Genomic DNA, 71204 nt, shown 5'->3' with positions numbered 1-71204 from the left:
CGTTTGCTATGTGGGGTCTGGACCTCGTCGGTCCCTTGCAGAAGGCACCCGGGGGCTACACGCACCTGCTGGTCTCCATCGATAAATTCTCCAAGTGGATCGAGGTCCGACCCCTAAACAATATCAGGTCCGAACAGGCGGTGGCATTCTTCACCAACATCATCCATCGCTTCGGGGTCCCGAACTCCATCATCACCGACAACGGCACCCAGTTCACCGGCATAAAGTTCCTGTACTTCTGCGAGAATCACCACATCCGGGTGGACTGGGCCGCCGTGGCTCACCCCATGACGAATGGGCAAGTAGAGTGTGCCAACGGCATGATTCTGCAAGGACTCAAGCCGAGGATCTACAACGACCTCAACAAGTTCGGCAAGCGATGGATGAAGGAACTCCCCTCGGTGGTCTGGAGTCTGAGGACAACGCCGAGCCGAGCCACGGGCTTCACACCGTTCTTTCTAGTCTATGGGACCGAGGCCATCTTGCCCACAGACTTAGAATACGGTTCCCCAAGGGCGAGGGCCTACGATGACCAAAGCAATCGAACAAACCGAGAAGACTCACTGGACCAGCTGGAAGAGGCTCGGGACATGGCCTTACTACACTCGGCGCGGTATCGGCAGTCCCTGCGACGCTACCACGCCCGAGGGGTTCGGTCCCGAGACCTCCAGGTGGGCGACTTGGTGCTTCGGCTGCGACAAGACGCCCGAGGGCGGCACAAGCTCACGCCTCCCTGGGAAGGGCCGTTCGTCATCGCCAAGGTTTTGAATCCCGGGACGTACAAGCTGGCCAACAGTTAAGGCGAGGTCTACAGCAACGCTTGGAACATCCGACAGCTACGTCGCTTCTACCCTTAAGATGTTTTCAAGCCGTTCATATACCTCGTTTACATATGAAGTCTAACCATCAAGGAAGGGTCAGCCTTGCCTCGGCAAAGCCCGACCCTCCCTCGGGGGCTAGAAGGGGGGAACCCCCTCCGCATCAAAATTTTCCTCGGAAAAGGTCTTTCTGCCAGAACGTCTTTCGTGCTTTTCGACTACTTCGAAAGCGGGATCCTGAAAACGACGGAGTACATGTAAGCAGCCAAGGCCGACCGAGCTGAGGGACTCCTACGCCTCCGGGATACGGATACCTCACTCATCACCTTCTGCGATAAGTAACTCACGCTCGGATAAGCGATTCCGCTGACCGAACAAGTCTTAATGCTCGGAAATTTTTCTGCCGAAACGATTTTTCGTGCCTTCTCGACTATATCGATAGCAGAATCCTACGGACGAGTAAGAGTACACGTAAGCGGCAAGGTCGACTGAGCCGAGGGACTCCTACGCCTCCGGGATACGGATACCTCACTCATCACCTTCCGTGAAAAGTAACTCTCGCTCGGACAAACAATTCTGTTACCGACAAATAAGTCCAGATACTCGAAACAAGAGGAAAATAAACGCAGCTTTACAACGCGACGACAGTATGTTTGGGCCTCGGCGGCTGCAAAAAACATATGCACACTACAGGTGAACCGATCCTGCAGGCTCAGACGTCGATGGAGGGGGAACAGTAGCACCCTCGGCGTCAACTCCACCTTCGGCGAAGTCCGACCGAGCCTCGGACGGCAACGAGGTCGGAGGATCTCCGCTCCGAAGGACGACGTCAGCACCACGCCCGGGCCATCGCCACCAGGGTCTCCTCCAGGAACCTGGCCCGAGCAGACGGCTCGGCCGGCCGCCCCGAAGCCTCAGCCAGCTGTCCTCCGAGGACACCAGCCCGGCTCATGGCCTCGGCAACCCGACCCCGGCGCTGGTCCCGCCAGTGGACGGCCCGGCCAGGCTCCGGCCGACGAAGTCTTCTTTTTGAGCCAACTCTGCCTCTGTCCATGCTGACACCGCTGCCTCCGGCTCTGGCTCATCGCAGAGCGACCGAGGGTTTCTTTAACTAAGCAAGAGAAGCCTCGGGCGGCAAGGCCAACCGAGCCGAGGGACTCCTACGCCTCCGGGATATGGATACCTCACTCGTCACCTTCGCACGAGGCAACTCACACTTGGTTAAGCGGTTCAGTTAGCCGACAGGCGAGTCCTAGTGCTCGAAATGAGGAAAAACACGGCTTCATGCCAAAAATACATACATGTTCAGGCCCCGACAGCCACAATAAACAGACACCGGCACCCAAGGTGCCATTACAAACGGAACTCCGGTTCCACTCCCGCAGGTACGAACAACCCCCCACATTGGAGGGCCTGCGGGGCGACAAAACCCCTGGTGACTCGCCGACGCCCGCTCCGGCAGCAGCGACAACGACCTCCGCTCCAGGTGGCCAAACAACAGCAGCGATGGCCTCAGGCCGGACGCTGCTGCAACAATGCCCTCGCCCACGTCCCCACTCGAGGGGCGAGGACAAGCTAGCAAAGCCAAAGAGCCGGAGGCCCGGAGCGCGGATGGGGGCGGTGATCCCGTCGGCGACGAGGACTTCTTCAGCCGCCACCACCTCAGCGCCGACGACGGAAGCCATCTGCCCACCGGCAGATCCCCACTCGGATCCTCCCGGACGGGCGAGCACCACCTCCGCGCAGAGGCGCCGTACCGGGGCAAAGGTAGGACAGCCCAAGAACACGAACGCCGCCCTAGTAGCGCGTGACGTCTTGGGCGGTCCTCCGGTGCGCGCGGCGCGACGACCGCTCTCGCAGCCGGAGGGGGCACCGGGAGCCAGGCCAGAGCCAGCTGAGCCAGCGAGCCCAACGCGCTGAAGCTGACGACGCTCGCCGCCGACCAGCCCCGCGTTGTCGAAGTCTGACCCTCCCGCTAGGCTGGTGAGTGCCCTCTCCCCTGAATGCTGAGGGAGAAGGTGACCCACGAACCCGCGCGGGAGGTAGAGCTCCGGCTCAGTCCGGCCTCCGCCCCAGCTAGGATGATGAAGATCCTTGAAGCTGAGGGCGGGGCAGAGGTCGCAGCCCGGCTTGCTTCTCCCCACCATCAAACTGGTGGTCACCGTCTTGGGTGACCACCGGCGAGGGGATGCAGCCGGGCTGCCTGATGAAAATCCTTGAAGCCGAACGATGGCTGAAAGGTACCAACTTCCGCGAAGTTGCGTTCCTCCAACGACGACAAGACGAAAGCAACGCGAGCGCTCCCCGTCCGGGGGCTCGGAAGGTGGAAGGACGCGATGCATGGAGGGAGTGTGAAGACATGGTTGCCATCCAAGGGGTCACCCTCCTTTTAAAAGGCGACTCTCCCCACTGGCGTCCTCAGTCGGCGCGGACTGAGTCTTCTCCAACACGCTCCAAGGTCCTCCCCCTACGACACGGGGGCTGGGTCCCACGCGTCATGCAAGCTGGCCCAGGACAGAAGGAGCCAAAACCGTCGCGCGCGGTGCGCGCAACTGCCCAGCGGTTACAAGCATTCCTCCACTTTCGCCCAGACCAGCGCGTGAAAGGGCGGACCGCCATGCAGGCGGCATGCAACCGCACCAAGGGGGCGCACCCTTTCGACTTCGATGCGTCCAGCATGGAGGCCCAGGCCCACACGTCATGTAACCGGCGCGCCGGTTACTACGTGCAAGAAACCGCACCGCCACTCGCGCCAGTGCCGCGCCTTCTCGACTGCGGAACCGGTGCCGCGACTCGAGGCGACCCTGCGCATGACCCAACAGTGCCAACCGAGCACATCGGTCACGGGTCAGTCAGCCGTGGGAGAAGGCGCGACGGTCGATACGGCCAGAAATGGGCCGGCAGTAATGGCGGTGGCAGGCGGGCGGAAGCAGTAGTCAAGTCGTCAGCAAGCTCACGCCCCCTCCTGGGACAGTGAGAGAACCCTCTCCCACGGTGTGAAGACGACGCGTCCGTGTTCCGTTCCTCGAACGGCTCGCGCACGCACAACGGCTGCCCCGCGAACCACTCGTCCCGTCGCATTAACTCTGTGGCAGGACAGGCGGCACCTTTGGCAGGCGAAGCAGGCGACGCTTCACCTCCGCCATAATGACCGCGTCAAAAAAGGTGCGCCACGTCATTCGATTTCGTATCCTTTTCCACTCCCTCTTTCTCTCTCTTGCCACAGGGACCGGGAAAAGGGATACTCCGAAAGGGATCCTTCTCCGCGAAGGAAGCGGGCCCTGAGCCCCCCTACTGATCAGAGGTTCGAAGGCTGGCCCCTTGGAAGGGTTCAACAGCCGCCTCAGAGCACTCGGGCTCCGTGCCCACTACTGGTCAGAGGTTCGAAGGCTGGCCCCTCGGAAGGGTTCAACGGCCGCCTCAGGCCGCTCGGGCTCCGCGCCCACTACTGATCAGGGGTTCATAGGCTGGCCCCCGAAGGGTTCTGACAGCCGCCTCAGAGCACGCAGAGCGAGGGATGACCCTGGTACGTTCGATACATAACCAAGGCTCGGGCTACGCTCCCGAGGTACCCTAGGACATTTCCGAGACCCACAGGAACGATTTTGTAACGGAATCCCACCAGAGGGAGGCATCGAGCCCTCGGACCCCGTCAAAAGGGGACCGGGTCCGGCGAATCACCCGCAGGTACTTTTGGAGCGCGCCTCCGGGCCACTAGCCGACCCCTAACGAATGGGGCACGGGCGTCCACTCGGATTACCCATTAGCAACTCACTAGAGACACCATGTTCGACGCCCTCCGAGGGCAACATAGCGCTTTCCCCCCTCCTCCTTGCGGAAAGGCGACACAGGGGCGTATGAAAAAAGCCGAGTCTGTCCTTGACCGTCCTCTCGCTCTGTGCGGAGGCTCGGGGGCTGCTCTCGCAAACCCGGCTCCGGCCAAACCGTTGACAGCGTCAACATACCAGCCCGAGAACTTGGGACTCGACTATGCACCCGGGCTACGACCAGTTCGCATGAGGGAACAACCAGACCGGCTGAAGCATCACGAAACGTGCTAAGACCTCGAAGGAGTCAAACCACTCCTCCGAGGCCTCAGGGGCTACACCCGGCGGGTGCGCTCGCGCGCACCCACCGGAACAAAACGCAACCGAGAAAGGTCGGTCCCCTTGCAAAAAAGTGCGAAAAAAAGCCTCCAAGCGAGTATCAACACTCCCTTCGAGGCTTGGGGGCTACTGTCGGGGACCATAATTAGGGGTACCCCCAAGACTCCTAATCTCAGCTGGTAACCCCCATCAGCACAAAGCTGCAAAGGCCTGATGGGCGCGATTAAGGTCAAGGCTCAGTCCACTCAAGGGACACGATCTCGCCTCGCCCGAGCCCAGCCTCGGGCAAAGGCAGCCGACCCCGGAGGATTCATGTCTCGCCCGAGGACCCCCTCAAGCAACGGACACACCTTCGGCTCGCCCGAGGCCCAGTCTTCGTAGAGAAGCAACCTTGGCCAGATCACCACGCCAACCGACCGAATCGCAGGAGCATTTAATGCAAAGGTCGCCTGACACCTTATCCTGACGCGCGCTCTTCAGTCGACAAAGCCGAAGTGACCGCAGTCACTTCGCCGCTCCACTGACCGGCCTGACAAGAAAGCAGCGTCGCCTGCATCGCTCCGACTGCTGTGCCACTCGACAGAGTGAGGCCGACAGCAACTAAGTCCAGCCTCGGGCGCCATAGGAAGCTCCGCCTTGCCCGACCCCAGGGCTCGGCCCCCGTCTCGGCCTCGGAAGATGGACTTCGCCTCGCCCGACCCCAGGGCTCGGACTCAACCACGACTCAGAAGACGACGGACTCCGCCTCGCCCGACCCCAGGGCTCGAACACAGCCTCTGCCTCGGAAGACGGTCTCCGCCTCGCCCGACCCGGGGCTCGGACTCGACCTCCACCTCGGAAGACTGAAAGGGAAATGTGCCCTTGGGCCATTTCTAAGTGTTTTGGTGATTTAGTGTCCAACACAAGTGCCTAAGTGTAAAATAGTGGACAAAGTACAAATCAAGAACAAAGGTATGTTTCTAGACTTAGTACATTGTTTTATGGACTAATATATTGTATCTAAGTGCTGGAAACAGGAAAAATCGAATTGGAAATGAGATGGCTTTGTTCAGCCAAAGTATACTCAGTCTGGGAGCACCGAACTGTCCGGTGGTGCACCGGACAGTGTCCGGTGCGCTAGGCTGGCACGAAGTGAACTGGCCGCTCTCGGGAATTCACCGGCGACGTACGGCTATAATTCACCGGACTGTCCGGTGTGCACCGGACTGTCCGGTGAGCCAACGGTCGGCCGGGCCAACGGTCGGCCGCGGAATCCGCGCGCGACACGTGGCCGAGCCAACGGCTAGAAGGGGGCACCGGACTGTCCGGTGTGCACCGGACATGTCCGGTGCGCCAACGGCTCTCTGCCTACCAACGGTCGACTTCGCCGTAAAAGGAAAGAAATCGGGCACCGGACACTGTCCGGTGTGCACCGGACTGTCCGGTGCGCCAGACGACAGAAGGCAAGAATGGCCTTCCAGATTTGCTCTCAACGGCTCCTAGCTGCCTTGGGGCTATAAAAGGGACTCCTAGGCGCATGGAGGAGTACACCAAGCATTCCTACAACATTCCTAAGCACCAAGACATCGATCTCGCGCATTCGTTTCATTGTGATAGCATATAGAGCTCTAGTGGAGTTGTGAACTTATTGAGTTGTGTTGCGAGCTCTTGTTGCGACTTGTGTGCGTATTGACACTCTGATTCTTGTGTCTTGTGTGCGTTGCTAATCCCTCCCTTGCTCTGTGTTCTTTGTGAATTTCAAGTGTAAGGGCGAGAGGCTCCAAGTTGTGGAGATTCCTCGCAAACGGGATTGAGAAAAAGCAAGCAAAACACCGTGGTATTCAAGTGGGTCTTTGGACCGCTTGAGAGGGGTTGATTGCAACCCTCGTCCGTTGGGATGCCACAACGTGGAGTAGGCAAGCGTTGGTCTTGGCCGAACCACGGGATAACCACCGTGTCATCTCTCTGATTGATCCTTGTTGGTTATTGTGTTTTGTTGAGGATTCCTCTTTAGCCACTTGGCAATTATTGTGCTAACGATTAACCAAGTTTTGTGGCTTAAGTTTTCAAGTTTCCCAGGATCACCTATTCACCCCCCCCTCTAGGTGATCTCAATTGGTATCGGAGCCAAGTTCTCTTCAAGAAGGGACTAATCGCCCGAAGAGATGGATCCTAAGGGAAAGGGGATGGTGGTCAACAACGACAAGGAGTCTATCTTCAACGAGCCGAAGGATGACAAGCCTACCGACTCGGGCTCGGGCCACAAGCGCAAAGACGGGAAGAAGAAGAAGACAAGGCGCATCAAGGAGATTGTCTACTACGACAGCGACGAATCTTCCTCTTCCCAAAAGGACGACGACGACTACGAGAAAAAGAAAACGGTCAATTCGAACTTTTCTTTTGATTACTCTCGTATTCCTCAAAGTACAAATGCTCATTTATTATCCATTCCACTTGGTAAACCTCCTCATTTTGATGGAGAGGACTACGGATTTTGGAGTCACAAAATGCGTAGTCACTTGTTTTCTCTTCATCCTAGTATATGGGAGATTGTAGAGAATGGAATGCACTTTGATAGTACGGATAGTCCCATGTTCATTAATGAGCAAATTCATAAGAATGCACAAGCTACTACTGTTCTTCTAGCTTCATTGTGCAGGGATGAATACCACAAAGTAAGCGGCTTGGATAACGCCAAGCAAATTTGGGACACCCTCAAGATCTCTCATGAGGGGAACAACGTCACAATGCTCACCAAGATGGAGTTGGTGGAGGTCGAACTCGGGAGATTCGCGATGATAAGGGGATAAGAGCCAACCCAAACGTACAACCGGCTCAAGACCCTTGTCAACAAGATAAGAAGCTATGGAAGCACGCGATGGACGGACCACGATGTCGTCCGCCTAATGTTAAGGTCCTTTACTGTCCTTGATCCTCATCTTGTGAACAATATTCGTGAGAATCCTAGGTACACCAAGATGACACCCGAGGAGATTCTTGGAAAGTTCGTGAGTGGGCAAATGATGATCAAGGAGGCAAGATATGTGGACGATGCTTTGAATGGTCCTATCAACGAGCCTCAACCACTGGCTCTCAAGGCAACAAGAAGCAAGGAGGTGCTACCCAGCAAGGTGGCACAAATTGAGGCGGCCGGACTCAATGATGAAGAGATGGCCCTCATCATCAAGAGATTCAAGACGGCGCTTAAGGGTCGCAAGGGACAGCCAAGCAAGACCAAGACAAAGGGGAAGCGCTCATGCTTCAAATGTGGTAAGATTGGTCATTTTATTGCTAACTGTCCCAATAATGAAAGTGACCAGGAACAAGGGAGCAAGAGGGAGAAAAAGAACTATAAGAAGGCAAAGGGAGAAGCACATCTAGGCAAGGAGTGGGATTCGGATTGCTCCTCTTCCGACTCCGACAATGAGGGACTCGCCGCCACCGCCTTCAACAAGTCGGCCCTCTTCCCCAACGAGCGCCACACATGCCTCATGGCTAGGGAGAAGAAAGTAAGTATTCGAAACTCTACTTATGCTTCTTCAAGTGAGGACGAATCTAGTGATGAGGATGAAATAGATTATTCATGTTTATTTAAGGGCCTAGATAGAACCAAGGTAGATAAAATAAATGAATTGATTGATGCCTTGAATGATAAGAATAGGCTTTTAGAAAAGCAAGAGGATTTGTTATATGAAGAACATGACAAATTTGTAGAAGCACAAAAATCTCATGCTTTAGAAGTTAAAAGAAATGAAATGCTTTCTTGTGAATTATCTTCTTGCCATGAGACAATTTCTAGCTTAAGAAGCATTAATGCTGACTTGAATGCTAAGTTAGAGATTGCTAGTAAATCTAACTCTTGTGTAGAAAATGTTGTAACTTGCACTAGGTGTAAAGATATTAACATTGATGCTTATAGTGAACACCTAGCTTGCATTTCTAAATTAAATGAAGAGGTGGCTAGTCTTAATGCCCAACTTAAGACTAGCAAAAGTGATTTTGAGAAACTAAAATTTGCTAGGGATGCCTACATGGTTGGTAGACACCCCTCAATTAAGGATGGACTTGGCTTCAAGAGGGAAGCCAAGAACTTAACAAGCCATAAGGCTCCCATTCCCGCCAAGGAGAAAGGGAAGGCCCCTATGGCTAGTAGTGCTAAAAAGAACCATGCTTTTATGTATCATGATAGGAGACATACTAGAAATGCAAATAGAAGTTATGATGCTTTTGATTCATATGTTTATGATTCTCATGCCATGTTTGCTTCTAGTTCTTCCTATAAGCATGATAGAGATATGTCTAGGAGAAATGTTGTTCACATGCCTAGAAGAAATGTTGTAAATGTTCATAGGAAAGTTCATGGACCTTCTACAATTTATCATGCTTTAAATGCTTCCTTTGCTATTTGTAGAAAGGATAGGAAGATAGTTGCCAGGAAGTTAGGGGCAAAATGCAAGGAAGACAAAACTTGCATTTGGGTCCCTAAGGATATTTGTGCTAACCTTGTAGGACCCAACATGAGTTGGGTACCTAAGACCCAAGCCTAAATTTGCCTTGCAGGTTTATGCATCCGGGGGCTCAAGCTGGATTATCGACAGCGGATGCACAAACCATATGACGGGGGAGAAGAAGATGTTCACCTCCTACGTCAAGAATAAGGATTCCCAAGATTCAATCATATTCGGTAATGGGAACCAAGGCAAGGTGAAAGGTTTAGGCAAGATTGCAATATCCAATGAGCACTCTATCTCTAATGTGTTTTTAGTTGAGTCTCTTGGATATAATTTACTATCTGTCAGTCAATTATGTAATATGGGATATAATTGTCTATTTACAAATGTAGATGTGTCTGTCTTTAGAAGAGGTGATGGTTCACTAGCATTTAAGGGTGTACTAGACGGCAAACTTTATTTAGTTGATTTTGCAAAAGAGGAGGCCGGTCTAGATGCATGCTTAATCGCTAAGACTAGCATGGGCTGGCTGTGGCATCGCCGCTTAGCACATGTGGGGATGAAGAACCTTCACAAGCTTCTAAAGGGAGAACACGTGATAGGGTTGACTAACGTGCAATTCGAAAAAGATAGACCTTGTGCAGCTTGTCAAGCAGGTAAACAAGTGGGAGGAGCACATCACAGCAAGAATGTGATGACCACTTCAAGACCTCTGGAGCTGCTGCATATGGACCTCTTCGGACCCATCGCCTATCTGAGCATAGGAGGAAGTAAGTATGGTCTAGTTATTGTTGATGACTTTTCCCGCTTCACTTGGATGTTCTTTTTGCAGGATAAGTCTGAAACCCAAGGGACCCTCAAGCGCTTCCTCAGGAGAGCTCAAAATGAGTTTGAGCTCAAGGTGAAGAAGATAAGGAGCGACAACGGGTCCGAGTTCAAGAATCTTCAAGTGGAGGAGTTTCTTAAGGAGGAGGGGATCAAGCACGAGTTCTCCGCTCCCTACACACCACAGCAAAATGGTGTGGTAGAGAGGAAGAACAGGACGCTCATCGATATGGCGAGGACGATGCTTGGAGAGTTCAAGACCCCCGAGCGCTTTTGGTCGGAAGCCGTGAACACGGCTTGCCACGCCATCAACCGGGTCTACCTTCACCGCCTCCTCAAGAAGACTTCGTATGAGCTTCTAACCGGTAACAAACCCAATGTATCTTACTTTCGTGTATTTGGGAGCAAATGCTACATTCTAGTGAAGAAGGGTAGAAATTCTAAGTTTGCTCCCAAAGCTGTAGAAGGGTTTTTGTTAGGTTATGACTCAAATACAAAGGTGTATCGAGTCTTCAACAAATCATCGGGTTTGGTTGAAGTCTCTAGCGACGTTGTATTTGATGAGGCTAATGGCTCTCCAAGAGAGCAAGTTGTTGATCTTGATGATGTAGATGAAGAAGACGTTCCGACGGCCGCAATTCGAACCATGGCGATTGGTGATGTGCGGCCACAAGAACAAAATGAGCAAGATCAACCTTCTTCCTAAACTATGGTGCATCCCCAACCCAAGATGACGAACAGGTACCTCAAGTGGAGGCGCATGATCAAGGAGGAGCACAGGATGTTCAAGTTGAAGAGGAAGAAGCACCTCATGCACCTCCAACCCAAGTTCGAGCGACGATTCAAAGGGATCATCCCGTCGACCAAATATTGGTTGACATTAGCAAGGGAGTAACTACTCGGTCTCGATTAGTTAATTTTTGTGAGCATTACTCTTTCGTCTCTTCTATTGAGCCTTTCAGGGTAGAAGAGGCCTTGTTAGATCCGGACTGGGTGCTGGCCATGCAGGAGGAACTCAACAACTTCAAGCGCAATGAAGTTTGGACACTGGTGCCTCGTCCCAAGCAAAATGTTGTGGGAACCAAGTGGGTGTTCCGCAACAAACAGGACGAGCACGGGGTGGTGACGAGGAACAAGGCTCGACTTGTGGCAAAAGTTTATGCCCAAGTCGCAGGTTTGGACTTCGAGGAGACTTTCGCTCCTGTGGCTAGGCTAGAATCAATTCGTATTTTGCTAGCATATGCCGCTCACCATTCTTTCAGGTTATACCAAATGGATGTGAAGAGCGCCTTCCTCAACGGGCCGATCAAGGAGGAGGTGTATGTAGAGCAACCCCCTGGCTTCGAGGATGAACGGTACCCCGACCACGTGTGTAAGCTCTCTAAGGCGCTCTATGGACTTAAGCAAGCCCCAAGAGCATGGTATGAATGCCTTAGAGATTTCTTAATTGCTAATGCTTTCAAGGTTGGGAAAGCCGATCCAACTCTTTTTACTAAGACTTGTGATGGTGATTTGTTTGTGTGCCAAATTTATGTCGATGACATAATATTTGGTTCTACTAACCAAAAGTCTTGTGAAGAGTTTAGCAGGGTGATGACTCAGAAATTCGAGATGTCGATGATGGGCGAGTTGAAATACTTCCTCGGGTTCCAAGTGAAGCAACTCAAGGACGGCACCTTCATCTCCCAAACGAAGTACACGCAAGACTTGCTAAAGCGGTTTGGGATGAAGGACGCCAAGCCCGCAAAGACTCCGATGGGAACCGACGGACACACCAACCTCAACAAAGGAGGTAAGTCCGTTGATCAAAAAGCATACCGGTCAATGATAGGGTCGTTACTTTATCTCTGTGCTAGTAGACTGGATATTATGCTTAGCGTATGCATGTGTGCTAGATTTCAATCCGATCCTAAGGAGTGTCACTTAGTGGCGGTGAAGCGAATTCTTAGATATTTAGTCGCTACGCCTTGCTTCGGGATCTGGTATCCTAAGGGGTCTAACTTTGACTAAATTGGATACTCAGATTCCGACTATGCTGGATGTAAGGTCGATAGGAAGAGTACATCGGGGACGTGCCAATTCTTAGGAAGGTCCCTGGTGTCGTGGAACTCTAAGAAACAAACTTCTGTTGCCCTATCCACCGCTGAGGCCGAGTATGTTGCCGCAGGACAGTGTTGCGCGCAACTACTTTGGATGAGGCAAACCCTCAGGGACTTTGGCTACAATCTGAGCAAAGTCCCACTCCTATGTGATAATGAGAGTGCTATCCGCATGGCGGAAAATCCTGTTGAACACAGCCGCACAAAGCACATTGACATCCGGCATCACTTTCTGAGAGACCACCAGCAAAAGGGAGATATCGAAGTGTTTCATGTTAGCTCCGAGAACCAGCTAGCCGATATCTTTACCAAGCCTCTAGATGAGAAGACCTTTTGCAGGCTGCGTAGTGAGCTAAATGTCTTAGATTCGCGGAACTTGGATTGAATTGTAGCATACATGTGTTTATGCCTTTGATCATGTTCATTCTGCATTTAGTTGCTTATTATGGTGCTTAAGTTGTACAAGCACTCCCCGGACCTCACAAGTCCTTGTGCAAGTGATGCACATATTAAGGGGGAGATGTGTTACAACATGACCCTTTGAGACTAACCACATGCTTGAATTTGCTCGATTTAGTCTCGAAGGAGAATTGAAAGGGAAAAGGTGGACTTGGACCATGCAAGACTTCCACTGCACTCCGATGAAAAGAGTAACTTTTCCAAGTTCATCTTTAAACTCTTATTGCCTATTTGCTCTTAATTGAAGATTTTGGTGAGGCAATGGGGTTAAAGGGCCAAGATTGATCCCGTTTTGGTGCTTGATGCCAAAGGGGGAGAAAATAAAGGCCAAATCGATAAATGGATCAACTACCACTTGAGAGATTTTGAAAACAGTAGAATAGAGCTTTTTGTTTTGACAAAACTCTTTTATTGTCTCTCTTGTCAAAAGTTGGCCTCTTGTGGGGAGAAATGTTAATTATGGGAAAAAGGGGGAGTTTTTGAAATCTTGAATCAAATACTCTTGGAATGACTCTCTTTATGCTTTAACATGTGCGTTTGACTTAGAGATAGAAATTTGAGTTTGATTTGCAAAAACAAACCAAGTGGTGGCAAAGGAGGATCCATATATGCCAAAAATTGAACCAAAACAATTTTTGATTCCTGTTTGATTTGATTTTGCACTTGTTCTACTTGCTTTATGTTGTGTTGGCATAAATCACCAAAAAGGGGGAGATTGAAAGGGAAATGTGCCCTTGGGCCATTTCTAAGTGTTTTGGTGATTTAGTGTCCAACACAAGTGCCTAAGTGTAAAATAGTGGACAAAGTACAAATCAAGAACAAAGGTATGTTTCTAGACTTAGTACATTGTTTTATGGACTAATATATTGTATCTAAGTGCTGGAAACAGGAAAAATCGAATTGGAAATGAGATGGCTTTGTTCAGCCAAAGTCTGCTCAGTCTGGGAGCACCGGACTGTCCGGTGGTGCACCGGACAGTGTCCGGTGCGCCAGGCTGGCACGAAGTGAACTGGCCGCTCTCGGGAATTCACCGGTGACGTACGGCTATAATTCACCGGACTGTCCGGTGTGCACCGGACTGTCCGGTGAGCCAACGGTCGGCCGGGCCAACGGTCGGCCGCGGAATCCGCGCGCGACACGTGGCCAAGCCAACGGCTAGAAGGGGGCACCGGACTGTCCGGTGTGCACCGGACATGTCCGGTGCGCCAACGGCTCTCTGGCTACCAACGGTCGACTTTGCCGTAAAAGGAAAGAAATCGGGCACCGGACACTGTCCGGTGTGCACCGGACTGTCCGGTGCGCCAGACGACAGAAGGCAAGAATGGCCTTCCAGATTTGCTCTCAATGGCTCCTAGCTGCTTTGGGGCTATAAAAGGGACTCCTAGGCACATGGAGGAGTACACCAAGCATTCCTACAACATTCCTAAGCACCAAGACATCGATCTCGCGCATTCGTTTCATTGTGATAGCATATAGAGCTCTAGTGGAGTTGTGAACTCATTGAGTTGTGTTGCGAGCTCTTGTTGCGACTTGTGTGCATATTGACACTCTGATTCTTGTGTCTTGTGTGTGTTGCTAATCCCTCCCTTGCTCCGTGTTCTTTGTGAATTTCAAGTGTAAGGGCGAGAGGCTCCAAGTTGTGGAGATTCCTCGCAAACGGGATTGAGAAAAAGCAAGCAAAACACCGTGGTATTCAAGTGGGTCTTTGGACCGCTTGAGAGGGGTTGATTGCAACCCTAGTCCGTTGGGACGCCACAACGTGGAGTAGGCAAGCGTTGGTCTTGGCCGAACCACGGGATAACCACCGTGTCATCTCTGTGATTGATCCTTGTTGGTTATTGTGTTTTGTTGAGGATTCCTCTTTAGCCACTTGGCAATTATTGTGCTAACGATTAACCAAGTTTTGTGGCTTAAGTTTTCAAGTTTCCCAGGATCACCTATTCACCCCCCCCTCTAGGTGCTCTCAAAGACAGACTCGACCTCGACCTCGGAGGAGCCTCCGCCTCGCCCGACCTAGGGCTCGGACCGACCACGTCACATGGGGGCATCATTACCCTACCCCTAGCTAGCTCAAGCTACGGGGAACAAGACCGGCGTCCCATCTGGCTCGCCCCGGTAAACAAATAATGATGGTGCCCTGCGTGCTCCATGACGACGACGGCTCTCAGCCCCTTACGGAACCAAGGAGACGTCAGCAAGGATTCGACAGCCCCGACAGCTGTCCTTTCGTAGGGCTCCAGCTCTCCTACGACGGCCACGACATCACATGAACAGGGTGCCAAAACCTCTCTGACTGCCACGACGGCATGTACTTAGGGCTCTAGCTCCTCTCTGCTAGACACGTTAGCACACTGCTACACCCCCCATTGTACACCTGGACCCTCTCCTTACGCCTATAAAAGGAAGGTCCAGGGCTCTCGTACGAGAAGGTTGGCCGCGCGGGAGGACGGGTCGGCGCATAAGGCTCTCTCTCTCCCTCGCGGACGCTTGTAACCCCCTACTGCAAGCGCACCCGACCTGGGCGCAGGGCAACACGAAGGCTGCGAGTTCCCCCTTTGCCTGTTTTCTTCCCCTTCTTGCTCTGTCTCGCGCCGACCCATCTGGGCTGGGGCACGCGGCGACAATTCACTCGTCGGTCCAGGGACCCCCCGGGGTCGAAACGCCGACACATTGCAGTTCAGCTTGTTTCATACATACATATGGAATTCTAAACTGGGTGCTTCCGCTGGCAAGGCAGGGTAGATATGATGAAATTGCAGACTCAAAACTGAGCGACAAGTTATCTGAATCTGAACTGAGAAGAATGGTCATAGTTTGGGCTATTCTGTACTCATTCAGAATTTGAAAACAGAACAACAATGCTTGAAGTTGTGTCGTTGTTGAAAGGCAAATCAAAAGAAACCCTTCTTAAGCTTGAAAGAGATGAGTTGTTCAGCTCAGACTCGTTGGTGAGTTCACAAGGAACACCAAACCCAGATGGGGGGCAGACTATGTTAAACGAAAAAGGATATGTCTTAGACAAACTGTTTAATCCAAAATCCTATTTTGCATATTTTGCGAAGTCTTATGCTGAACTGTGTGTAGCGTCGATTAATTATTTGGAAAAGGCAAAAACAACAATAGTTTGTCTCAAACATATCCTTTTTCGTTTACCAAAAAATTATCAAAGTTTAGGAGCAGAATTTCAGAGGAAGCAATTGGAATTGGTCAGACCATTATTGCACAAACAACCTTCTGAGGATCATATGTGGGTTAAATGTTGGAGCCTCAAGTTACCAATATGTTGTATTGTCATGATATATTTTGTGAGTAGCATAACTTGGGCTTGCAATTTGATTGCTGAGTCAATTACCTTCAAGTTACCAAGCTGTGGGGATTCGATTGCTGAAACCATTAAAGTTGCTATGACATTCACTACCTAATGGCATTTGTAAAATGTGTTTTACCGTGTATACATAATCCGAAAATGCAAACCACATGAGACTTAAGTGCTCAGAATCAAGCAAAACAATACACAGTCTACAATTAAAATCTTTGCTCGTAGCGAACTGTACCACACTTCATTGGAGAGTGGATCATACATTGGTCGAGCCCTGCGCGCTTGAGCAATAGCATATATCGTTCCTATCCGGTGGCGGGGCAAGCTCCTTCTCCTTTGTCCTTCCTTTCGGGCGGGGCAGGGCAACGAACAGGGCAGGGCGGGGATTGAGCAGGGGAACAAAGGTGCTCAGAGCCGCGAATTGACGGTGGATTGAGGATGGCAGTGTTTTGCGGCTAGCTCGAGGCCGGGACGCGCGGGGTTTTGAGCTTGGGGCGAAGCGCGGGTGGGCGTGCGGGTGTTGGTGGCGGTTGCTGAGAGGTGGCGGCATGTCGTGGGGTTTGCGGGCGGGATTCGCGGCGGGGGATTGTTTCGCGTGGGCGCTTGGCGTGCGGATGGTTGCGGGATTTGCGGCGGGGGAGTGCTGCGTGCGCGCTTCACGGCTGGGGAGGAGTACGGCGGGGGAGTGCTTGGCGCGGGCGTGCATCGCAGCGGGAGAAGCGGCGGCAGGCGAGCAGGAGAAGCGGCGGGCGTGCGCGAGATGCCGCGGGCGTGCGGCGGATGCGGGCGTTGCGGCGGGTCGTGCGGCGACGGGTGGGCGCTTGGTGTGCGGCGGCGGGGAAACGTCGTGCGGCGGGTCGTGCGGCGGATGCGGCCGTTGGGGGCGTGCGGCGGTTTCGCGACGGTGGGTGGGGGCGTGCGGCGGTTTCGCGGCGGTGTGCGGCCGTTGCGTGTGGGGCGTGCGTGTGCGGCCGTCGCGTGTGGGGGCAGTGTCGCGTGCGGGTACGAGCGGGGGCAGTCTACACTGCCCCCTTAATAGTTAGTAGATAAAATGACTAGAAGGAGATTTAAACCCCTCCAATCCATTTTTGGATTAATGTAATGACTATGAGGGGATTTAATCCCCTCCAATCCTCTTCTGGATTGGTGTAACCGAACAAGCCCTTCTAGGGCTTTCTACCATACGAAAAATTTCAGTATTTGGGATTCCATTCACCAGCCATTCAGTATTTGGGACCCGATTCGTATACCTTCTTTTAATTGACACCAAGGCACGTGAATTCTTCATTTCGAGTGTTTTCCTCCTCTTTTCTTGGTTTTATGTTTTCTCTTCTTCTGTGTGGTACCGTCGCGGGTGTCGATGTTCTCTTCACTGTCCTTTTAGGCCAAGGTACTCTAGTCTCATGATACGATGGACCACGATATCCAGGACCGTATTGACCAATAGACTCCAACATAATCTTTCAACTTCTTGAGTTTACGACATTCAATGAAATCTTGTTCTCACACAGAAAATCAGCTACATGGTCGTCAACAATTTGTTGTGCTTGTGTCCCTTTCTTTGTGCAGTGCTCAAGGGTGGCCTGAGAAGTTTTGTTTTTATGCCTCTCTGCAACTACTTCTTCTGGAGTCTTGCAGAGCATGGCACTCACTGATTTGCTTGCCTTTTGGGTACTTGGTTTTCGAGGAGCAGATACAAGAAATGGGGACATGGCAGCTTGGGCAATTTTCTTTTTTGCTTGCTTGTTTTTTGTCCCAGAACTTGGTTTAGGACCTTCATCATTCCGCTCTTCTCCCTCTTCACCTTCTTCAGTATTAGCAGTAATCACAAGTCTCATGCTCCTTTTCAGATACGTGTGCATTTCCTTTGAAACCAATTCTGGTACTCTAGCACACTTCATGGTGTCACCAAACCCACCGGCAAGATGCTGCTTGAACCTTTTGATTCCGGAAGGAACAATCTTCGAACATAAAATACACTCAACAAAATCCTTCTTTGTTGTGTCTGGCCACCACCCAAACTTCCATCCTGGGTCCTGTGACCTTGCCTTTCTTTTTGGGTCAGTTGCTTGTGCACTAAGCTCAGGAGGGAGTGCTGCAATAGCCTTTTCAGCAAGACTTTTTGAGTCTGCAGCAGCTGATAATGCCGAAGCAGGGCCTGTGCTATCAACATTTGAGGTCACGGGAGGAACAGAATCACTTGCATGCCACTGCCAGCCACATTGGACCCAGGGAATAAGACCTCAACATCAGCACCTCTTCGTCCACCGGCAGCATGAAACTCTGAACATGTCAACAGATAGAGGTCAAGTCACTACTAGGCACTAGATATGCTACTGCTGGGCTGATGGAAACTGGTTGGCAGAGATGAAGCTAAGAACTATTGAAGTAAGGCAGTAGAACATAGAAGTATAGAACACTAGATGAGCAGGGCCAGGGCAGACTGCAAACAAATGGGTACTGTTGACGTGCTGCGCAGAATGCAAAACTGCAGAGTGCAGACAAGGGGGAAGGAGGGGAGCATGGATGACCTTCGGATGACGAGCTCATCTTGTGCATTGTAGATGAGCAGGGGGCAGGGACGACCTTCTTCAAGGATGAGCTGCACGCCGGCGATGATTGACGATGGAGAGACCTGGAGGCTAGAGCAGCAGCCGCTGACAGAGGACAGAAACTTGAGAGGGGCGCAGGCACAGGGGAGGATTTAGGGTTTAGGGGCACCAACAGATGTATGCGGCTACTGGGCCCAAAAAACGGTGAAGCCCAATAGCACAATCACATTTAGCCCGCGCGCACTGGTCGACCAGAACCTAGCTAATCAGACGACTAATCGGTCGCTTTGGACGTCTAATCAACGATTAGGATGACCAGGAAACCAGACCGCGTCGTCCCCCTGGTCGGCCACTTACAGGCGACCAGCCCGACTAATCGCGATTAGTCGGACGATTTGTAAACAGAGGTGGTGATGAAAAAGAGGTATTTTAAAATCTGTTGTTGTTGTAGACCTGTAGCAAAGTGGTGATGTAATGTCCAGTTATTTTGTCCACAGAAATCAACCAAGAAGGAAGCAAGCAGTTCAAAGCCAGTTCAGAAATGGGAGCCTAAGGGCAGGGATGACGAAGGACCAGAGAAGAAAAAGGCAAAGAAGAAAAAAGATCCTAATGCCCCCAAAAGAGCAATGACACCGTTCATGTATTTCTCGATGGCTGAGCGAGGAGTAAGTTCATTACTTCCTTTGGCTAATAATTCTCGTCATATTAGGTAGCACATAACTTTTATAGTTTTATCAATTATGACACGCTTGAGGTTGAAATAATTGGGCAACATAGCAGGCTACTTCATCACATGTAATTTCTTTGGTCATAAGATATTTTGTGATACTGAGGGTAGTGGGTAGAGCAGACACCTTCCCATACTAGAAACTTACTGTATACACAGAGATATTACTCCCTCCATTTCAAACTAGGTAGGTGCCCGTGCGTTGCGACAGCACATAAGTTGTTGAGGATGATCTTTGGCTGCTCGTCTAAGTCGATGGCAGGCTATCGTTGTTGCTAGGCACCATTATCCAAATAAGGATATAAGTATCCGGATAGGAAGGAGCGTGAAGTTCTACACAAAACCGAATAGGTGCTTGACGGCTTCTATCTTGCGAAACACGATAGAGATCCTCTTGCATGGACGATAAAGATAACATTAATTAATTAAAAAACTATGTGATTGATTAAGCTAAAGTAAACGCTCAACATCCACAAACAAGTATTGTAGTGCGGTGCACTTTAATACGCAAACACTCCCACTGCTCACCTCCGCCTGCAGTTCATAACACCTCGTGCAAATTCATCCCCTATCAAAGAACGTGCTGAATTAAAAAAAGGCTTGTATGATTCATCATCATTGACTGATCAGTTTTCATAACTACAGTGAAATTGTAGGCTCATGCCTAGACCTGCTAATGGCAGTAACCCCAACCCACACCGAACCCACACCCATAGGCATAAACCTTGACACCCATCCCATACCCACCCAAAAACATACTAAGTAAATCAAACCCTACCCATCCAATTAGTTTGTTAACTCCAAACCAACCCATAAATGGGTGGAAACTCATGGCTTTTCCATGGGTTCAGTTAAATTCACCATCACACAACCCAATTATTATGTTACATTGCTGCCAACATTAAGCTTATCAACCATTACAAAAATAGTAGTAGCTGGAGTCACCACTGGGAGTATTCGCCATGTAAGCAGTAGCTGGAGTCTGAGGCATAAGAGCTACAACACTTGCAGGACAGTTAGAAGGGTTCTTGTATGTGGAGGAGTTGTAGGTCTGACCATTTCCTTGAACAACATAGTACGCAACACTGCAGTGACCGGGCTTGCTTGGTTGAGGTAGACAGGAGCCCTGACTGTGTAGCTTCACTGATTAGATGGGCAACTTCATGCTGCTGCTGCTGCGATGAAGAATATGGAGGCTGCCAAGCCATACTTCTTGTAAACAAAGGTGTGGAGGAAACAAGTTGTATTCTTGAACATGTTTGAAGCAAGTCGGACCAAATAAGCTGCAAAATTTAGGAAAATGAATAAGAATGTTTGAAGCAACAGAACCTTGCTGGCAGCACAAACACACCTTAGTTTGGAGAAAAATTAGATGCTTATCATTAAAATTAACATGATGGGGTCTGAACAATAAAACTCATGTTTATCCCATAATTATTATTCTGCTTAAAATCCTCACTGAAATAAGAATTATAAGGGTAACATCCTCACTGCACTAATTTCATTGTTATCAACACCATAAATACAAGAAGCATGAATGTAAACCCCTTGAATTTCATTAGTTTAAAATAAAATTCTAGTCCTAATATGAGAATAACAAGAAATAAATTGTGAATGTGACACTCTTGTTTGGAGTGAACAATGATTAAAGGGGAATTACACAAGAATCACCACCTATGAGGTACGTTGGACTATTCCTAATGCTTTAAAATGTTATACGACTTATACAACAGGTAAGTTTGCAGCCATATTTTGAGCCAACAAAACATAAATGGGCCCTATCTTAGTTGTCCTAATACTTGTATCCTTTTGTGAAACAACGATTGCATTGTTAAAGCAAGTAAATCACCCATAATATACCTGCAAAAAATAAGACCTTCACTCAATGTTGGTAACGGACTGATAAATTCTATCCAGGATCATAAGAGTAATAATCCACGACACCTTTAATAGTTGTCTCGCATCAATTAGGCATTTCAGTCCATGAAAACTTGAATCGCATAAATTAAACATGAGTTGATGAGCTGATGGGGTGCAGATGATACTAAAATACATGGGACGAGTACCAAAGAGATGGACGCGGTGGCCATAAAAAGAAAATTTTTCTCTGATTGAATTCACAATCATTAAGTTCTTTGTTCATTCTTGTTCCTGCTAGTTTGCTCATCTATATCGTCTCCCAGCTCTCACCTGCTTATTCACCATGCACCACCGTCGCTCCCTTCCCCGCTCTCGCACCCCATGCTGCGTCCCCGGACCCAAACACTGCTATTACCCATCGCCCTAGTCTCCGGAGTCTACAACCTTGTTCCTGTCAATCCTCCACCGATCTCGAGACTGGCATTTTTGTCCCCAGCCACCCATACATGATGTAGAATGCACAGTGTGTTTGACTGTATCTCATGTATGTGTGACTATTAGCTGAATTATGCTTGTTTCAGTAAGCATCTATGTGTGTGTGATTGTTTAAGCCTTCTTTTTGTGGCTGTATGTGTAAAAGAAGTGACATCATGTATGGGTGTGATAAATATTCATTTGTGAGCAATTTAGTTAACCGTTAACTGTTTGTTGAATCCAGTTAGTACAAGCTGGCATTTTAAACTGTCAGCAAGTTAATTGTTACAGTTACCTGTTAACTATGAACTATTAACTGAATTTGTGACTGTGTATGTGTGAAAGAAGTGACAACACGTATGTGTGTGATAGATATTCATTCAATTAGCCCTGGGTTTCGAAATTTGGTAACCAAATAGGAGTGCTCAACATGGGCTAATTATGGGATGATAAGAGAGGGATTGTAAAGAAGATTCAATTTCTTTTAGTTCATCTATTCACAGAAGATTCAATATGTTTTAGCCATTACCAAAGTCGACTCAGCATACATGTCGTGAGCAGAGTAAGTCAAAACTTTCCATTGACACCATCGAACTCTACAAATCCAGGCATTTTCATGGACTCAGACTCAAAAAGAGAGGACCAAACATCCGACGATTGTCTTGCCCTCGACGAACCTTGAACGGTTGGGGAAGTTTTAAAGAAGATGATAGGATAAAAAAGCAATTGCATTGACAAAGCATACTTTGTCTGAGTTGTTCTGTATCGTAGAGCACTGAAGTTTTCAGAACCATATACTAATACATTAATGAGTGAATCATTATTCTTGTTGTAAAATAAATTGTGGATAACTTCATCTGGACTTCCATTCAGAAAGCATATTCTCTGATTTGTTTGTGGAAATATATAAAGATAATCTCAGGACAACCAGAGCAAGCAGAAAGGGATTGTAAGAAGGCAAGAATACCATACCTCTACTAAAAGTAGCCCATACTCCTGACTGTGATAGAGCAAAGACTATACCACGTGCTGCAACTATCTCAATTATTTTTTACCTTTTCCTCAAGTAAGGGGGTAGCAAAGTGTTCTCCTTTGGACCATGAGTGTCAAATTCTTCCTACAAGTGACATCAAAGATCCTTTATCAAAAACTTAAGTGCAGTAAACCGATATTACCAAAAAACAGAACTTAAGATAAACTCATTGTTGCACAAACAGTTACAAAAGGACAGATGATGTGAAGGTTGTCAACTCTAATATGGTGATTTCCTGCCACAAAATGATTGTGTTTGTATCAACAGGGGTGGTCCAAAAGATCATCGAAGAAGTTCTGAAAGAAGAAAAACAGAGATGGGAAGGTGGACATTAGAAACTAAGCCAATAACTGCTCACGCGGCGACAGATACAGCACGAGCGAACAACACTGAGAAGCCTGAAATCCAATATTGTTGCTAATTTTTTGTTTCTATCAGCAGTATAGTGACATGTACAACAATGAGAAAACACACATTATGTACTGAACCAATGCAAAATAACTAAAGGTGCAGAATGCACACCAGACATAATCAGGGTACCTTGAACCATTGAAATCCAATTTCTAAAGTACGAAACATAAACGGTCAATGATACTTCATAGTTGATCAGGGCAATTTATGATGATCTTGAAGGCATGCTAAGATAATATGCTCAAATTAAGCAGGTCTACCCTCCAAACTTCATGTTGCAGTTCATAAGGTTATAGTATGATCCTTCGTGTGATGCTTCGACAACGGTGGAGCGGGTCGCAGCCTTGGGAATGGCGACGTCGCATCTGGGCGTGCTTTCACGCCGCAGCCCGAACGTAGCTCCGGTTTCCTCGCCGCGAGCAAGCGTTGCTCCGGCGACCAAACACAACCCCGACGACCAAACACAACTCCCTTTTGATGATCCATTGATGTCGCAGCAGGGACTATTTACCATAGGAGCTAGCTCCATTGATGCTGCTCACTATATGGTTTATGTGTGCACCACATAATCGATGAAATGCTTATAAAGACTGCCATAGTATACCGGTCTGATGTTTATAAACGAAATTTGTAGCTTTCCAATGGTGTATGAAATGGCATAATTTTAATTTCCTATTTTGCAAATAGTTGTATGAATCGATGGAATGCCAAACCGTAAAAAAGAAGACAACTAAACAAACAAGAGCATTGTTGTCATTGTGTCTCACAGAACATTAATCTGCATATGTATAATCTGAACTACCAGACAACATTATAATATGAAATCAGCAACAAAATGCATTGGCTGAGAAGCACGCAACATAAAAAGATCCATACATAGAAGTGACTTACTTATCAAGCAGTTGTCAACGATTTCCAATTTGCGCATCCGCATCATCAATCTCCTTTTCTAATTCTTGGAGCATAGCAGCAACCTCCTCGAACTCGCTGCGGTATTTGGCACCCACAACGAGCGTGTCTGCCAGTAGGGGAGCGGCGCGATGACCCCGGACACGACCATCCACTGCGCGCCGTAGCCGAGGAGGCCCTCAAGGGAGCCGACGGCGAGGAGGGGCTAGGTGGGGACGCGGTCGGACGCCAGCCCCGCGAGGAGGCCGAACGCCTTGCCGACGTCCTTGGCGACGGAGAAGCCGTTGAGCTGTAGCTGCGTGAGGCCCATGAGCGTCTTCAGCGCGTGCGAGTAGTTGGAGAAGGTGTAGTTGTTGCCGGAGATGCACTGCACCCACACCGCCGTCACCAGCCCCAGCCACCGCCCCCAACGCGTCCTCGCCATTAGGGCCTTTCCAAACACCTGAAGAAAATGCCCATCCCAGTCGCTTGCTTGCTTCGAGTTCAAGGCGGCGCGCGTTTGGTCGCTTGGTGCTTGGCCGTGTGTCCCGAGGAGGAGGAGGAGGAGGTACGGAAGGGGCGGTGGAGGCATGGGGAGGTTCGCGGCGGAGTGGATCTACAGGCAGGAGGGGTTGCGGTGGCCCACGAGGCGAGATTAGGAGTTCTTGGGCGTTGGAGGCGGAGGTTGTTGAGAGTGGGCGTAGCGGGTGGTGGTGGCGAGAGATTCGCGCGCATGCGGCTGCTGGCGGCGATGCGCACGGGGAGGGAGGCCGGCTGGCGGATCAGATGGCGGGGGATTCGCCGCGGGCGGGAGGGGAATCGCGGCGGGGTGTTCGCATGCGGGAGGCGAATCACGGCGGGGGGCTCGCATGCGGGAGGCGAATCGCGGGCGGGAGAGGCAAGGCGGCGGAGGCGGCTCCACCGCCGGAGGCTGCCGAGGCAGCGCCGATGAGGGAGATGAGCGCGGGCTTGGCCTTGAACGCCGCGCTGCGGAGGAGCTTGTAGAGGCGCGGGAGGAGCCCCCGGAGGTACGCGGCGAGGTCGTCGGTGGGCTCCGAGGCCTCGACGGCGGCGGCGGCGGCGAGCGCGGCGGCCAGCTGCGCGCACTGGTCCGGCTCGTGGAGTACGGCGTCGGCGAGCGGAGCCAGCGCCGCGGCACCTGCCGTGGCGCAGACGAGCGCGGCGCGCACGGAGGAGGCCGGGTCCCGGACGCGGCACAGCGCGGCGGCCAGGAGCCTGGATCTCTTGGTCATCGTGCTGGGGCGGAAGGCATGGATCCCAGCCATCGAGCGAGGATGCAGATCTCTTTGAGCAGTTTGGAGTAGATCTTCCACACGATCTCAGACGATGGGGCTGCACGCGGCCATCTCGGGACAGGGCTCAGGCAGGCGAAATCGGCGGCATGCATGGTGCGAGCAGCAGGATGCTGACGAGCGTGGGGGCAGGTGGGGCATTGCGCAGAGGGGGGAGGCAGGGGCGGGGGCACAAGGTATGTGTGGACGCTGACCTTAGGGTCTTAATAGAGTAGTAAGATTATGAGACATTTTGGCTCTTCTAGATACATTATTTTTCGTATGCACCTAGATATATGGTTTGACTAGATACATAGTAAAAACTGTGTATTTAGAAAAGCCAAAATGACCTATAAATTGGAACAGGGGAGTAGTAACTATCTGATATCGAACAGAAGTTTAAAGTTTATTTTCATGATGCAGAACATGAAGAGCAGCAACCCAGATTTGCCTACGACTGAGATTGCAAAGAAGCTTGGGGAGATGTGGCAAAAGATGTCAAGTATATTCTAGATCATTCTCCATTATATTATCTGAGTAATAGTACCAGCGCTGCGAGGCAAATTCTGCAACGTTTTCTCATGTTTACAGCTAAAACATAAGCTTTGTGCTTACCGTTTCCACGCTCCTTGTCACGAGCAGGCGAAGAGAAGCAGCCTTACGTCCAGCAGGCACAGGTCGACAAGAAACGTTATGAAAAAGAGTCTGCCGTCTATCGTGGTGAAGCTGCAGGTGACGTGGATTCTGGCAACGAGTCTGATTAGATTCAAGCTCGTGGGTTGGCATGGTGGCACTGAATGAAATCGTAGTGGCATTCACTATTACTAGATCAGGAGGCGCACTTCGTGCGCCCTACAGTAACCATGGGCCATGGCTATGATGGAGCATATCAAATTGAAATTATAATAAAATCTTAATTTGCGGTAACAATTAGACAAAGCAACATGAAATGCAAGAGAAACATAATTAAGTACATCTCTAAAGAACACAATACCACACATGGGATCATATCATAACGCTTGATCAGATAGGCATAGGCATGAACATAAGACAAGATTTGTCATCAGCAGACTAAATATTTCTCTCATATGTGTCCTCGCAGGATCGCAAGAGCAACAGAAACACTGGGAATCCTTTTTACATGCATCAGACCCCAAAACAAAGTCTGAAAGTCTTAATGCCATCACACGATTTTTCTAGTGGGACTTGGGACTTAACATGGACCATAAAAGAGAACATCCACAACGAAGTCTTTTACCAAAGTGACATCCCTGGCTCCATGGACCAGGGAAGCTTGGAGATCTTCGGGAAGTCAGGGCTCAAAAGCTTGGAGATCTCCAGCATCCCAACCTTGTCCCTCCCACCAAACAAGCTTTTGAGTGTGGCATCACAGTTGATATCTGTTTTCTTGGCTTGGTTCTGCAAACCATGGAGTGTTTTTTCTTAGTTCAAGCCACAAAACATTCTCGATACAGACAGCTATAGTAACCTAGTATTACAAGGCAGCCAAGCAAATTACAGAGTACTCTCCAAACTAACAAAGCAAGGAGGCTAACATGCCATAATATTTTATTTTACTACGGCGGGTACAGGTAGCACAGAGGATTATGATACCATAGGGTAATGTCCAAGTTAGAAAAAACAGACAACAGTGGAAGACTAAAACTCGAATTGTGATACCATAGGGTAACACACTTTTTCTGTGGTATAAATGTGAGAGCAATTTTTTACAATACACATGGAATTCTCTCATAAATATATGTAGCACAGTCCACAAATGCATAAGCAATGTGATTCAACAATTATGTGGGGCAAGTAAATCAGCAGGACAAAGTACTGAAACAAGATTAACTCACCTTAAGCTGCTAGAAGCAAAATGGCTTTCACTATCACACTTTGTTTGAGCCCATAAATTTGTTTTTCCTCATAGCAAACCTGCAAGCACGGTGAAATAGAAGCAGATAGCTAAAATGACTAATTTTAACAATAGTAACAGTACCTTTTATAAACCTTGTTGCAGTGTGGTTGAAGTTTTCCAACTGAGTGTAGGTACACTGAGATAGACACCACACTGAAGTTTAGTACATTATTCTGTCATGAGTTTGAAAGCTCTGATCAGCAGAGGAGATGCAACAAAATTATCATTAACACTTATGTGGATCCAAGGAAGAATGTGAGGGATACATGGAAGTTGAACAAGAGGACAGATACAACTGTTGTCAGAAGCATTGCAACCGAAATTAAATAAACCTGTAAATTCATAGTCAGTAAAACTTGTAATGCAACTGCGAGTAGGTGTCAGCCAGTTCGACACCGCAGCCACCGGGCGAAGGGCTGCTCGGTGATGGAGTCGTCCGAGAGCACCAGTTGCGGACATACCATTTCTTTGCAATTCACCTGCCCGAAAGTAGAACGGGAACCTTTTTAGGGTGACAAGAACAATCTGTTATTAAAGCAGAAAAGTGCACCAGTAGCTACATCAGCAAATTAGCTTCATTAAAATCCACCAACAGGAATTTCAGCAGTGCCTATGAGACATTGATCACTGTCCTCAACTGAGTAGACCTATAGAGCGAAGTGCAAGCAATCATTTCAGCACATGTCATGCAATAGCAACTAAAAATGTATCTCTTGAACGAAGAAGTAACTTAAATGGTTAAATTGAACAACATATAACACCACACAAATAGACCAAGAAAATAGAAGGTATCCGATTTGTTCAATGTAAACCTCAAGAACACTAACAGAAAAGTCATATGTGACACTTCCTTTCCTCTCCTCTGCAATATTGAACAGTTCTTCCAGAGTTCTATAGTTAACACCACTATTACTCTCATTCACTTCCATGGTAAAAGTCTTTCCTATTCCTATTTGTCCGTAAGCAAAGATGCATACATTGTAACCATCTAAGACAGATGTGACCAGTGGAGACGCATCCACATACACAATATTTGCTCATTAATTCAAGTTGCACATTAGACAACAGAAGTCATATAAGGTAAGTTGTTTGAACACAATAGTTTAGCACTTTTGCTGTTTTTGAAAAACATGCACAAGTAATCAGCTAGCAATCTTCTCCTTATAATGTTAAACTCAAATAATTGAATGTGTAGACTATTGTGTCTGACACGGTAATAGCTGACAGCATAATGATCATAAGGTTTTTAGCCAAACATGTACAAGTACCCAGCTAGCAATCTTGTTTTTATAATGTTAAACTCAAATAACTGAATTTGTAGACTATTGTGTCTAACATAATGGATTGCAATTGTAAAATAAACTACAGCTTCATTCAAACATCAAGTTATCACTAATATACCTTGATCATCATTCGTCGTGAATACTCTATCAAACTTAAATGTCTTTTTAGTTGTTCCGCCATTTGCATTCAGGCCTGATGACACCTCATCTTTGCTTAAGGGTCGGCATCGACAAAAAAACCTGATAAATTCCTGAAATAGTTGAGATGACAAATATAATGAGAATACAAAATACATTCTCTCAGGTAAATGTTAAGAGCAAGCACAAAGAACTGGATGCACACAGGATAATAGATACCTTTTGTCTCTTGAACAATATTATAAAGTTTCTTCCTCTTATCCATCTCTTCATAGCACTTCAATTTTAAATCTTCACACTGTGCAACTGCAATAATTAAACAATACATTGTTTATTTTATAGTTGCAAGGCTGCAAAATTACACTTCAGACATTCAAATGTTACCTAGGCCCTGAACTGCTTTGATCATATTGCTCAAATCAGGAATTGCATTCGCACAATCATGTGCTTCAAGGGACAACGATTGCTGCTTTTGTTTTATGGCCTGTGGATTAAAGAGTGAAAACTTATTCAAGTTATTATAAAAGATGACGCGATAACTTAAACTATATTGTGAAATAAGACAAGCAAATTCAGAACAACACACCACTTATATAGAGCGAACTGAAAAAACAGAATTGCAAGAACTGGAGTTATACTGGGTGAAACATCAGTGGGAAGCATACTCTAGTTGCCATGTTGGTGAGGTAAATGCAGTTATACTGGGTGAAACATCAGTGGGAAGCATACTCTAGTTGCCATGTTGGTGAGCATCTTCATGCTCGCTCACATGGATATAGGAGCCCAACATAGGCACGAATAGTGGTACCAGGACACGGGTGTGGGAACCAGAATCTGACACTATTTTTGGCTGCTTCTATATCCAGGATATCTGCTTGTTACCAAGACATAGGTGATCAGTACCAGGACTAAGGCCATAATTCCCCGTAGCTTAGTGTCTTCTTGGTTGCTTGTTAATGCGCATGATATCTGCTTATTAATGCACATGACATCTGTAACAGACAAATGTTATCAGCAAGGAACCAAGTAATGTGGAAGAGTGCTTCCAATGAACAAGACAACATAACCTTCTTCCTGACTACAACATCTTAAAAAAATAGAGTAGTGTTATCTTCTATCTTTAGCTTCTGCAAGGGTTGATTCATTCTTCATCTAATAAAAAACATAGAGAGCTTTTGTTGTCCCTCGTAAAAAAGGGACGATTCATTAAAACATCCATAACTGTGAACTCAGTATTCAAGAAAAAAAACAGCGGCTGCATTAATTGACAAGGGAAATCTTCAAATTGTTGTTTAAATTACATTCAATTAGTATCAAATCAATATGGAGTACATATAAGATTTAGCCATAGTATGTGCTTTGAACTCAGGAAGCAAACCATCTAAGCCATTTGTCCAGAAACGAAAGAATCGATTGCCTTCTTTTTCAAAAGCAATGTAAAAGTAATACATAGTTGTGGCGAGATAAAACCCAGCTAAATGTTTTCTAATCCACACCATCTTCAGCACAATGTAAGTTAAACTTAGAGGACAATAAATACCACTATAGTGTTCTACCTTCTACTAATACAGATCATGAGACCATGCAGCGGTTGATAAACAAATAAAAAGTTCTGATCACCAAAGGCGGCCGACAAGATATCTAAGCACTAAATAGATCAGAGCGGAAGGTACACATACCTTGTCGAGACCAACGAGGCCGAGTGAGGATTTGACGATGTTGGCCACCGCCCCGCATGCCATCATTGCGATCAAACAAGCAAAACCATTAGTTAAAGCAGCGTGCGGCAAGATGGCTACGCAGGCCACTAGATCTCACAAACCCCGCACGACGCGGCGGAGTCTGGTGGCAAAAACCGTCTCGCAGGGTAGCTGTTCCCAAGGCCGACGCAACGAGATGAGGGCAAAGCACACAGACAGGCATGGTGGCAACTTTGCAATAATGCACCCAGCCACAAATCGGTCAGGAAGGACTATCTTAAGGTGGTCGAGCTCCTTGGCTATACACTGTATTTCATGAGCTTGCTCTACAATAGAGCGATTATCAACCATCTTATAATCATGAAAGCTCTCCATGATATACAGGTCACTGCCAGCATCTGATGCACCATACTTAGTAGTAAGTGCATCCCACAACTCTTTCCCGTCTGTGTACTGCATATTCGCATCAACCAGACGGTCAACAAGGGCGCTAAGAACTGCATATTGGCATGGTCGTACTCTTTCTCCTGTTCAGGAGTCAGTGGACCCTCAGGTCTGCCTTTACTAACATGGAAGACATTCATAGTAGTAAGCCAGAGCGTGGCCTTGACTTGCCATCTCTTAAAGTGCATACCATTAAACTTTTTTGGCTTCAGCGCGTCGGCAAAAGCAGCCATAGAAAAACTAGGAAATTGTCTACAATAAGGTTTTTGGATTGTTGAATAATTAGACAAATTCCAAATTAAATTCCGAATATAAATCATGACCAAATCAGAAGAACTAAAATAACAAGCCAAATCAGATGATGCGTACTGATTAGACTTACTGATAGATGGCGCGCGCCAGAATCAGCAGGGTCGACGATGTCGAAGTAGCGAAATCAGCAGGGTCGACGAGGTCAGCAGATCACGAGCAGTCGCGTGAAGACGCTTCCCAAAAACCTTATTCGCCCTCTCCCGGTGCAGGATCTAGAAGACGAAGGGTTCCGGAGACCTGCTCTCCTGATCGCAGATGCACCTCTGCGGTCGGGACGAAGGGAATTAAAAGGCGGCTCAGCTATGAAGAGAGGCGAAAGCGAAACTGGGCTCCTTTTATAGGGCCGAGTCCGCGTGAAGACGCTTCCCAAAAACCTTATTCGCCCTCTCCCGGTGCAGGATCTAGAAGACGAAGGGTTCCGGAGACCTGCTCTCCTGATCGCAGATGCACCTCTGCGGTCGGGACGAAGGGAATTAAAAGGCGGCTCAGCTATGAAGAGAGGCGAAAGCGAAACTGGGCTCCTTTTATAGGGCCGAGTCCGCGACCCTCGTGCTTAACGGCCACGCGCATGTCATGCGCCCTTCGCCCCGCCCCGCCCAGGCCAGGCCAGGCCAGGCGAGCGAGCACATGTGGCTCTCCACACTCTCTCCTCTCATCCATGACTTGGTGAGTGAGTGTGGCTTCCATATTTAAGCTAGCTCTACTCCACTAGAACTAGCGATATGGTGCTATTGGTTCCACCAATTCCCTAGCCATCCACGTGTATGGGTTTTTGAGATTTTCCTGGGATTTATTAGAATTTCTTAATTGGGCCAAGCCCATAAATCCTAACATGTAGTCTAGTGATTTTTGTGTAAAAAACAACATACGTGGTTTATGAGAGATGGTATTGTGTTGAAGCTAATTTTTTTTCCCAAACTGACGGAAATTTAACTACTGATGATGTCTGTTTTGCCTAATCTTGTTGGTGAAAATCCTAGCAGATCAAAGCTAGGACATGAACGCAGTTGTCCTCGAGTGAGCGGTGCCCGGCTGCCCGCCATCAGGCCATTCACAGTGGGGGAATTTATTTGGGTTATATATTTATGAAATGCCCCGTTACATAGATGATACGACAGGAATTTAATGAATGAGAGATGTGTAGAAGGTTTCATGAGAGGTGAGAGTTTTATGATTAAGATTCTCTTAAAATATTTTGGATAATTAAAATCACTTATATTTTCATAGAAGTCCCGTTGGAATTGGGAATTAGAACCCAGATTTTTTAATTATAATGTTCAGTTGTCTAATGAATTCAAAGTTGGAATTAAAGCTCAATTCTTTAGTATTGGACTACAACTAGAAGTTCTCTCACATAATTCAAAGTCTAGACCCTTTGTATTGGCTAAAATTGTAATTCTAGTTATATCCAAACAATATATTTGTATTGCAACCCTTTTATAATACTTGGCAAATTTGGTTTTTTAAATCTAATTCAATTTTAACTTCTCTAATATCTACATCAAAATGATCTCTAATCCACAATGGTAGATGGAGGAAGAAAGTGAGAATTGTTCGGCCTCAATGTTGTTCGGCTTCATGGGTGACTTCAGCGACGACAATAAGGGCATGTAAAACTACATGTAATATGCCTCTATGGAGTTTTGCAAAACCCAAACACCCCAGATAGAGGTAGGAATTTGTCGAACGAACCACACTCCTTCGTAGACGTTAAATGGTCTTTAGAAGATGAAGTGGAAAAGTAAAGTGAGCCTGTCTCTGTATGACCCTCTATACATATTTACTCTTAATTGTATTTATGATCTAAAGAATCAGAATTGTATCGTATAGTCTCTCGTCTGACTATTACTCTTGTATACTTAGGGTTCGTTTGGCAAAGCTCCAGGTCCTGCTTCTTTAGCTCTAGATCTTGATCCTCGTGAGGAGCTGATCCTCCTGATTCTCCTAGAGAATCAGAATCATTTTTAAAACCGTTTGGCAAGTAAACTGATTCTTGTCTGCTGAGAGTTGGTGGTCTATAGCGATTGTCTGTTTTACCCTTTGCAGCTCAACTTTGTTACAAACCAATAAGTAGAATGCATATACGGAAAAAAATTATGAAACAATAACATATAAAATATTCTCATCATAGTAGTGCATAAAATGTTCTCAAATGTTTAATCCATAAATTGGCTCGTTATGTTTTTGTCCAATGGCAATTGCGGGTAATTTCGATCAAACTTTAAGGGAGGTCCATATTTGGTTGGTTGAGGAGCTGTTTTAAGGGATGGTGGAGCAGTTTTTTTTAGATCCACCTTTCTTCACAAAAACGATTCCCAATCTTTCGGCTCCACACGAGAATCAGTTTAAAAAATACCCGTTTGGCACGGCTCCTCCAGATCCTCGCTTAGAATCAGGAGCTGGAGCTGTACCAAACGGGCCCTTAAAATCGGTCCAAAGACTTAGAGTTATACCCACACCGTTCCAATTTAGAATTCATTTGACTTTTTTTTATCAAATTTGATTAGACTCGTCTTATTATTTTTTTGAAAAAAGAAAAAAAACAAAGCCATACTTAAAATATATTATACTCTAAACGATATCGTAATAAATAGTAATAATAATTATATTTTTTGAATAAAACGAGCAGATCAAATTTAGGGTAAAAAGTCAAATAAATTATAAATTGGAAGGCATGCTTTAACAGTAACGGGTTCGTTGAGAAGAATAGACCGCGCACGCGCCCGCGAGTCCATCTTCGATACGCGCGCCGCCCTGGATTCCAGGATTCGGTTCCCCGAATCCCCGTACAAAAACAAACGCGAGTCGAGCCCGGCCGCGCGCCCGCGCCTATTTAAGCCTAACCAACCCCACGCAACTACGCAAGCCAGGGTTTATTAGTTCGCTCGCTCCTCCCTCGCCACGCACGCCGCCTGAGTTCCATCCGCCGCCGCCGCGGTGGGCACGCAGCACAATGGCTATGGTGCAGGCCGGCATGGGCCTCGGCCGCATCGTCCTCCTCATCGGCGTCGGTGCGTAACGCCGCCGCCCCATACTCCGTTCTGCACTTGCTCTTCGATCGCCTGATCTGCTGCATGCTACCCCATGGTTTTACTAGATCAATCGAGCTAGCCTTTATTTCCTGTGCTCAGTAGTTAGTACGCGCGCGCTCGCTCGCCGTTGCTCACGCCCACACGCGCGCCTTTAGTTTTTTTTCTCCTCCTTTCTTTTTCTCATCTACCATCCGATACGATCGATCGTGCAGGTGCTGTCGGCGGCCCCATCGCTGTCCGCAGCGGCAAACTCGGCGAGCTCCTCCGCGATCTTCAGGTGCGTGGCGCGGCGCGCGGCTCCGATCGATCTACCCATGCGGCGTGTTTGCATCGTGTGCTTGAATTCAATTCTGATCCGCGTTTGATGATTAACTGATGATCCTGGCGTCGCAGGAGTCTCTTAGCGAGAAGGGGGCGGCCGCCGTCAACGACGACGTTAACACAGTGGTACGTCACGCGTGCATCGCGCAACGCCCTGCTTCTGCTCGTACATGAAGAGACGCAGCATGCGTGCACGGTGCACCTTGTGCTAGTAGTATAATTAATGTAACACCATGTTTTTTGTGGCTTTCAATCTGTTTTATTTAGGTGGCTAAAGCACTTGCTCAAATGACCAAGGAAATTAATCACATCGCGACAAGAATCTCACAACCGATGATTCATGTTGATACAGGAAACGGAGTAGGTCTGTCACCATAACTATATATACCGTGCTTGAATCTGATTGTTCGGCTGTCAGGTTCCTGTCTTACAATTACATATGTACCATCCAATCATGTCTTAATAACATGCATTGTGCAGGCTTGGCATGCATATGCTTATGCTTTACTAAATCCAACCCTCATATTGCATGAGCACAAACTGAAAATATCTTTAATTTATTCTTCCCCACTCTAAACGTTGAAATCCCGCTACTTTGCATACAAACACACGCACACGTAAGAACGTGTGTTAAAGTAAACCTGTAAATGGAACGTTCTTTCCGTGGGATATAATATCAGTGAATTGTCCACCTCTTTTTACCAGCTTAAGTTTTTTTTATTGAACTTGTTTGACACCAAAATGAGCCGGCGGACTGTCCGGCCCTGAGGGCGCCGCCGGCGATCTTCCGCTGCCCCTGCGCACGCGCGGACAGTCCGGCCCTAGGGCGCGGACCGTCCGGCCGTCAGGCAGGGAAACCGAGCTCCTGCACCAGGTCGCGGACCGTCCGGCCCTGCGCCGCGGACCGTCCGCGCCTGACCAGAGAGCACCGCCGCCTCGCGCCAGGTCGCGGACCGTCCGGCCTTGGGTCGCGGACCGTCCGCGCCTGACCAGAGAGCACCGCCGCTGGTTCTCTTGAGTAATTGGCGCCTCCAAAAAGGTGTCAACAGAACTGATTGTCGCATGCAACTTAATAGAGTATCAAAGCCAGATATTTTGAGTTCAAACCCTAGTTATTAACACAATTAAATAAAATAATTGTTGTTTGCTTCTATTTCACGTTTGATAGCTAAGTGAGCCTCAATATGAGCGGGAAGTGTTGAAATATACAATAAGTGAATTGTCCACCTTATTCTACTAGCTTAAACTTTTAGGTTAAATTAGTTGGTGCATGCAACTTAATACTTTTAAATTTTTATGTGTAAAATTTATATGGCACTTACTCCCGAATATTCAACTGACTGATTAATTTCTTATAACATATTCTATTTTTCTTTGACAAATAAGCCAGCAAACGTTGATGTTTTCCCAAAAGTCTTCGTAGACCTCTTTCCGATGAAAAATCTTTTTGTGTAATTCTAAATGTGAAGTAAGTCTCCGTATCTTATTGGTGAAACTGAATACTTGAAATTCAACAGAACCGGGCATGTTTTTTTCTTTCTGAATATACTCTAAACCGATGTATTCTGTTCTCGTTGTAATGAAAATGGAGACATCCTCTAAAAAAAGACTTTATGTGTAAAATTCGATATGTCTTTTATTTAGACCGGTGTGTAAACATAATTAAAGCCCTCGTTAAGTAATTTTACCTCTTTGCAGCTGCATCAGCTTTGATAGTACCTGCTGCTGCTGTTGGGACAGTCGGCTATTGTTACATGTGGTGGAAAGTAAGTCCCAACTGATGTTGATTCTTTTATTCATCAGTGACAATCCCATTGTATATTTAAGTAAATCCGCATGTCCTGAACACCCTTTCAGACACTCAATACCAATTACTCTTCTTTTAGAAATAAAACAAAATGTGGAAATAGGTTTTTGCCTTCTTCCATGTTAAAATATCTATGTGTGTCACTGCAGTCAAATGGAACTATATATATAAAGTCTACTACAATCCTAAAACCTAGCTAAGATGTCATAGACAAATTGAAACGCTAAAATGTGTTAAGCCATTTGCTATTTATTACTTGAGTTTATCCTGTTCTGCTTGTCTACAAGCTTTGAAAAGGGTTTGTTTGTACTCTATCTGTTGCCTTTCAGGGAATCTCCTTCTCTAGCTTAATGTATGTCACTAAACGTAATATGGCCAATGCTGTTGAAAGCATGACTAAGCATCTGGAACAAGTGCAGAGCTCTCTTGCCGTAAGTATTACCACCACCCGTTTTCTAGCAAAATAATTATCCCATTTTCCTTGAATGAACGTTATTTGTAGATTCTAGACAGCAGTACGGCAGTACCACAACTTGTACTCACTATTACTGACAAATGGATAATAATACTCTTTACACACGTATTTAAGCGACTATTATTTTCCTTGAATTCGTAGGATAGTAGTGGCTCATTGCATTAAAGAAGAGCAAGTTTTAGGCCCCGTTTGGTTTGAGGGACTAAAGATTAGTCCCTCTATTTTAGTTCTATTTAGTCCCTAAATTATCAAACGTCTCTCAAGAGGTGACTAAAAGAGACTAAACCATATAAATTCCACTTTTTGTCGCTTATTTATTTCAGTTGCTTTAATGGTGAAAGAATGCTAAAGGGTATTTTAGTCCTCTTATGATTCATTTAATGCATTTTGAATACTTTTAGTCACTACAACTAAAAATGGTAGAGATTAAACTTTAACTTTAGTCTTCTAACTAAACTTAAGTCTCTGGACTAAAAGAACCAAAATAGACCATGTGCCCCTGAAAATATCATGAAAAGCCAACAACAGAGCAACTCAAGGACGGCAGATGGAGGCCTGTCTAATAAATTTAGGTGACTTGAATATTAAACCGCGCAACTATATCTAGTAAATTAGGTGGATGCTGAATTACAGTTTAACTGAAATATTATCTCAACAAATAAATAATATTCTTTTGTACTATCTTTGGAGATTTGTAGTCCTCATTTGTAAATAAGCCTTGATCTTATTGTTTATTAAAAAATGTCTGTATGATTAGATATTTTCATCAATCATATGGTTGAAGTGTAGAATTTTTTTTTTTTTTTTGCTTTGATTAGCTTAATGAATGTATACCACTTTTCTTAATTAGTTTGTGGGATTTTCAAATGATTTGAGCGTATTAAATGCCACAACTTGTGCAGGCTGCTAAAAAGCACTTATCACAGCGCATTCAGAACGTGGATGATAAATTGGAGCAGCAGAAGGAGATTTCAGTGCAAATAAAAGATCAGGTATTTTGGTTCCGTATCTTTGCTGAAAGAGAACCCCAGATGTTTCGATGTTCATTCAAACAGCAAGAACAGAACCGCTGTGAAGCTAGTTTGCATGAGTTATTTACAGTGAACTATTGTCAAAACCTTACAGTGAACTGAAATGTTAATATGTTATTTTTGCATCTTTTATTGGTTATACAAACTCAACTGCTAATGCGAATGAGCTAGACGACGGAGTCTTTAGTGTAATGTGGATAATCTCATATATCAGTTTTTTTTCATTCAGGTTATTGATGCAAAATTGAAATTCAAGAACATTGGATCAGACATGGACAAACTAAAAAATATGGTTATGGGCCTGGTGAGCTTATATTGAACTTGCATTGCTTCATACTAGTCTTATAGCTTTTCCAGTTGTCTTAGCATAAATTTATCTGTTGTGCAGGATGATAAGATGGATTCGATTGAAGCAAAACAGGTAAACTCTATCCTTATCGGTGCAGCATTGGCATACTATTTAATTTCTCAAGCTTTTGTGTTTTGGATCATGGATTCAATTTCTTATACGATACTGGAAGTAGAGGATTCCACTGTCCTTTTCCATGATGACTAACAATATCTTATCAACAGAATTATTCATGTGTGGCTGTGGATTATCTCTGCCAATTCATAGAAGAAAGGGTTGACAAGCTGCCGGAACAGCTGGTAAGTGTGCCCATTTGGCCATTTATGGTGCCAGCATTTTTCAGTCTTCACGTCTTGTTTCCTACATTACTATTGTATAAATCTTATAGGTATATACTTCGATAGTAAGTATGGTAAACTATTCATTTCTTGTTTCTTGGTAAACGACTATTATGGCCAATATAAAGAGCTCATTGTGCTGGTAAATGTTTACTGTGCATGGAAGTGCACATAGTAAAAAAATTGAGCTAGACTTGTTTTTCATGTATATTTCATTTACAGTACATTGCACTTTCTAATCACAACTGAACTAAAACATGATTTTTTTCAATATATCTATAGCTCCTTTTTTTCATACCGAAACCCAGGTATTGTCTCCATTTTTTTTTTTGACAGTCAACGGGGGAAAGATTCCCCACTTGTGTTTTTTATTTCCCATTCTCTTGGTGCCCTGAAAGGCTCAAACGTTTTTACAGAACCGGCATGGGCCGGGTTGGAGGTGTTTGTGGAAATATAGCTGATTACATTCTAGCGTTGAGAACATCGATAGCCAGGCTTCTCGCACGCCTGCTTCTTTGGACCAGTGTCTATAGCTCCAATTAATAGATTCTGCTTCCGCACTACATTGTTGGAGGGTTTGGTTGAGGGAGACCATTTTATTGTCTTCACATGACAAGACTATCTCCAACAGACTTCTTATCCCACTTCCTATCACTTCATATTTCAAACTCTAATTTAAAAGCAAGTCAATCTACAATACAAAATACTACTTTGCACGGCCGTTTACATGGTTTGACAAAACCAAATGCCAAACTGGCAGAAAGAAAGCGAGGAGGACAAATTTGGTGTTGGTGTTTTTGAGTGATAGATCCCTGGGAGCATGAGCAATGCATTCTAACTTCCAAGTGGTGGTCATTATTTTCCTCAATAGCATTGCTGGTATCCGAAGGTCATTTTCGTCTCATTCTCTTCTCTCCATTCCTTTTTCCCAGGAAGGATTGCAACAAACAGTGAAGCGCATCGGCTACAGGAGCCCAGAGTTGCCGCCGGTTAGTTCTGTCACTTTGCTTCTTAGTCGAACTGTTTCATTGAAATGCCCGACGTAATTATAGAAGGAAAACCACTTCATTTTGCTTGAGGCTGACGTGGAAATCTCTGTTTTCGACAGGGGCTGGGAGGGCTCCAGCAACTGCTGGCCACCGGATCAGCGACCCATAGCAGTACAAGAATGCTTCGGTCAACAGGCGCTGCACGTCTGATTCTGCCTTGACCGTGAGAGAGATCAGGGCAAGCAATGGATGCATTTACCCACGCCCTGTGAAATTTTGTATAGGGAAGCACCTTGGTTTAGGCAGTCTGGTAGATTATATGTGACTGTATTTATGTTTCTAATTTCAACGGTATTAAAGATATGCATCAAAGGTATCAGAATGGTTCTATAAAGATGACGCGTCCGATCAAATTGCTCCGCGGCATAAACTTTGCAAAACTTACCCAATCAAATTACTGTATTTAAACTTTGCAAAACTCACTCAATCAAATTACTCCACGGCACAAACTTCACTAAATTCATCAAATAAATTGCACACAAACTTAACCTATCATCAAAACGAACAGTTTAGATTGCTGGATAAATCTCTCTCCCTTACTCAAATCCAACGAACAATATTATTTGGATCATCCATCATACCGCTCCTTCCCACGATCTCGTCGTCGCCGCCGTTAGCCCCTCCCTTATCTAGGATAGTAGCGTTAGCACAGACTGTATACTGGTTCCAGTAAATATGAGATATCTCGAATAGTAATCTATGCAGAAAGACTATATGAATACATGCCACATGAAGTCTTGGTTGAGCCAGACCTTCCCAAAATAGATCACACCTTCCCAAGTTGAAGAGCTAGTAAGCCTTGGTTGAGCCAACCGTGAGTAGAGATGGGAACGTGTTGGGTTTGGATCGGTTGGAACAAAAACCAGCTCGTGATCGCACCATAAAGTCTACCTAAATCCACCGGCAGGTGCAATTCCAAACCCGCACCAAACTCATCGGGTTTCAGGTGCGCTTTTAAACAATAATTCAGCTATAAACAATTAAGTACCAACAAAAATGTAGTTCTCACGTTGAGCAACAACAAAACATTTCATAAATCATTAGTCAAATTTTTACGCAAAATAAAGAATAAAGCAAATCTAAAGTCAGGTACGGATAACTCGCGGGTTAAAATAGAAACCCGCACTTACACCTGTGAAACTTTAGGTCGGATGCGAGTTACACCCGTAGATCAATATCTTCACCTATATCCTCACCCGTCGGATCGAGTAACCGTCGAGTTTCAGGGTTACGGGTTAAATTATTATCACTAACGGTGAGGTTTAGCCCACCATAGAAAAATAATCTATTCTTCATTCTATTCAGTTTTAACTAAAAATGATTTAATACCTTTAACTCATTTCGATCCCTGTGCAAGATTGAGAGAAAAAATAAACTAATTTTTTTCTTTCTAATCTCCAACGAAACTAGCACTAAACGAAGCATCCAACCCCTTGTGGCCATGTCCGCGAGCGCGCCTAGAGATGACAATGGATAAAAACCCGCTGGGTATTACTTGTTCAAATCCATATCCGCGAAGAAAAATAAGCCCGCTAAAAAACTCATACCTATGACGGATATAAAATTTTGACCAAACCCATACCCATCGGGTTTCGGGTACCAAACGGGTTTCCCATACCCACTAATGTCAACATAAAAAATAATTCATCATGTAAATGACAATCAATACATTAATAAACTAGCATAAAAGGAACAAATGATAACTAATTTTAGACTAAAATTTGTTACATAAAGTTTATTTTAATTAGAACATATTCAATTAATAATATTATAAGACATATTTATAAGGAATGTTGATTTTAAGGCGGGTTTTAAAAACACATGGGTTTGCGGATATGAGTAATGGAAGAATAAATCCATGCCCACGTACGCGTTGGATTTTTATTTGAACCCATTAACAAACTTATGAATACAGAAATTGACTCAAACTTATACTCTAATAGAGAAAATCTCACCAGATTTCGGGTAGCGGGTACCCCTTGCCATCTCTAAGCGGGACGAACGAACCCCGAATCATTATTCAGTACCCACCCCGATACCCGATGGCGCTCGCCACGCTGCTGGCGCACCTCACGGCGGGCCGCTTCGGCCGCGTGCTGGCGCTTACGAGCGGCGGCGCGCCAACTGCGTCCGCCGCGCACCGCGTTCTCCACCTCCTCCTCCGCACCTCCCCGCCGCCCCCGCTCCCGCGCCTCGTCGCCATCGCGCGCTGGTCTCGCGCCCACTTCCGCGCGCCGCTCCCGCTCCGGCTCCACGCGCTCCTCCTGGCCCGTCTCGCCTCCGACGGCAGCCTCCACTCTCTCCTCCGCTCCGAGCTCCACGTCCTCGCCGCGGGGCGCCTCCACTCGCCCGCGTCCATCCTCCGCGCCCTCCCCGCTTCGTCCGGCCCGCTCGTCGCCGACATGCTCGTCCTCGCGCTCGCCCGGGCCTCCCAGCCGCTGGCCGCGTACGAGGCATTCCTCCTCGCCGGCGCCGACTGCCCGCGCTACCGCCCTTCGGCCTTCTCCGTGAACGCCCTGCTCGCCGCCCTCGTCCGCGCCGACCGGGTCGACCTCGCCGACCGGGCGTTCAGGGCGGCGCTGCGGCGGCGCGTGTCGCCGGACTTGTTCACCTTTAACATCGTCATCTCCGGGTTCTGCAAGACTGGGCAGCTCCGCAAGGCCGGTGACGTCGCCAAGAACATCAGTGCGTGGGGGGTGGCGCCCTCGGTCGCCACCTACAACACCCTCATCGACGGTTACTGCAAACGCGGACAAGTTGGAAAAATGTACCATGTCGATGCGCTGTTGAAAGAGATGATCCAAGCTGGAATTTCTCCTGACGTGGTCACATTCAATGTGCTGATTAATGGGTATTGTAAGGAGCCCAACATTACAGCTGCAATCAAGGTCTTCCAGGAGATGAGACAGCAGGGGATTCCTGCGAATGTGGTGACATACAATTCACTTGTTTCAGGGCTCTGCAGAGAGGGGAAGGTGGAGGACAGCATCAAGCTGGTGGAAGAGATGGAGGAGCTGGGGTTGGCATGCATATTGTCTACCATGAACAGTGTGCTGAACGGGTTTTGCAAGAAAGGCATGATGGTGGAAGCTGAGGGTTGGGTTGATGGCATTGCACAGAGGGGCATGAAACCCAATGTGATTACTTACAATACCTTGGTCGATGGATACCGGCGGCTTGGAAAAATGAAGGAGGCAGCGGCAGCCAAGGACGCTATGGCAGGGAAGGGGATTAGTCCAAATGTTAAAACTTATAATTGCTTGATAACAGGGTTTACCACTAGTAGGGATTGGAGAAGTGTTTCAGGGCTTCTCGATGAGATGAAGGAGAAAGGTGTGAAAGCAGATGTTGTCACTTATAATGTGCTCATTGGTGCGCTGTGTTGCAAGGGTGAGGTCCGGAAAGCAGTAAAGCTCTTGGATGAGATGGTGGAGGTTGGTTTGGAGCCAAAACATGTGGCGTACAATACCATTATAAATGGGTTCTGTGAGAAGGGGGACGCTCAGGGTGCCCATGAAATCAGGCTTAGGATGGAGAAACGTAAGAAGCGGGCAAATGTGGTCACATACAATGTGTTTCTCAAGTACTTCTGCAAGATGGGGAAGATGGACGAGGCTAATGTGGTACTGAATGAGATGTTAGAGAAAGGTCTAGTTCCAAATAGGATCACTTATGAAATAATAAACTCAGGCATGATAGAAAAAGGTTATGTGCCTGATATAAGTGGATATGCTGCAGATGTTTCTAAAAACTTGACATCTTCCTGAAAGATTTGTTCTTGTAATGTGCCAATATAGCTTGTTAGAACTTGCTGTGATGTAGGCTTGAATCCTTATTTCTGATAGGACATGTTTTGTCTTGTCTTGTTGGGTGTGGACTGTGGAATTGTGATTACTTGTTGAGATTAGGAATTTTGATCCTTACTTTTTGCGGTCATGTTTTGCCTTGTCTAGTTTTGGGTGTGGGGTTATAATTACTCGTTAAGAACTTGAGTTAGAAATCATTATTCTTATTTCTTCTACGTCAGTTTTTGCCTTGTCTAGGTTTGTATGTGGTCCTTTGGTTCATCTTGGGTGTATTGCGGGAATGAACCTGTTCGCAAATCATATCTCAGTTGTCTATAGATCTTCTGCTTCAACTACCATAGTCAGTTAACTCTTGTGAGTCAACAAATGTTTGTGAGGTCCATGTTATTTGCAGTCTTTTCAAATAATTTAGTGGTTTAGCTTACATGTGAGAAATTCATCTTTCCAAGATAAATTCTTCCATGCTTCAATTATGGGTATTCAACAATACCTGCTGGCTATCACTGTTTCCCTGTTTTATGAAGAAAAGATGTTGCTAAATAAAAACTTCTCCATCAAGTGTAAAACTTCTCCATATGGTGGGGCAAGGGTTCGGGGGATTTTCTCAACCTGCGTGAGAAGATCTTCTTAATGTAATGTTGTAGGGACGGTCTTACCCTGCAGGTCGAGTTTTTTTGTATATTATTATAAAGGCTGCAGAGAGTGTTGATTGTTTGTGTACTTATGGTGTATTGCTATTTCATCATGTAACATGTGGAGCATTATATGCTGGATATGATGATTAATGAATTGGTTTTATCCTGTCATTACCCGAAATAACCATTGTTCATAGTTTATACAAAGATATCCTCAAAAAGTTTCTTCTCTAGTTTTTTTTGGGTACCGCTCTGTTTGTTTCATTTCCAGTTCAAAACTATATTACTGTGTAAAGCTTGTAGATGACCAAAATAGGGGAACAATAGTGGAGGTTGACCTTGTTGCGTTAGCCAAAGTTCATATTTTTACAATTCATCTGCATACAATTCCTGGAGTTTTCCTTAGTTGTATTGAATTAGAGCATTTTTTTTCCAAGCACGCTTAGGTCTTTTACCCACCTGAAACACTTGTTTTTAATTATTACTCATATGCTGCATTTCCTTTAACACAAGATGATTTACATAGGATGCAACCACAGCCTATATGCAAGATAAAGGAAAACTTTCTGGTTATCAGTTATCACTGGTATATATGGTAACACATTCATGACTATCTTGGTAAAACTGCTACCCTGATAATTTAACTTATTGAAACCGTTTCCCATGATGTCAAATATACAGTCATAGTAATATATACAAATGTACAAGCAAGTACTATGAAGTTTATTGACTAATGAATATTTTTTTATTTCTATATCCTCAATCTTCATCATTTTTGTATTCTGATGGGATCGAGAGATTTTGTCTGTCATAATAGAACTCTCTGTTTTTTTAAACAATCTCATTATATATGTGAAATCAACATTATTACGATAGGCATTGTTGACGTACCTCGATATCTTTTGTCGCTAGTTATCTATGAAGGTGTAAATAAATTCGTGAACATAATATTCACAAAAAATGTTATTTTCCGGTGTCAAACACTAAAAGCAGAAAAAATATAGATTATTATTGATAAATATCTTGCAAGATGCACACTAAACTTACAGAAAGAATTAAGAATTTCCTTTAGGTCTGACTGCTTTTGCGTAGTCGTGTTCATGCTCTACGTAACGATTACGGCATTACGCAAATGATTGGTCCTTGGTGTATTGGATCATTTAGGTTTAGGGGGTTAAGTTCGAATGGTAGGCATTGCTTATTAAGAAGGCACATGACTTCATGTAACCATTCCTGCTGTAACCCTGTGGTTGGCTGTCCATGGATTGGCTTTTTCATTAATACTAAACATGGAGAGTAAATTAGACTATGCATTTAGTTACAAAAAGATATGGGATACAAAAAAGTATGTGACACTAACTCAAAATTGTAAGGTGAAAGTATGTATTACATAAAACATTACTTATGGAGAAAACTTGAACAATCTTTTGAGGACATCGGTGAAAGTTTCTAATGGTTTTTTTTGCTTACGTACCCGTCCGCATGGTGTATCTCCATCCGTAGGTAGGCACGCAAGGTAGCATTCAATATATATTATTGAATCACGTACAAGAGATGATAAACACTTATAAAACATAGCAGCTGAGGAGAGATGTCAAGGGCATTCTGATGTTCAAGTATATCCTTAAAATCTAGTTACACCATGTCAAGGCTTTTATAGAAGCCAGAATATTTTATAAACACGCCAAAACATATTCTATCAATGGCTGACTTTTTTTTGTATCTGTCATAAAATCTACATATTTGTATTGGTAAGTCTTTCACCTACTACTAGAGGCGTGTGTATGTCCATGTTTTATCCTGTGATGGCACAATTTTCTTCAAGGCCCCGTTTGTTTCATTGGAATTGAATTTCATTTTAATAATTATAATTTAGACAAAACTAATTAATTTCATATATTTATATATGTAATATATTTGTATATTATCTTAAATCATATGAGAGAGATAGTTATATGCTACATTCATGTTATAACGAAGCAAGTAGAAAAATATGCTACAAATTATACATTGGAAAAATAACATGTAAATCTATAGAATCAATTTTCATCTCTCATCTTATGAATTTGAGATAGGCTTACATAATAACTTTGGAAAGTGGTGGAACGTCATATTCTAAAAAAATTGCCTATTCCAATAATAAGATTCTAATTTCTTAAAATAAAAGGAAACAAACGGGACCAAATGCTTTTATGTTCTTTACTTGCGATATGCTCTCTTAAATTTTCAGCCGTTACTTTTTACCATGGCACCGTGTAGCAGTTTTGAGGAAGCAACGACGACCTGCTGAAGCGGAGTGTGCAGCGGTCCAGGAGAAGGCAAGCCGCACAGGGTTGGAGCAAATGGGCCGTGTGATTAGGCTAAAATAGAATGGGCCAGACAAAAAAAATATACGAAAAGTTTGACTCAAGTATAGATTTCCAAATCAAGCCACTCCAGCACGCATCTGGATCGAAAACTAACAGATACATGGACAACAAACAAGGCCGGATGTGCCAAAAAAAAACAATATCAACTCTTTTTAGGAAGCAGGAAGAAACAGAACTTCGCATGAGTAGCTCTTGACATCATCAAACCAGACTGGGTACCGGCGCACTAACACAGTAACACTACCATACAAAATCTGATTCCTTCGAAGCAAACAAGCTGCACTGCAGTCACATGTAAATTTTACAAAGATTGAGGCCTTTAGGCTGTTCTGTATTACAAGATCATTTTCTTCTTCAAAAAAAAGTATAGCTCAGGTGCGCCTATGCAACCGAGCACCCACGCCCTACCTACATTACACTGGAAGTCACTTTGGTCCAGCTTTACCGAATGAATCACGGAGGGTGACAGTTCTGTTGAACACGAGCTTCTCAGGAGTGGAGTCCGTGTCCACGGCGAAGTAACCTAGAATCCACATCAAAGCAAGACAATCAGTTGAGTTGTGAAAACCCATCGAATGGCGTGTACCACAGGAAGTTCTCTAGCTCTGAAATTACCAAGCCGCTCAAACTGGAACTTGTCGCCCAGAACTGCAGTGGCAAGCGATGGTACAGCATAAGCGTCCTTTATCACCTCTTTCGAGTGCGGGTTAAGATCACCAAGCCAATCCTCCAATTCAGCAGGATTCTGTATGGTGAGCAACGAAGATGTTGGTAAACCGAACTCCAGTGGAGCAAGCCCTTGAAACGGCAGTAAGATATTAAGGGGTGCAATACCTCTGACATGAACAATTTCTCGAATAGTCTTACTTCCACCTTCAATGGTTCGACACCAGGTGCTGGCTCAGCAACCCAGTGCAGAACACCCTGTATAAATCGCAAGCCAAGTCAGTCATCTAGATTGCATTTTTTTTAAGGGGCCCAACTAGATTTATCTTGAAAAATATCTAGATAGCAGAATCAAACCCAGATTTCAAGAAATTCCGGTGAACTGTTACCTTAAGTTTAGAAGTCTTCAAAGGATCATATTCTGCTCGAATTTCAACAATATCATCAGGAGTATCACCATAGATAACGTCTGTGCATTTTATGGGGAACGCATACCTAGTAATTTAAGGGACCATGTCATGTTACCATCATATTGAGTAGCTGCAATAGATAAGCAACTAGATTCAGATCAACCTTCTCGGAAAATGTACCTTAGCATGACAGATTTACCAGGGGCCAGCCCATAGTAGTCTTTTGAGTCCTTAAGGCGAAAATCAGTTTTCTCAATGTAGACAGTTCTTGAGAACGGAAGCTGCAATAAGAAAATTTAATACAGCTATTCAGTATGAAGATTTGATGTCCAGTGAACTTATTAACTCCTTATTGCAGATTTCACACAGCATTTGGGAACGGAAGTTGATGGCATTGTTCTTATGTCATACTCCCTTTGTCCCAAAATAGTATTCGTTTTAGCTCTTATTTTATGTCTATGTTCAAATAGGTGATGATGAATCTAGCACATATATAAAACACATATATAAAACACATACATTAAGTATCGTATCGTTCTATTAATTATCTAAAGCGAATTTTAATTTGGGACAGAGGGAGTAAGTGAAATGAGATGTACCTTATAGTGAGAGGAAGCATCAGTATCAGAAGCATCTGGCCACATTTTCCCATCAAGGTCTAGTACTTTTCCTTCTTCCAAGTTAGTTATTACCACCTTAAGTTAAAAACATAATGAGTGATAGTGTTCTACAAAAGGATGACTTGATGTGGAACTGGAACTTAAAGCCAAACCTTTAGAGGACGCAAAACAACCATGGTTCGAGGGGCTGTTTTGTTAAGCTCTTCCCTGATGTGGTATTCTAGACGATCAACACGAATTAAGCTGTTGTCACTGCATAGAAAATACAACAAATGCATAAGAAAAAAAAACAGAATAATAGATGACAGAGCATCCATAACAGGTAACATCAACTATGTATTTCTACCTTCTTGTTATCCCGATTCCACGGATAAAGGAATTTATTGCGGTTGATGATACTCCCCGCCGCCGGAGTCCAGCCAGTGTCAACAAGCGGGGATCATCCCACCCATCTACCCAGTTCTCTGTCACAAGTCGATTCAACTGCAGCACCACAAAACAACAAGTTCAAATGAAAAATGGTATTAAATTATTGATTATACGTCATAACATCAAATAGTATAGAACTGGTCTCGTTTGGCTTTAGTAACATATATATACCTTTCTTTTAGACATCACAGTATTTGATATGTTTAGCCTCGAATATTCCCACACATATGGTTGATAAAGACCCAAGGCAACAAGTAGCCAGTAGTATGAAGGGCGGCGTATGTCAAACTCAAGTGTGCACAGCTAACAAATAAGAAATAACAGAATCAGTTCCTGTATCCTGTTATTGTTAAACCAACTCAAAACTATTTGGAAAAGAAAAAATAAGAAAATTACCGAATGCGTGATGTTTTCAAGAGAATCCACCATGCAATGAGCATAGTCATAGCTCGGATAGATACACCAATTATCACCAGCATGTGGATGAGGGGTGAACTGTATGTGCATAAACAATTAGTTCTGATGTTATATATTGTGAAAATTAATAATCAGTTGAGCAATGTCACTTACTTTTATTCTATATGCTATTAAGTCAGACATATTTTTGTTCTCATTTTGCATATCCTGCTTCATTCGGAGAGTTGCTGCACCCTCCGCAATCAACCCACGCCTCATGTCTTCAAATAAATTCAATGACTCTTCAATTGGCCTATCCCTCCATGGACTATTCATCTTCTTTTCCCTGTACTCCTTAATTTCTTCTGCAGTCTGGTAAATTATATACAGTCAGCATGCACTGCAGGCATTTTATTTCTCAAGGACTCAAAGTCAATATTCTTCTTTCCTATGGTGCAGCAGATCGGCGCACTTCAATCACTACTAGAGCAAATAATGAAAATGTGAGGTGAAATGTACCTGATGATCCACATAGGCTAGCCCTTTCCGAATTAACTCAACAGCATGCTCATACAAAGGTTGGAAATAATCACTCGTGTATGTTACTTTGTAGGGTTCCCATCCCATCCAATGGACAATTTCTTGAATGTGATCTATGTATTCTTTCTTTTCAGCTTCCGGATTTGTGTCGTCAAACCTGTTGTTCAAATAAACAAAAAAAAAAGAGTTGATCAGCTGAAGCAATTACAATGCCTTAAAACAAATCAAGCAAAACTGAGCACAAGTCTCACAGCAATGTAAGGTAAATAAATCTCATATAACCAAGACAAGCAAAAAAATCCAATACCTACAATAGAAGACCTATAAGGAAACAAAGATGAAAAGGAAAACTCTTGTAATTTAATTTTATACTGTAATTACAGCGCCAATTAACCCAAAGCAGCATTAACAGCAATGAATGTTTGTAGAAAGGTATGTTAGAGCAAACCTTTCCCGTTTCCCAAAAGAAATTTTATTACCTAAGGTAGCAATGGCCATTTCGCTCCTTAGCCAGACCAAAATCGATAAACATAGCCTATGTGATGAAGCTTGTAAGCATATACACATCGAATTAAAAAAATGTGTCCAAAGACATGCATTTATGAAGGAGATTCTCAAAACCTTGGCATGACCAATATGAAGATATCCATTAGGTTCTGGTGGAAAACGGGTCATCACTTTTCCTCCAGTTGCCTTGAGATGTTTTTCCAAAATTTCCTTTGTGTTATGTGCTCTCCATATGTTCCCATCACTGAAAAATATTTCTGTATGAACCTAGATCATAAAAAGACATCAGAATCACTGAATAAAACTTATTATGATGGAGAAAATAAACAAATCAATGAGCTGATCAATGCGCCAGAGTGCCACAACTATGACGTGTATGTCAGAGAACAGTGGAGCATACCTTAAAGTTTTCCTCTGGTTGGGGAAATATAGTATACGGGTTCAATTCCTCCTCAGATGGTGGGGCAGTAGTGGCAACTGCAACTTTTTTCTCCTGCATTTTAAATAAACCATATCTAAGTGGTCCAATAAATAAAAAGCACTATTTTAAAGTTTAAACTTGGTACACATGATTGCCAACCTCAACTTTTGCTGTTTTTTCCTTCTTCTTTTTCACTGGTTTTATACTGTCAGCTTCTGTCTTTGGACCTAGGATTTCTGCAAGCCTCTTGTCAATTTCCTCCTGTACAAGCAGGATATTCAGATGTTCAATACAACTAAAAAACAACTGAAACAAATCAAGTAGTCTGTATAGATAATTGCTGTGTACCTTTACTGCCTTAGCATCACCCCAGGGGTGTCTCTTCCTAACCTGTCCACATAGCATACCAACTGAAGAAAAGCCAAAAAGGACAGGATTAAGGATTAGGTCCAACTATCATTCCTCAGGAAATTACTGAACTATAGGATAAAAATTGCAAGCATGAAGATTTTGGTTCGTAAAAGTGTTTGCAATTTATCATTCAAGTTGAATCGGAAACCAAACCATTTATGTGATACCGCTGCTCCTTTATAGCTTCCATATTCTCCTCAAGAATGTCAGTAACAGTAGATTTAATTTCCTCAATAGAAACAACCACGCCTGCAGACACAGCATTGTGGTAGTTATAAGATGGCCAGGTGATATCAACTGAGGTTAAACTATTAACAATAGTGTCAGCTTCTTGTCCAAAAGTCAAACTTGCCTACGGAAGTCACTATTCTCTTAGAATCCAGTATTTCAGATGAAATGGGCACAACAGACTAAGAATAACCATTACATGAGAGCTTAGCAAATATGTTTCCTTGGCATCAGAAGAACAGACAAACCCAACAACAGATTCAGGAAATTGTAAGAGTTATGTATGGCATGGATTATAATTAGAAGAAGCATATTGATACAAGCCATCCAAAGGAAACATACCTACACCACATGCTTCTTCAAACTTGTCCACATCTAGAGAATCAGGACCAGTATTAGTAAGAAATGAGAGGGCAGCATCTAGCTGTGCAGGGCTCTTTATCTGAAAAGAGAAATTTTCATGTTCACATCATCAAGGCAATGAGTGGTGATTGGTGAAAGATGGAAAACACTTTGTCGGCACCTGCAAAATCAATTAGAAGTCAGAAATGAAGAGGGGTAAAGGATCTACCTTTGTTGACAAGACATAGCTAATAAGGACAGGGCGATGAACAAGTGCATTAGTTGGGTACTTGGTGGCAACCTGTTTCACCATAAGTTGAGTTATTTACACATGAAAAACCCTCAACTTATACCTTTATCATGAAGTCATGATTCATTGGTCTAGGTGCTTACTGCATATAGAAGATTACCAATTGACTTGTCACATTCCTTTATACCAGCCTGCCAACAGGTCAACAAGACCAGTGGTTAATTAAAGGGGAGAAGACAGCACATTTTAAAGAGAGTGACAGTGTAACAAAATGTTAGAATAATAATTAGATAACAGCGAGGTTTAAGCTAGGATAAGTCAGTGGAGAAAGGGTCAGTAACAAGTAGACATACGATGTCTGAATTCCTAGCATGTAACATTTGTCCAAACAGCAAGGTGATCATATAAACGGCAGCACGGACAAAATGTTGCTGCAATAGAACGTGTGTGGGTAGCAGACTTGCAGAACGAGGAACCAAATTATACGCTACAGTTTAACAGCGATCGGAGCTGGGAGCTGGGAGGAACTAAATTGGGCAGCACGGATTCTAGCATCATATAACATATGCAAGGCGCGTCGAACACTTGTGCAGCTAGTCTGCATCCAGAATCACAACGCCAAATCCCACACCAGGTGGAACAAGTTAGCACAACCAAAACCAGACCCGCCAACAATAAGAACACAGCACCCGCCGAAAAAACTAGTGCGGCGAGCGCGAGCGGACGACGGGGGGTCACCTCAGCTATGACGGCGGCGAGGTTGGCGGTGACCTTGGCGTTGACGAGCGCGTTCTCGGCGGTGCGCTGGTCGAGCCCGAGCGCCAAAAGCGCCTCCAGCGGCAGCGCCGGCCCCGCCTTGTCCCCGTCTCCCCCTGTGCCCATCCCCTCGTCCGGCCGCAGCAGCAGCAGCCGCACGCTCCCTAGTCCCTAGGGTTTTTTTAGGACTCCGGCGAGAGGAAAGGCGCAGAGCCCACTGCAGCGGCGCGAGGAGCTCGTGAGTCGTGCCGCGATTGGGATTAGAAGGGTGTGATGTGGTTTTGGACTTTGGATTAAACCCAAGTGAAGAGCACCAGCAGTGTTAGGGTACGTAAAACATAGATACTGTTCTCCAAACACTACATACATGTAAGAAATCCCTCCATACAACCTGATGTATCGAAGTAAGATACGACTCATTTAGGTCTTGTTCGGTTATTCCAATTTCATGTAGATTGGTGTGTATTGAAATGGATTATAATGAAATTTGACTTATTATGTATTTAAACTAGCTCAGTACTATTCAATCCACATGGATTAATGATAATCTCTACTACTACTTAAGACATTAGTGTAGGCGTCCATATTTTTTTGGTGCACGGTTCTGTCGTCGCCCGCTCTCCTCTCTGCAGCGCGTCCGCGGCCCTCCGCTTTCGCCCTCCCCCTCCCCGCAAATCTCGCCTCCTCACCCAACGCCATCAGCGCTGCCCTCCGCTCCATCCCTGCAGCGCAGACCTCCGCCACCGTCACCGCCCTTCCTCACCGCGCAATCACCGCCCTTCCCCACGCGCCTCGGTCGCCATCCGCGGCATCACCTTCCTTCCCCATGCGTCGAGGCCGTCATCCGCGCCATCACCTTCCTTCCCCACACGCGCGCCCCCTCCTCCGTGCGTGCCCCGCCCCCGTCCTTCGCTCACCCGATGCCCTGCCACCTCCGCCGCGATAGCCTCCCCCACGAAATGCCCCCGTGATGTTCGCCCCGCTGCGAACCCCTCCCCCTAGATGGAATAAGCAGAGGTCCAATGCGGATCCGCGGCCCCCGACCCTCCACCTTGGTGTGACAGTCGCGGCTCCGTGGAGGCAACTTGCTCCCTCGCTCCCACCTCCCACGCCGCCACTGTTGTCGCCTTCAGCACGCTGCCCAGCCCACGCCCCCCCCCCCCCCCCCGCCTCCAAATGTGGATCTGCCACCCCGGCCCTCCACCTTGGTGTGCCTTCAGCACGCCACCACTGCTGTTTGATTCCTTCTCCTTTTTGTTTAGGACGTCGCCAAATTCCATCCATCTCTCAGCGCCGTGGTCTCCCGATGTGGATGGGGGAAGGTAATTTGTTTTTTTCTTCGTTAAGAATTGCTAGACTCTAGCCTCCTGCCTCTTGGAAAATCTAAAAACGATGTATTTAATTATGCATTTTCGTTTGCTTTGCTAAACTCTGCACCTCTACGAGCTTTTCCATGGTAGGATAGCTTGTGAGAGCTACTCGATGAGCTGACCTGAACCGTTATGACTGCTGGAATGAAGCTGTGCTGCTGGTTTCCCTCCTTTGATTTAGTTTTTCATCTCCATAATTGTTCTTTTTGTAAAAAAATGGTTCTCCCCAAAAACATCCTGCTATGGCATACTACATGCCTGTGAATGCAGCAAATGCATCTAATGGATTTTTTTGCAGTTGTTTTCACGTTTGCATTGGTGTCGTTGGCAATATTTGTCTTTTAGCCTATAAATACTAGAAAACAACCTGTGAATGCAGCAAATGCTCGTTCTGATGGGATATGCATACACAAACATCATTGCTTTCATTGGCCAAGGAGGCTACGAGCATTGCTTTATGTTTGTGACGCTAAAGGATCTCTATCCATCATTGTTTCCATATTATCATTGTATTATTGCCTTCAATATTATTCTCTATCAACTACAGTTACCGTGGAGGAGTTGATAGTGAAGGTTGTCCAGTTATTTGTCGTTGTCAGTGCTCACTTTTCTTCTTCGCTGCTTAATTCTTGAGTTATTTGGTCTATATGTAGCAAATGTGTTTGAATCTTAACTGTCAGTGGACATAATTAGAAATTTTCAATAAGAAGAGTATCGATTTTAGTTGATTCCTATATGTAATCGTGTAGATACCCTTAATAACCATGCAGTTCCTGAGCCTGCTCAGTCATCCCTGTTCTCTCTTGACACACGTGAATATCCTAATATTATTGTTGTTCTTGTTCTGTCCTGGCAAAAATACTTGATGCATTTGTCTATGGTATTTTCTTTTTATAAAGTGAATCATCTTGACAATGAAATAGTGCATTTATCAGTTTTGTAATGGGACATCACTCCTCAAGTATTCAGAAGGTAAACTAGATGTATTTCTCATACATCAATTGGGCAAGTTTGAGAGATAGCTGCCCCAATTTGTCCAGAAATTTATTTACATGTACCTCCATAAGTAAAATATTTATTTAGCCCTCTGTCTTTGTTTTTTCCATATTCTAAGTTTATACCTGATAACACATTTGCATATACTTGATGCATTTGTCTATGGTATTTTCTTTTTATAAAGTGAATCATCTCGACAATGAAATAGTGCATTTATCAGTTTTGTAATGGGACATCACTCCTCAAGTATCCAGAAGGTAAACTAGATGTATTCTGATACATCAATTAGGCAAGTTTGAGAGATAGCTGCCCCAATTTGTCCAGAAATTTATTTACCTGTACCTCCACAAGTAAAATATTTATTTAGCCCTCTGTCTTTGTTTTTTCCATATTCTAAGTTTATACCCGATGTATAAATCTACAGATACTTTCTTACCTTTGTTTAGTTACGATAAACTTTATTCATCAATTATTTTGTATACTTTTCTAACCTATGTAAATTTAGAGGTTAATTTGGACTGTTTAATATTTAAATGTTGTGGGTGGATAATATAGATATGGATCTAGGGGTTATTTAGTGTTTTAAGTACCAACAGAGGAGGGAAATTCATGCACATACTTTAGCTTTTTATTGCAATGATAGATAATTTATATGAAGTTTAGGACTTATTTTGGATATAATATGTCAGAATGACAGAGGTGAATCTCTAGATATAGGTTCAGGAGGGGGTTAATTGAAGCCATTTTTGTAATGAATGTGGTGGGTATCTTTTTAAACCAAAAAAATGGATTTGATGGCTATGGTCTTCTATGAGGATTACTGGATTAGAGTGTACAGCTGCATTGATTGCTACCAAAGTAGTATCTAATCTAATTAGTAAAATGACGTATCTCTTTTTTTCTGACACGCTTGCGACACTGAGGCCGACTCAAATATCTCATTAAACAACATGTGCATGTCTACGTTTATGTGTAATGCTCATGTCGACTGCACATAGGCGTTTCTTAGCTTGATCTGATGGTGATCAATTGAAAATTGTTGTTGTAGATTTTCCTGGAGATCGAATTGTCCTTTTGTGATCCTAGGTTTGATACAGTGCTGCAATTTTCTGCTCTCCCACCGTAAGAACACAAGATGTGGATAGAGAATTGTTGATAGTCTTGGTGTTGGTTGGACTTACTTTTAGTGTCCCTATAGTGAATTACTTTCGTGTCTTCATAGTCAATTCAAAGCTCCTTACAGACACCTCATGTTTCACAGTGTACCACATTTGCAGGTACATAATGCGCTCGACCACATTAATTTTGTCGTTAAGAGTCAAACGATGGTTTGTGTTCACAACTGAAACCATTGGATTTTGTTTTTGACATCCTCAAGGAGGAATTAACCGAGAGCTTGCTGCCGCAAAGAAGGTTGCTTTGCTACTTCTATGAATCTTCGGACTTAAGTTCATACAAGTTCAAAAATAAGGACTTAAGTTCATACCACATCTTTTTCTGGATGTGCACTGGCAATTCTGGCAGATTTCTCACATCTGAGATCGGGAGAAGAAAGCATTTTCAAGGTTGTTCCAACCCTCAGGAGAAGGGTGACAGAATACATTTCTATAACCACATTCTGTTATTTTCCTTATAAAAGTGTTAGTATGATTTTTTTGATATGCCATGAGTCGTTATTAATATTGTTGACCAGACGTATTGATGTTTTTTCTCTTGTAGGAGAATAGCCGATCTGTTGATGTGCTTGGCCTTAAGACTGCTTTTGCAACCTTCATGGGTAAGGCAAGTAACCTTCCTCCTTTGCCTCTCTGATGCTATGTGTTATGTAATAATGGCCTAACCCCATCGGTCGCTTAGTAAGTTGTCTTGTCTGTTATTAACTTACATTAAAATTCTGCCACAAATTCCCATCAACAAGAAAAACAAGAAAGATAGCTACTAGGAGAAGCTTTAATACGCTCGATACCTGGCATGATGAGTTCCTCAATCAAGTAAGCCACATCTCCCACGAGCATGTATCTTTCTGGATGTCTGGTTACAATAGCAGCTACTCATGTGGTTGAGAATAAAATACAAAAGATAAAGATAAATATTCAGATGATCGTCAGTATAGTCTCATCCACGACAAGTTCATTATGATTTACATAGACTTCATTTTTACACCCAAAACCAAAAGAAAATAAAAGAAAACCGGCAAAACCTTGCCTACGTTAGTTTCAGGCTGGCCCATCGGATCCTCAATGCTTTCTGTTCATTTTGGTCGGGAACAAGATTGATTTAGATGGCGGGAGCAAACGGATGGTCAGTTTTCCTGAATGCGCAAGCTTTCTCATATATATATATTCGAAATACCCTGCAGTCTCTTTGCCTTTCCCGCAGGTTCCAGAGAAGAAAGCGAGGGAATGGTGCGCCTCCAAGGGCGATATTCCATACTTCGAGACCTCTGCGAAGGAGGACCACAACGTCGACACTGCTTTCCTATGCATCGCTAGGCTCGCTTTGGAGCATGAGCATGACCAAGACATGTAAGTAAAAGCGCCTTCTGTTTCTTGTTCGGATACAAAGTTCAGTCCATGTCATTTTTCCTGGATTATGGTCTTGCTGAAGTTCTACCAAAACACATTTACTGGTTTTTTTATTGGGAAAAAGAGCAAAGAAGAAGCTTTTTATAACAAAAAGGGAGGAAAAAAGATGCTAGGAGGGTTCAGGTCATCCTGTGTCCGTGCAGGTTGCCAAATCCTGGCGACTCCCAGATTGATTTGCAGTTCTAATCATAGATACACGTTTGTTATTTGTCTGTTTTGTGTGCCCCCAGTTACTTCAAGACAGTTGTGGAACAAGTCCCGGACACTGAACAGACAAGCGGATGTGCTTGCTAGGAGCCAGCCATTTCCTGGAAGGCTGGAACTACGTGGATGTTACTGAAGGACTGGCCCCCGATATGTTTCCCTCCCATTTTTTCTTTTGAGCTCCAGTAACTTTATTACTATTCTGTGTTGCTCTCACTGGATTTTAGCACTTCTGTAAGTTGTCATCTTTTAAAGTTAAGAATTTTTACATAAGTCTTACACATCGAACAAATCCACCATGTACATTAAGATGCAATGCTTATCGAACACTCAAGTATTATGCTCTTGTAACCTAAATTAATCAAAATTGGGCAATGATCAGCAACCGACTTGTGCTAAGGTAGAAAAATAACAAGTAGAAATTTATAATACATAATATCATGTATTGCATCTGAGTACAAGCACGTGTAGGTCCACCAAATAGGTTTGTTACAAGGAAACAAAATGAAGAACTTTAAACGATGATAACAAAAAGATAAAATGAAAATTAGATTTTTTTAATTTGAATATATCTTATCATAACATGTTCATTCCGTAGCAACGCACGGGCGTTCACCTAGTAACAGATTAAGTCATTATATGAGTTGTATGATGGAACTGTATCTAGACTTAGAGAACTATGATAAAGACGTTACTTCACCAAAATACGCCTCTTGTATCTTTTTATACTTATCCCTTAATATCTCTTAAGATACAGTGTATTTATGTAGATTGTACATATACTTAGTATATATCTAGGCCCACTTATATAGGTCGAGCCCACCGCGAGGACAGAAGCCAGGGACGTGTGCTTCATGCGACGGATTCTGTTGGCTTCTGCTTTCTTTTACAGTAAGGCTATTTTCAGCTTACATATCATATCATATTTCAAATTACACGTTATGACATAAGGACGCCTTTGCGAACGCCCTATCAAGGTCATTACAAGGCCCTATCAAGACAATGCCAACATAATCGGGAAAATACAATACAAACAAATCATTTAGACCCAGTTACTAATTGTCTATAAACAATCCATTAACATGCCCAAAAAACTAATTTCCTTATTATTAAACCAGCAAGGAATCCGGCTCCTAGGATCGTCCACGTCGCCAAAAATTCCTTGACCGTTGGATCGTTATCCAGTGGTGGCATTCTCTCATGTGTCTGTCGTTTGCAGATTCTTCTAGGTCTCTCCGCCTCCCCAGTCTCGCGCTCTCTCTTCCCCAACAAACCTCACCTTCCCCCCACTCGTCTGGCCATCGGTGTTCTCCACCGACGCTCCAAAGTTCCAGGCGGTCGGACGAGCGAGGCGCTTCGCGTAGTCGAGTCTCGTCGTCAGCTCCTCGCTTGTCGCCTCCGCTGCGCGTCGCCGGACGAGAGGATAGACAGACAGAGAGGGGAAAGGGATCCCTCCGACCAGACCCACCGCCGTCCCCCAGCCCCCGGATCTCCTCCGTCCCCACCGCCGTCGCCGACACACGACTCCAGGTCAGGTCAGGTGAGTCTCCACCATCCCCTCTTCTCCCTGCTCCCCCTCAATCTCGCCCGCCCGCTCGCCCGCTCGCTCGCTCGCTCGCTAGGGTTACTTCGCCGTCACCCGCGCGGATCATCGCTTCCCTCCGTGCTTTTGCTTCCTCCCGCTCGCTCCTTCCGTCCACCATAGCGGTCCCCTAGCGGTCCGCGCCCCGGCCCAGAATCTCCCCCAAGCAAACCCCATTCCCGCGCCCTCCCTTCGCCTCAGCACGGGGCCGGAGCCCCGCCCAGCGCCGTTCCAGCCGTGGCCCAGCATTTCGCATGCTGTTGCTTAGTCTCTCCGCCTGAAGCAGGCACGATCGGTGGTGGCCAATATTTCCAGGAACTGAATGCCTGAATCAACTCAAGCTTATAGTGAACGTCCTCGGCACCATGAGTGAGGCTGACCTAGAGTTCATCGACAATCCAAAGGCTCAGAGATACATCAAGTCCCTTCCCTATACCCCTGGTGTTCCCCTCGTAAGTATGTACCCACACGCGCACCCTCTTACCATTGATCTGTTGCAGAAGATGCTCATCTTCGACCCCACCAAAAGGATTAGTGTCACCGAGGCTCTTGAGCACCCTTACATGTCCCCTCTGTATGATCCAAGCGCAAATCCCCCAGCCCAAGTGCCCATCGATCTGGACATAGATGAAAACATCAGTTCAGAGATGATCCGGGAAATGATGTGGCAGGAGATGCTTCACTACCACCCTGAAGTTGCCACAACAATAAGCATGTCATGAGAGATTCCATAGCCCCCAGGACATCAGCGGGGGCTCACCTCTTCTTTTTTTTGTCTTTGATAAAAGCCTACTGCGAGTAGCCGATTATTGCGGCACCTAGCTGTTATAGTACACTTAATGTCTGCTTGGAACCAATTATGGCGCCTAGCTGTTGTAGTACCCTTAATGTCTGCTTGGACACTTCCGCTTGTGTAAATATGCGCCCAATAAGAGCGGCGTATGGATAGATGCAGCGCGAGCCCGGTCTTGGGCTCCAGCTGCACCGCGACGGTGACCCCAGACGCGACGGCGAAGGCAGACTCCACCCACGAGCTCCACACCTTGGCCACGACCCCAATTTCCTCGTTCTGTGATGTCCTCTTTTGTTAACTGAGAAAAAAGAATTATACTGTATTTGATGTATTATACGGCTGTATTTAGAGTCTTATAAGTCACAGTAGACTCCACCCACGAGCTCCACACCTTGGCCACGACCCCAATTTCCTTGTTCTATGATGTCCTCTTTTGTTAACTGAAAACAAAAAAGAATTATACTGTATTTGATGTATTATACGGCTGTATTTAGAGTCTTATAAGTCACTGATTAGAGCACTTGCACTTGAGTCTTTTGTCAGTGTTTGTTAGTGGACGTAGCTTACTCTCCTGGAAAACAGATTTTTTTCTATTCTTTTTTCTGACGCCAGGGCACCATTTAAGGGAATTTATACTACAAATGAATAGATAAATACTGGGTCAGTAGTACCTATTTCTTTCTACAATTTCATCTACAACATCAGCCATAGATTTCTGATGTTATGTGCAACCATCCCAAGTGAGAATGACTGTTTTGGGAGGCCTAGGCTCTTCTGAAAATTAGTTTGTCTGGACATACATTCATAACTTATGTTCAGTGAAGTATCTGCACAGTACGTATAAGCTATAACTAAATAGATTTGAACAGCGAGCTATCATAGTATGTAAACTCATATGTTTTTTTTTGATTTGCCTAATATTTCTCTATAGTCTAGATCAAAAACACCATGGATATGATTACTGTCATTTCACTTTTAGGTTGTCAGTTTTATTTAACCTTATTGATCAACTCATTTTCGCTTCATGTTATGCCTAAGAGCTGCAAAATTAACTGAAAAATTGATGGCATAGCATAACTTCTCCATGAATTACAGTGGGTTATGAGATCGTTAACACATACATAAAAAAGGGTGCTCTTTGTTGGCTTCCTGCTCCTGCGTATAACATACTAATTTTGCTATTTATGTACCTTAATTGTGTCAGCTACTGAGTCTGATTTTTCTTCATAACAGGCTAAGAGAAGCCGGAATTCCAAATCGCAGTCCGTGTGAACCAGTTGAATTTCATCCATTCTATCAGGTCATCTCAAGTTCAGTGACTCATCAACCAGGTATTTAATCTACCAATTCATGCACTTATGTACAATTGCGACTCTATTTTTTAAAATTAAATTATGAAACATTGTATGTGTTCCTGTACAATTGTGAATCCATTTTTTTGTTAATAATATTAAACACTACATGTGTTCCTTGTTTTGCTAATACAATAGTGTATATTTATATACCGAAGGATTACTATATACTTGATCTAGGTATATATACTTACGTATTCTTAGAAAAAACGCAGGTTGAAAACGTGAAACGTTCCAAGTTGCTACATTATTAATATATAAAAATTAATATCGCTGATCTAAAAAATAGAACATGTTGTTCCAAACACTACAAAGAAGAGAAGTAAGCACCTTCATACCCTGTCTACAGACATCACTTGAGTCTAGACGGAAAAAGGTATCATCCATGAATTGCTATGCTCATACAAAAAATTTATCATGCTAGAACAAATCAGTACATGTTGCGCCCCATCGTCTGTGCCTCCTGTGGAAGCTCGTCGCATACGTAGACAATTGTTGAATGAGCGAAAGTTAAAATCCTCGGGTAGTGTGATCATCTACCTTTTTTTTAAAAAAGGAGACTGCATAGGTACCTAGTGTTAAGAAGATAAATACACTATGTTAGGTGCATTCACATCCTCTCAACGGGCCTCAACATTACAATGTGGTCACTTCGACCCAGATTTTGTTGAAGCACTCAAAGGTACGTCTTATTCTGGATGTAATCCATTTTTTAAATAAACTGCACTTACTATCTGCACCTAATAAAAATATACGAATTAAAAAAAAGAGGTGAACACTACACTTAAAAAGTTTATAAATTTGCACGTAGAGGTGGACGAGAACAAAGGGAGAAGATTTTTTAAAGTAATTTTTTTAGAAAAAGAAAAAAATTGCTAATACTACTTTGTCTAAATGAAATGCAGCTTCTTACCATGCTCGATCTTACTATGGACTGCCATGCTACCAGTGTACACGCTGTTCTGCTCTTTTCTGGTATAATGAAAGAATAGGATCGTCAAGTGGAAATCGATCAATTGTTTACAATAATTGTTGCAAAAGTGGCAAAGTCTGTCTCCCTCCTTACAGCCCTAGACCTGAACCACTGTTATCACTAGCACGGTTTGATGGCGATTCCATATCTAAATCCTTCATGCAAAATATCAGACAATATAATTGCTTGTTTGCATTCACATCTATGGGAGCCCATATTGATAGGTCAGTGAATGATGGTCATGGTCCTCCAATCTTTAAGATATGCGGCCAAGTCCACCATCGAATAGGATCATTACTGCCAATAAACGACCAGCCTCCCAAATTTCTTCAACTTTATGTGTACGATACAACACATGAGGTCAACAATCGGATAAACTCTCTATCCACTGCTGATGGTCCTACCTCTTCTATAAGACAAGATATTGTACAAGAATTATCAAAGATGTTGGACGAGCACAATCCCTTTGCTAAGAAATTTAGGCTTGCCAGGGAAAGGCTTAATGAACACACAAATGAAGAATTTATCATCAGAATTATTGGAGCTAGGGAAGGAGATCCTGTGCAGTACAATATGCCAACAACCGATGATTTAGCCATGCTTGTTATTGGTGATTTCTCACTTGATACCTTCAAACGAGACATTATTATAGAGACAAGAAATTCGGAATTGAGGTGTATTTCATCATTGCATCCAGCATATATGGCTCTCCAATATCCACTTCTTTTTCCATATGGAGAGCGTGGGTTCCAAGTTGGTGTAGCATATAGTGATACAAGGGTTAGAGGAACAAATTCAAGGGCTCATATAACCATGCAAGAATACTATTGCTATCAATTTCATTACAAGGTTGGCCAACCAAATCCATTTCTGTCTTATGGGACACTATCAAACCAAGCTAAAGTTGATGCTCGTGCCTGTATTGATGAAAATAGACTTATGTATATTCTGAATAATCAAGACAAATTACGAATAGAAAACCTCCAAGGCATATCAGATGCTGTTAGTAAAGGCTGCATAAACGGTGACGAAATGGGAAAAACAATCGTTCTTCTGGCGTCACACATTGGTGGACGACGATATATGATACAAAATTACCATGATAGCATAGCCATCTGCAGAGTCCATGGTCCACCAGACTTTTTTGTAACATTTACATGCAATGCAAAGTGGCCTGAAATTGTAGATGGTCTTCAACACTCTGGCCAAAAATCTTCAGATGCACCTGATATTCCTGTAAGAGTATTTCATATGAAATTGGAAGAGTTGTTACAGGATATAAAAGGTTGTAATATATTTGGTCCTTGCAAAGCAGGTGCAAATACATTTTACTATGTTTTCATGATGAAACTATTTGTCATTGCAAATCTATTTAGATTTCTTATTTCTTTCTTTCCTCTTCCTCGCTCCCTACCTACAATTGCTGCATACTATAAGATTCTAAGGAATCTGTCTTCATTTATGATTCTACCGTATTTTTAGTATATCTCCATAGATTTTAGATGTTTATTGTATTACATACAAATAGTGCATACGTGTAAATTCTACTATCAACTTTGATAATATTTAACATATATTACTTTTGCTTATCTAAACTATGAATGATGTGCATAACTTTTGCTTATGAAAACACAACACAACACCTTATTTATTGTTGATTGCGTTGTTGAAACACTTTTTAAGGGGGGGGCGGAGGATGGGCTGCTACATGGAACTCTATAATACTGTCTATGTTGGATGTGTAAATGTGTTTACCACAAATATTTGTTACAACTACATATCCCTTTTTAAAATAGCCTTGCAACAAATTTTGTTTACTCTTAAAATAGAAAAAAATCATTAACAAATTGAATGTTTATTGATACTGTATTGTTCATACTTTGTTTTTCTTGTTACTACAATCCACAGCGTGCAATGAAGCGTAAAACCTTTGACTTAACTTTTTAAAATGGATTTGTCCAGATAAAACATGACCATAAAAAAGAAAAAACTGCATATGTAAACTGTAAAAAAAATATTCACGTTTTCCATATAAATATTATTCTTGATAGTAACAAAATGTTGGCTTCATAACACACACATTTACAGTGATAAATTATTCTTTACCAAAGATTTTTTTACTCTTCTTATTAGTTTTATTTTTTACTCTTCTTATTAGTTTTGTTATCAGTACACACATTTCTGCATACTATGTATTTTTCACAAACGTGTCTTGCCTCGTGCACACGTAATTTTTTAGGTATCAACTACCACTACAAGACCAACGGCTGAATTTATATACTCTTTAATCACTGCTGAACAACTATATCCAACCATTAGTCCCTTGTAATACATTTTTGCTTGCTGAACATATGATTTGTATCAGAAATATTTGTAATAATACATTCTTCTTAACCAAATCTTTCTACACTTCTTTTTAACTTTATTTCCAATACATGCAGTTCTGCACACAATAGAATTTCAGAAACGTGGCTTGCCTCATGCACACATTATTTTCTGGGTTTCAACCGACACTACGCAACCAATAGCTGAATTTATAAACTCTTTTATCACTGCTGAAATACCAGATCCTGCTAATGATCCATTAGGATACGCATTGCTTGTCGAGCATATGGTTCATGGACCATGTGGATCCTATAATCATAACTCACCCTGTATGAAAAGAAACCATTGTTCCAAGCACTATCCTAAACTATTTCAAACTGAAACTGTAGTTGATACAAATGGATTTGCAGTTTATAAAAGAGCGAGCAATGCTAGATTTGTCATCAAATCAAACACCAGATTAGACAACAGATGGATCGTTCCTCATAACATGACATTACTGAAGAAATATCAGGCGCACATCAATGTAGAGTGGTGTAACAAGAGTATATTTATAAAATATCTTTTCAAGTATGTTACGAAAGGTCCTGATTGCAGCAAATTATATCTACAACGAGTTTTAGATGGCCAAGACACTCCTATTGATGAAGAAACGAACACAAGGAATGAGGTCAAGGAATATCTAGATGCTAGATTTATTTGTCCATACGATTCATGTTGGAGGATTTTCGGCTTTGAAATTCACAGACACTTCCCTCCTGTTGCTAGACTGCCGGTGCATTTGCCTAATGAAAATTACATCACATATCATGCCAACACCAACATGTCACATATCTTATCACAGGAATACCTACGTCGAACAATGCTAACTGAGTGGTTTGTTGCTAACCAAGTACATGAGAGTGCGCGATCTCTAACTTACACCGATTTTCCGTCTGAATGGAGATGGGATGAAAAAAGAGATCATGGGAACAAAGACATAGACACGGTAGCATAGGCCGCATGCATTTTGTACATCCATCGGCGGGTGAAAGATATTATCTTAGAATGCTTCTAATGATTGTCAAAGGAGCTCAAGGCTATGAATCTTTACGGACATACAATAATATTTTATACCCGACTTTCAAAGAGGCATGTAAAACTCATGGACTACTTGAGGATGATCAGGAATGGTACAATGCCTTTGATGAGGCCGCATCCTGGGCAACATCCAGTCAGCTTCGCCATCTTTTTGTCACAATGCTCCTTTTCTGTGAGGTAGGCGATGAATTCTCGTTCTTTGAAAAAGTTTGGAGATTACTTGCTGATGATATTCAGTATAACGCAAGACAACTACTTAACCATCCATCCTACCAAATGAGTGATGAGGCGCTTAAAAATCAATTGATAGAAGAGCTCACAACTTTATTCAATCGAAGAGGAAGTCGTATACAAGATTTTAACTTACCAATCAGATCTGATTCATATAATCAGTTGAGTTCAAATCGTTTTATCGATGATGAATTATCATATGATATTGACACTATGCATACTGAATCTGAAATCTTAGTTTCAAGATTAAACAGTGAACAATTACATGCTTTCACAACTATTACAGAAACTGTTTTATCAAACAAGCCAGGATTTTTTTTCGTCTCAGGGTACGGTGGCACAGGTAAAACATATTTATGGAACTCTATCATAACATTTTTACGGAGTCACAAACAAATTGTTTTATCTGTAGCTTCCTCTGGTGTGGCCTCATTACTTCTACCAGGGGGGCGAACAACACATTCTCGCTTCAAAATTCCATGTGAACTAGATGAAACAACAGTTTGTGACATCAAATGTGGCACGATGCTCTGCCAATTAGTCCAAGCTGCATCTTTAGTAATATGGGACGAAGCATTGATGACACATAGATTTGCCTTTGAAGCATTAGACAGATCCTTTCGTGACATCTTGGCTACTTCATCACCAGCGGCAAGAGATTTACCTTTTGGTGGAAAAGTTATTGTTCTGGGAGGGGACTTCAGACAGACATTACCTGTAATTGAAGGCGGTAGCCGTTCAGAAATCGTTAATGCAGCAATAATAAATTCTGCCCTTTAGTCTCATGTACACATCCTACATCTTACTCGAAATATGAGGCTTTTAGGACCAACCTTGACACAAGAAGAACAAGAAAACCTATCCCGATTCAGTAAATGGATGCTTGATGTCGGTGAGGGCAAAATAAATGCTACAGCACAAGCAGGTGAGGATGAACCAACATGGATACAAATACCCAATGAACTACTCTTGCTGCCACAAGGTGACAAAATCGCTTGCATAGTTGATAAAATTTATGATGATCTAAATAAAAATTATATGCAGCTTGAGTATTTGAAAGATCGTGCCATATTGACTCCTACTAATGACATAGTTGATTCCATAAATGAACACATTGTATCTCTTATCCCCAAAGAGACAAAAGAGTATTTAAGCTGTGACAAAGTCATCAAAGCTCCCAATACTCATGAATCTTATGACCTTTTATATCCTATTGAATTTTTGAATACATTGAATGGGAATAGCTTTCCACAACATCGAATAGTCCTAAAAAAGGGTACACCAGTTATGCTTCTCAGAAATCTGAACCAATCAGAAGGTCTATGCAACGGTACAAGATTAATTATAACATCTTTGGGTGACAAAGTTATTGAAGGTCAGATAATGACGGGTACTCATAAATCAAAAATTGTGTTAATACCTCGTATATCATTGGCACTAAAGAATACAAAGTGGCCATTCGTTCTACAAAGACGCCAATACCCTATTAAGGTATGCTATGCAATGACAATATATAAGAGCCAAGGACAAACACTTTCAAAAGTTGGTGTATACCTGAAAAAACCGGTTTTCACACATGGACAGTTGTATGTTGCAATATCAAGAGTTACATCACAAAATGGTCTTTTTATCCTTATTGAAGATGACTCAGGCAATTGCAGTACTAAGACTCGAAACATAGTGTACAAAGAGGTCTTCACACGTATTACTATACAAGGCATTGATGGATAGCAAGTTGTGTTTTTTACCCTCAATTATGTACATGCATATATATGCATATAGAACAAATTGTGTATATCTAAATATGTACAAATAAACAATTATGTCTTCAATAGGTATGCCTTCCATGCTACATATATGCAATCTCTTCATTAATCCTGCATACTAAAAATTTGTAACCGTTGTTACACTTGGTAACAAGTTGCTAAACAATCCTATCTCATTATTTGCAGGTATAACAACTAGCAATGTTGTTCACACCTATCACAGAGCTAGATCCTCGGAACATAAATGTTGTGATAAGAGTCCGTGTCATCAGAAAATGGGAATTCCGAGGTGCAACGAATGACGGTCCTCTACGCCATATCAATTTGATTTTAGCTGATGAGCAGGTACTACTCTAATTAATGTGTGTTGTACATCATCAATAGGTATAAAAAAATGCTTCTTTATGTATCTTTAGGTCATGCCTCTCCCAATACGTAACTATGTTACTCTTTTTTAGCTGAAACAGAGTGCGTGATTATAAGTAACTATGTTATTTTTTTAGGTGATAACCTTTGCAACAGATAGTGTAATTATAATTTTTAGGTCATGCCTCTCCCAATAATGTATGTTATAGTTATCAAACTTTTAACAAAATTGGTCCCAAACATCTGAAATCCACATGAAGAGATTATTTAGGTGCCATTTGATGCATTTTTTGCACATAACTCACAGATTTGCATAAATCTATTTGCAAAACTGTCCATATATAATTTTTCTCACCTTTTCTTATTTCATGGTTGATGCACTCCTTCAATTCAGTCTACCAAACCTATTCTTCATGATCTTCAAACTCCATTTTTTTCCTACTTTAAGGTTATATAATTTTATTACCATGCTATAATGGCAGGGAACAACCATCCACGCTGAGATTCCAGCAGCCTTAGCCACTGAAAAGGGCTCACTAATCCAGATTGAGAAAGTATATGAAATTAGGCGCTTTCGTGTTGTGTCTTCCCGAAGCTATTTCAGACCTGTTCAGAACAACCTAATGATACAGTTTACTCTCTACACTCAAGCTAAAGTAGTGAAGGATCCACCTCATATCTTCCCAATATACATATACAACCTCACTTCTTTCGAAAAAATAGAAGAGAGCGTCGACAACAAAAATTACTTGATCGGTGAGAAATATTTTACTACAGCATTATTGTGTCACTTGCGCTAAATGAAGTATGTTATCCATTTAAAACAAACAGACTTACTAACCCAACAATGCAGATGCCATTGGAATGCTGACACAAATTGGCGCTCCACATGTAGCTGGTTATAACAATTCAAGCATCGTCAGGGATATCTTCATAAAAAATATAAGGTACAAACAGATTCTTAGCTACTAACTGTTGCTATTATCTTGCACCATACATAATGTATTAGATCCTACAATACCTTTTCCATAATAACCCTTACAATAGGTACTGTGACTATAATTAACTATGTTATTCTTTTTTCCTCTTTAGTGATGCCTCTCTTAAAATCACGCTTTGGGGAGATCAAGCATCAGGTTTCTCTACTGACAATGTCTGCAATCAAGGCAATAACAAACCTATTGTCATAATGTTTGTTGGATGCTTAGCTAAGCAATTCAAAGGTATGTTTTTAAATAGTTCAAAGCAATGTCTACATTATTTACATAGACAAACAATCTAATAGGTGTGTTATTTGTTACATAGGCCAATCATATCTAAGCGGCACTGCAGCAACTACATGGTACTTCAATCCAGACATTCCCGAGGCACAGGAATACTACATCAAGTAAGACATACTAATTAGAAAATTCAGAACTTTAAGACACTGCGTACTTTCGATTTCCCCCTCCACACACGCACTTTAATTAAGTAATATTATGCCTGTAGTTAACTGTCCCAATCTAATATTTTATCAATATTGATTTTTTTATATATATAGAGGTTACAATTCTACAATTTTTTAAAGCTACTTTTCCTCACAAATCCACATTTACTCCGTAATGAACCAATAGAATGGAAACAAAAAATAAGATAGAGTGGACAGAAGTTTACGAACATTTATCTAATTCAATACGTCACATTACTTGAAGGTTACAAAGCAGTGACCTCCAAATGATTAAGCCCACAGTAGCAGAAGAAGAATTTGAGGTTTCTCAAAAACCTAATATCGAAGACAAAACTATCCAAGAACTACTTGAGATGGATCCAGATATGTTCCCTGTAATTGAAAGGGAAATGTGCCCTTGGGCCATTTCTAAGTGTTTTGGTGATTTAGTGTCCAATACAAGTGCCTAAGTGTCAAATGGTGGACAAAGTACAAATCAAGTATAAAGGTATGTTTCTCAGACTTAGTACATTGTTTTAGAGACTAATGTATTGTGTCTAAGTACTGGAAACAGGAGAAATCGAATTGGAACAGTGATGGCTTTGTTCAGCCAAAGTCAGCTCTGTCTGGGTGCACCGGACTGTCCGGTGGTGCACCGGACAATGTCCGGTGCCCCAGGCTGGCTCAGGTGAACTTGCTGCTCTCGGGAAGAAATTAACGGCGTACGGCTATAATTCACCGGACTGTCCGGTGTGCACCGGACAGTGTCCGGTGAGCCAACGGTCGCTGGGCCAACGGTCGGCCGCTTAATCCGGGCGCGACGCGTGGCCGAGCCAACGGCTAGAAGGGGGCACCGGACTGTCCGATGTGCACCGGACAGTGTCCGGTGCGCCAACGGCTCCAAGGCGCCAACGGTCGGCTTCGCCAAATAAGGAAAGAGATCCGCACCGGACTGTCCGGTGCACCAGTCGACAGAAGGCAAGAAATGCCTTCCTGGAATGCACTTAACGGCTCCTAGCTGCCTTGGGGCTATAAAAGGGACCCCTAGGCGCATGGAGGAGTACATCAAGCATTCTCTAAGCATTCCTAAGCACTAAGACATCGATTCCGCGCTTTTGATTCCTTGTAATAGCAATTAGAGCTCTAGTTGAGTTGTGAACTCGTTGAGTTGTGTTGTGAGCTCTGGTTGCGACTTGTGTGCGTGGTGTTGCTGTGATTTCTTGTCTTGAGTGTGTTGCTCATCCCTCCCTTGCTCCGTGCTTCTTTGTGAACTTCAAGTGTAAGGGCGAGAGGCTCCAAAGTGTGGAGATTCCTCGCAAACGAGATATAGTAAAGCAAGCAAAACACCGTGGTATTCAAGTGGGTCTTTGGACCGCTTGAGAGGGGTTGATTGCAACCCTCGTCCATTGGGACGCCACAACGTGGAGTAGGCAAGCGTTGGTCTTGGCCGAACCACGAGATAAACCACTGTGCCATCTCTGTGATTGATCTCTTGTGGTTATTGTGTTTTGTTGAGACTCCTCTCTAGCCGCTTGGCATTATTGTGCTAACGTCTAATCAAGTTTTTGTGGATTAAGTTTCAAGTTTCACAGGATCACCTATTCACCCCCCTCTAGGTGCTCTCAATTGGTATCGGAGCCGTTCTCTTCACAAAGGGACTAATCGCCCGAAGAGATGGATCCTAAGGGGAAGGGAATTGTGATCAACGATAAGGAGAAGGAGTCCTTCGTCAACGAGCCGAAGGATGACAAGCCTATCGACTCGGGCTCGGGCCACAAATGCAAAGATGGGAAGAAGAAGAAGACAAGACGCATCAAGGAGATCATCTACTACGATGACAGCGATGAGTCCACTTCTTCCCAAAAGGACAACGACGACA

The 71204-nt window shown here is 44.1% G+C and overlaps 4 protein-coding genes and 1 pseudogene across 5 annotated transcripts; 4 read left to right on the top strand and 1 right to left on the bottom strand.

Annotated features, from left to right (window-relative positions):
- Positions 1-18653: 18653 nt before the first annotated feature.
- Positions 18654-26057, top strand: LOC103651735 (FACT complex subunit SSRP1). The gene is made up of 4 exons (XM_008677434.1): positions 18654-18746; positions 19106-19273; positions 25717-25795; positions 25936-26057. The coding sequence occupies exons 1-4, from the start codon at positions 18654-18656 to the stop codon at positions 26055-26057; spliced, it is 462 nt and encodes a 153-aa protein (XP_008675656.1).
- A 7895-nt stretch (positions 26058-33952) lies between these two features.
- On the top strand, positions 33953-39824 carry LOC100277536 (uncharacterized). Its single transcript, NM_001151067.2, has 12 exons — positions 33953-34099; positions 34333-34397; positions 34514-34567; positions 34709-34805; positions 36140-36207; positions 36578-36679; positions 37626-37715; positions 37984-38058; positions 38143-38175; positions 38328-38402; positions 39374-39430; positions 39550-39824. Exons 1-12 carry the CDS (start codon positions 34042-34044, stop codon positions 39649-39651), a joined length of 876 nt encoding a protein of 291 aa, NP_001144539.1. The 5' UTR covers positions 33953-34041; the 3' UTR covers positions 39652-39824.
- Positions 39825-41576: 1752 nt separating this feature from the next.
- Positions 41577-43306, top strand: LOC100216886 (uncharacterized). The gene has a single exon (NM_001367566.1). The coding sequence runs from the start codon at positions 41893-41895 to the stop codon at positions 43255-43257; it is 1365 nt and encodes a 454-aa protein (NP_001354495.1). The 5' UTR covers positions 41577-41892; the 3' UTR covers positions 43258-43306.
- Positions 43307-46561: 3255 nt separating this feature from the next.
- Positions 46562-52640, bottom strand: LOC100280365 (Glutamine--tRNA ligase cytoplasmic). Its single transcript, NM_001367124.1, has 22 exons — positions 52259-52640; positions 51664-51711; positions 51500-51571; positions 51271-51370; positions 50854-50949; positions 50638-50699; positions 50449-50550; positions 50269-50361; positions 49983-50135; positions 49841-49896; positions 49341-49518; positions 48996-49193; positions 48822-48920; positions 48597-48728; positions 48343-48479; positions 48149-48248; positions 47976-48071; positions 47557-47657; positions 47356-47461; positions 47135-47224; positions 46916-47045; positions 46562-46823 (listed from the first exon to the last, which is right to left on the bottom strand). Exons 1-22 carry the CDS (start codon positions 52400-52402, stop codon positions 46726-46728), a joined length of 2391 nt encoding a protein of 796 aa, NP_001354053.1. The 5' UTR covers positions 52403-52640; the 3' UTR covers positions 46562-46725.
- A 339-nt stretch (positions 52641-52979) lies between these two features.
- On the top strand, positions 52980-57519 carry LOC100272281 (Ras-related protein pseudogene; annotated as a pseudogene). Its single transcript, NR_146577.1, is given in 7 exon segments — positions 52980-53163; positions 53539-53598; positions 56021-56055; positions 56167-56207; positions 56362-56419; positions 57022-57167; positions 57458-57519. The product of NR_146577.1 is annotated as a Ras-related protein pseudogene (transcript).
- Positions 57520-71204: the final 13685 nt, after the last annotated feature.

This window comes from Zea mays, chromosome 3 (genome assembly GCF_902167145.1).
Source record: "Zea mays cultivar B73 chromosome 3, Zm-B73-REFERENCE-NAM-5.0, whole genome shotgun sequence".
Classification (NCBI taxonomy): domain Eukaryota; kingdom Viridiplantae; phylum Streptophyta; class Magnoliopsida; order Poales; family Poaceae; genus Zea; species Zea mays.
Note: the sequence above shows the minus strand (reverse complement) of the source record. Positions and strands in the feature narration are given on the sequence as shown.

What these genes read in the sequence shown, in the direction of transcription:
- LOC100277536 (NM_001151067.2), top strand. Translation starts at nt 34,042, where the DNA reads ATGGCTATGGTGCAGGCCGGCATGGGCCTCGGCCGCATCGTCCTCCTC. An exon ending in CGTCCTCCTCATCGGCGTCG is followed by an intron (nt 34,100 to 34,332) that starts GTGCGTAACGCC and finishes TCGATCGTGCAG; the next exon opens with GTGCTGTCGGCGGCCCCATC. An exon ending in ACAAGCTGCCGGAACAGCTG is followed by an intron (nt 38,403 to 39,373) that starts GTAAGTGTGCCC and finishes CCTTTTTCCCAG; the next exon opens with GAAGGATTGCAACAAACAGT.
- LOC100216886 (NM_001367566.1), top strand. Translation starts at nt 41,893, where the DNA reads ATGCTCGTCCTCGCGCTCGCCCGGGCCTCCCAGCCGCTGGCCGCGTAC.
- LOC100280365 (NM_001367124.1), bottom strand. Translation starts at nt 52,402, where the DNA reads ATGGGCACAGGGGGAGACGGGGACAAGGCGGGGCCGGCGCTGCCGCTG. An exon ending in GGAATCGGGATAACAAGAAG is followed by an intron (nt 48,249 to 48,342) that starts GTAGAAATACAT and finishes TTTTCTATGCAG; the next exon opens with TGACAACAGCTTAATTCGTG. An exon ending in GTTCCAGTTTGAGCGGCTTG is followed by an intron (nt 46,824 to 46,915) that starts GTAATTTCAGAG and finishes TGTGGATTCTAG; the next exon opens with GTTACTTCGCCGTGGACACG.
- LOC103651735 (XM_008677434.1), top strand. Translation starts at nt 18,654, where the DNA reads ATGAGCTGCACGCCGGCGATGATTGACGATGGAGAGACCTGGAGGCTA. An exon ending in GAAACTTGAGAGGGGCGCAG is followed by an intron (nt 18,747 to 19,105) that starts GCACAGGGGAGG and finishes TTTTGTCCACAG; the next exon opens with AAATCAACCAAGAAGGAAGC. An exon ending in TCTCGATGGCTGAGCGAGGA is followed by an intron (nt 19,274 to 25,716) that starts GTAAGTTCATTA and finishes TTCATGATGCAG; the next exon opens with AACATGAAGAGCAGCAACCC.